At 35.8% G+C, this 72,089-nt stretch overlaps 5 protein-coding genes across 5 annotated transcripts; all 5 read right to left on the reverse strand.

Moving 5' to 3' along the window:
- Positions 1-23,094: 23,094 nt before the first annotated feature.
- Positions 23,095-26,142, reverse strand: LOC129022660 (keratin-associated protein 19-1). Its single transcript, XM_054468940.2, has one exon. The coding sequence runs from the start codon at positions 23,708-23,710 to the stop codon at positions 23,438-23,440; it is 273 nt and encodes a 90-aa protein (XP_054324915.1). The 5' UTR covers positions 23,711-26,142; the 3' UTR covers positions 23,095-23,437.
- A 4,236-nt stretch (positions 26,143-30,378) lies between these two features.
- Positions 30,379-30,771, reverse strand: LOC129022667 (keratin-associated protein 19-2). The gene has a single exon (XM_054468946.2). The coding sequence runs from the start codon at positions 30,681-30,683 to the stop codon at positions 30,525-30,527; it is 159 nt and encodes a 52-aa protein (XP_054324921.1). The 5' UTR covers positions 30,684-30,771; the 3' UTR covers positions 30,379-30,524.
- Positions 30,772-34,843: 4,072 nt separating this feature from the next.
- LOC129022664 (keratin-associated protein 19-3) lies at positions 34,844-35,278 on the reverse strand. The gene has a single exon (XM_054468943.2). The coding sequence runs from the start codon at positions 35,254-35,256 to the stop codon at positions 35,038-35,040; it is 219 nt and encodes a 72-aa protein (XP_054324918.2). The 5' UTR covers positions 35,257-35,278; the 3' UTR covers positions 34,844-35,037.
- Positions 35,279-40,135: 4,857 nt separating this feature from the next.
- Positions 40,136-40,800, reverse strand: LOC129022246 (keratin-associated protein 19-4). Its single transcript, XM_063659927.1, is given in 3 exon segments — positions 40,136-40,213; positions 40,216-40,445; positions 40,767-40,800. Coding segments are annotated over 3 exon segments (342 nt in total).
- A 4,149-nt stretch (positions 40,801-44,949) lies between these two features.
- Positions 44,950-45,450, reverse strand: LOC129022662 (keratin-associated protein 19-5). Its single transcript, XM_054468942.2, has one exon. The coding sequence runs from the start codon at positions 45,397-45,399 to the stop codon at positions 45,181-45,183; it is 219 nt and encodes a 72-aa protein (XP_054324917.1). The 5' UTR covers positions 45,400-45,450; the 3' UTR covers positions 44,950-45,180.
- Between the last annotated feature and the right edge of the window lie 26,639 nt (positions 45,451-72,089).

Genomic DNA, 72,089 nt, shown 5'->3' on the forward strand with positions numbered 1-72,089 from the left:
TGGTGAGGGCAGCAGGGAGCTTACAATCACGGCAGAAGGTGAAGTGCGAACAGGCATCACACATGCAGGAGAGTGAGCATGAGAGAAAGGAGCAAGAGAGCAAGAGGAGGAGGTATTAGGCTCCAACAACCAGCTTTCAACTGAACTCATTACTATGAGGAAGGCACCAAGCCATTCACGAGGGATCCTCCCCCATGACCCCAACATCTCCGACAAGGCCCCCTATCCAACACTGGGAATCACATTCAACATGAGATTTGGAGGGAACAAATATCCAAACCGTATCACATGTATTCAAAGGTGCTGTAGGAAATCCCACGAATTAAAAATCTACACTACTTTTCATTAAGACACTTAGAATCAAATTAAGGAAATAGTAGATGTGCACCTAGAACAATACAGCAAGTGTGTCAGAGAGAAATTCTATCTCAATCAATCAATGTGTCAATACCTTTGAGCAACCATCATGTGTCAGGCACATTCTACATAGTGAAAAAAGAGAAAAGTTTCCGGACCTCAGAGAACTTACCAGTGGCATTATCAGATCTAGTCACTAAAGTAATAATAATCTAATGTGTTCATGCCAATGCTGATTTTAGTACACAGAACTGCTGACTTGGATAACAGGTTTGCCCTGGTCAAACTCATGTTACATCTCTGTCCCCGCTTTTTGTTTTTTTGAGATGGAGTCTCACTCTGTTGCCCAGGCTGGAGAGCAGCGGCTCACTGCAACCTCCACCTCCCGAGTTTAAGCGAGTCTCCTGCCTCAGCCTTCCAAGTAGCTGGGATTACAGGTGCACACCACCACGCCCAGCTAATTTTTGTGTTTTCAGTACAGACGGGGTTTCACCATGTTGGTCAGGCTGGTCTTGAATTCCTGACCTCCTGATCTGCACGCCTCGGCCTCCCAAAGTGCTGGGATTACAGGCATGAGCCACCATGCCAGGCCATCTCTGTCCCCTTCTTATCTGTGGTATTTCATCCTGACCTTTGACTCCACTAAATTTTAACTAAAAACAAAATAGGCTCTTGTAAAAATTAATAGCATCATAATTTAAAGTGAGTCTGGGAAATTCTTTTCACTCACTATACGAAGATATAGCCCAACCCCCAAACCACATAGATAATCCAAGTGAAAACATACAGAAGAACATATACTTCACAAGGGTCTGCTTTGTCCCCTGCTTAATACTTAATGCCTCTACAGAGCATGATTCCAGTCTGTGCCCTAATCGTATTGGCTGAATGCATAATGAAGAGTTGGCACACTTCAGAAACTTTCCCAAGTCATGTTTACATTAAGAATGACATGTGCCAGGCCAGGCTCGGTGGCTCACGCCTGTAATCCCAGCACTTTGGGAGGCCGAGGTGGGTGGATCACGAGGTCAGGAGATCGAGACCATCCTGGCTAACATGGTGAAACCCCATCTATTTTTGTATTTTTTTTGTAAAAAATACTAAAAAAGAAAAAATTAGTCAGGCGTGGTGGCGGGCACATGTAGTCCCAGCTACTCGGGAGGCTGAGGCAGGAGAATGGCGTGAACCCGGGAGGCGGAGCTTGCCGTGAGCCGAGATGGCACCACTGCACTCCAGCTTGGGCGACAGAGTGAGACTCCATCTCAAAAAAAAAAAAAAAAAAAGAATGACTTGTGCCAGACACTGTGCTAAACGTATGTAGCATCTAGTTAAATCATTACAACAATGTAATCAGATAAGTAATACTAGAACGTTCATTTTATAATAACTGGGCTTATCTTATTGAGGTTATATAACCAAAATCAGAAAACAAAATTGGGATTTGAATTCAGACTCAGATGACACTAGAGTATCTATATTTTAAACCATTGTACTTATTTTCTTAAAATTCCATATTTTGTTTACAAATATGAATTATGACAGAAAGTGATGTTGTTTTGTTTTTGTTCTTAATAGTGCTAAGCATCTGACTTATTTCTTGAAACCTGTTTTGCAATATTTGGGTCTTATTATAACCTAAGTTGTCAGTCCCTTTAAAACAAGGATCATGTCTTAAAAAATTCGTTTTCCCGCATAGCATCCAGCATGGTGTCTTATGCTTAGTGAAATTCTAATGACTACCTGGTGAGTTGAAATCAATGAAATAATCAGTCAGTCAAGAAAAACAAAGCCACAACGGTTGAATCATTCAAAATATTAAAGAAGAGAATAAACAACTTATCACTGCAGTCATATCTGTACTCTTGGTAATATACAACCTCATTTGGGGTTGGGCTTATATAAACAACTAGGTGAGGGAGTGCATGCAATGTGTATAAAAAACCTGTAAGAAACCACTATATTCAGAAATACCTAAAACCACAGTCAAATAAAGAGTACAACATATAGCCAAAAATCAAGGGCTATTTAAAGAAACTCACATTGTATTTTTCAACACTTTTTATAGATACTATTTCTGCAACTGATATTTTTTAAAGAACTACTCTAATTTAAACTCAATACATTTGCAAGTCACTTTTCTTCCCGCTGCACCTTTTCCCCATTTTCTAAGACAGAAGGACACACAATTATTGATGTAACCAGGTCTCCATGTAAGGCTATAGCCACAGCTGTAGCCAGAATATCCTATCTTTCTTTTCAAGAAAATAATTTGGAGAGAAACAGCCATGAATGTTTAAAAAATTGAAGAATAATCACAATAAAACCTATTAACTTTTAACAAATTAAAATTGGTGTAAAATTAAATATATGTCTGCCATGGGAACACAGTAGGAATGAAAAAGAAAAAATAGCTGCTAAAATCTGCTTCAGCCCCTTCTCTGCCTCCATTCTAGTTATCTGTTCCATTCCCATTTTGCTCCTCAATGACTCTTCTAGTCATCTGCAAATAACCCCTGTGTCTGATGTTTACTGTTCTTCATTATCGGTCACTATTGGCCATCGACACTTCCACTCTACTGAAGTGCTTGTTCAGACTTCACCAATGCCATCCTCATTATTAAATTTAATAGTTTTTTTCATCACTCTGAAATTTATCTTTCCTTTCTAAACTGTGTGCGATTGGACTATCTCTCTGCTCCCTACTTAAAACTCTTTTCCCTTGAACTTCTTGTGAAGTGTTTATTTGACCAGGTATCGTCCTGGATCTTTCCACATCCATCTCACCATAGATTCTCTGTTTCTATTTCCTTCTATCCAGTCTTCAAATGTGGGCATCTCTCAGAATGGAATAGCAGGCTTTCATTTAGTTAGAGAATATTCCCTTCCAAGATGATTCCATCTACTTTCCTGTTTTTCACTATCAATTTGGCAGGCAATTAAAAAATTTGCATTTGAAATTTTAACTGTTCTTCCAAGAAAAGTCCTAAATGTCAGGTAATTAATTCATAAGCATCCCTTGCCACATGTATTAGCCATCAATATCTCAAATTTTATATCTCAGTCTTGTTAAAATTTGAACTTATGGTTACATCTCCTTATTGGAATTAATATAAACAATTATTTCAGTTACTATGACTGAGCATCTTGGTATCAGTCTGATATTTATCTTTTTGTTAATTTTCATTACCAATCAGCATCAGATTATTCCATACTACTCCTAAAATGTACCACATAGCCACCCTATCTTTTCATTTAAATTCTACTATTTTATATAGGCCTGTGTGACCTCTAGCTAGGTAATGTTCCAGAAATTTCCCTGTTTCTAATTTCTTTCCACATCAGCTTAGTCTCTGCATTGAATCATAAAAGGGAGTTGGATGACAAAAGAGTTGACTTCTTTTTTTTTTGAGACGGAGTCTCGCTCTGTCGCCCAGGCTGGAGTGCAGTGGCGCCATCTCGGCTCACTGCAAGCTCCTCCTCCCGGGTTCACGCCATCCTCCTGCCTCAGCCTCCTGAGTAGCTGGGACTACAGGCGCCCGCCACCACGCCTGGCTAATTTTTTTTTTTTTTTTTTTGTATTTTTAGTAGACACGGGGTTTCACCGTGTTAGCCAGGATGGTCTTGATCTCTCCTGACCTCGTGATCCTCCCATCTCGGCCTCCCAAAGTGCTGGGATTACAGGGGTGAGCCACTGCTCCCGGCCAAGAGTTGCCTTCTTAAAAAGTCAAGGTATCACCATGCTTCCCCTTAAAGACATTCATTGGGTTGCCAATAATAATGGTAACAATAGTAAATATTTCTTGACAACTTAGTATTTGTTAAGACACATGATACACGCTTTACTTCAGAAACCAAAAACTGTGAGTCAAAGTGGGCCTGCATCATTCATTGATTCACTCATCACTCATTTGTTCAGAGTATTTATGAAGCATCATTGCGTGTTAGTCACTGTTCTGTGTTTCTTCAACTGACATATGTTGATTGCTTCAATATTTTTAAAAATTTGAATAGGTTTCAACATTTTTAAATGGAGAGATTAAAAGATATTTTGCTTAAAACAAAAACAAAAACCCGTGAGACACAGTATGACTCTTTCAGGACAGCAATCTATTTAATCTGTAGATATTTTCTTTCACCCTGAGATATTGTTTCCATGTTACTGCAGTTCACCACTTTCTTGTGAACTGAGCACTAATGACATTATAATTTTTCAGTATGCTTGCACTACTTTCTATTGTAAACATTCATATTTATTAAGCCATAGTCTCTAATAAAACTAATAATAACATTACTAAAAGGGCTCTATATTTTTTAAAAATATGAATGAGAGAATAATTCTTTGTGAAGGAAGAGGATTTCTACATATTGAATATACTAACCAAATGTGTTGCTGTGGAAAATGAATGCAACTTAAGATGCTATTTGAAATTGACATACTGAGACTTTGGGTGTAGCTCCCTTTTACTCATTGGCTATTATTGTTGTTTAAGCATGTGGTCTGGGGTTTGCATGCTCTTTCTTAATTCTCACAACTCTTCATATTAGGTACCAGAAATCAGAAAAAAAAAAACACACACACATAACATGTCCAAGGACACATACCTAATAATCTTTCAAGCCAGCACTCACGCTTAGCTCTGTTGAAGCCAAAGCCTGTGTTTTTCATTAGAGTTCTTTCATATGATAATCTGTGATTTGCTTCCGAGCTACTTTTGCTGATTCATTTCTTCCCGCACTCCAAAATGTTCATTGATTTCTCCTTATGTAGTACTTTTATATACTTTACTTTTGTTTGTACCGTTGTTCTCTTTTTAAGTGTTGAAACGTTAGACTCTATCCAAGCCTGTTCCTACCTTCCTTCTCCCAGAAGTGGCCTGCTGCTGTATGAGAGTGGTGCTTGCATTACGATAACCATTTTTCTCTTTGTACCATGGGCGCTCATCTATGTTTCCTACGACTTGAGTACAAACTTCATTAAGTCAGGAAGTCAGCTTGTGGCAGATTTTGTTTTTAATGTAATACAGCATCCAGCCCAATTTTTTTTTATTACATAGTAGGTACTCCATTAATGTTTATTGCATTCTACTTAATATAATTAGAGAGGGTTACCTATATAAACAATGTTTCAAGTAATGATTTCTACAATATTGCTCTCCTTTCTAACTTTATGGCCATTAACAAATATGGGATTACTTGTTACATGACACAATAATCATTGGATGTGTAATCTTCTATTTCTTTAAGAAATAGTGAATGGGTCCTAATGGGGTTAGTGACTGACATTATATTTGGGGTACATGCTTAGTACATGTTCAATGAAATGTAAATTATTGCATCAATAAAAAATATTGAAACTTACAGGTAAGCATAACTCGTTTAACATTGATGGTGGGGGTCAAAAAGTGTTTGTACCTTTTTGCCAATCCTTCATTGTTTCACTAAAGGAATGAGAATATGGTATACTCAAAGTGATGACTTTCTGAGACGTTCTACAATTGGCTTTTCCTTATGAAAGCAATGTTGCTAAGCAACACTTGTGCATTGATATATTTCTTTCCCAAACTTTCTATCACAAGGACAGCCCAGGATTTTTTCAATTGTAATCACCGGAATCTCTTGAGAAGTAAACCACAACATAGCCACCAAGCTATGCTTCATAGTTTGCATTGAATTTGATGGGAGATGAATACTCCACTTGACCCCCAAATACACAGGTGATAGCCAGCAGGGACAATTCCAAAGTACAAATGGAGTATGATTTATGACACACCTCAGAAATTACACCAGTTGCTGGTTTTCATTACGTTGCCTAACTCTGATCTGCATGAGGTACCTGCCTTACAAAGCCTATGCACTGGAAGGCTCATAAAAAATCATGTGTTCTGTTATTGAGACACAACTTCTGTTTCCTTCAAGTTTAAGTGTCAAAAATCACCTGGCTGACAAATCTCTTTCTCTAGAATATTGATGCACTGTACACTAAGACTCTGGAACGCTTCCTCAAGGAAGAATAAGAAAAGATTTTCATATTAAATGTTTCCATTTTCCATGTGCCCTGACATTATACTATCCCCTTTTCTTTTTGTTGGCTGAGGTAAAAAGGCTGCAGTAGCTGCTTCTGTTAACCAGGAGTTATGTTATAGTAGTTTTACAAATTCTACACTGTTTAAGAAAGAATTTTTGTTAGGGAATTATTTTTCTCAAACTATCAAACCTTATTCTTTTCCACGTGTTCTTTTTTTTTTTTTTTTTTTTTTTTTTTTTGAGACGAAGTCTCGCTCTGTGCAGTGGTGCGATCTCGGCTCACTGCAAGCTCCGCCCCCCGGGTTCACGCCATTCTCCTGCTTCAGCCTGTAGCCGGGGACTGCAGGCGGCCGCCACCAAGCCCGGCTAATTTTGTTTTGTATTTTTAGTAGAGACGGGGTTTCACCATGTTAGCCAGGATGCTGTCGATCTCCTGACCTCGTGATCTGCCCGCCTCGGCCTCCCAAAGTGCTGGGATTACACGCGTGAGCCACCGCGCCCGGCCCTGGGTACTCTTAAATATTTCTGATCTGTCATTTATTTTAATGGGAATTGTTCTTAGTAAGGTCCAAAAGAGTCTTAGCAAACTAGCAGTGTAGCATAACACACAAAGCATGTGAGTCTTGGAAAACTGGGTCGTGAACATCTTAATTTGCAAGAGCTTCTACTTCAGTAGGAATGTCAGGCTTCATAGAACAAAGATATTAGGCTTAGAAATAATGAAAGTTTTCGAAGAGTTTTATTCCAATCAGTTGGTCTATAAGTGATACTTAAAGTAGAAACTCCCAGCCAACTTCAAGTGTTTGGGCTCCAGAATAATATGATGAGAAACCAGAAGCAGTCTTAGAACACAGCCAGGAGCTCAACTAGGTGATGAGGAAGACAGTGAGTGAATGGAAAGGTTCTGAAAATGAGTTTCCGAAGTGGTAAGAGATGCCCTCTGGTGTACAGAAGGAATCACTGCAGCCTTTTTTTGCTTCGGTCAGCAACAACAAAAAATGACAAAGATATGTCTATGATCATATCCATATTGCATATTTATAGGGCTTGTAAAACGGTGAAAAAATTATACAGGTTCTATCTACAACCATGATTTTTTCCCCTTCAAATGTTGTCTTCTTTATAACCGTTTAACAAACACCTCATTTATGTTACCTCTACTGGTGAAATCATCTGCCCTGTAGCAATGCTGAGCCACTTTTAGCACAGAGAAAGTGGACTTTATGCATCAGAAGATATTGTAAATTAGGAAATCATGTTCTGTGAAGGGCAGCCAATTCTGTGAAAGCGTGTTCTGTGAAGGGCATGTTCCGTGAAGGGCTGCTAATTCCCTTTTTCAGAGTTTACCCTCCTTTTGGATTATCCTCTAACATTTTATCCTTCCAAAGCCTAGCTCATCTCCCATGAAATGCCTTATTCTCCACAGCAGCAGGATTGTAAAATTTACCTTCCTTAGGGTTTGTGGCATTATACAGCTCATGATGAAAGAGAGAAAGGTATGAGGAAGATGAGAGAAAAGTGGCTTGCTTACTTCACTGCTCCCTCTTCACCATATTCCACTAGATTGGGTTCCATTATTTTAACCCTGGATCTTATGAATTTGCTTCAATAAAGTGACTTTGTTGTTAATTATCTACTCAGATTATGGCCTTTGTTTAACAACCAAACACAAAATATTATTGGTATCCATACCATCTAAAATTAGGTATACTAAAAACAAATGCTATAGATGACTTCACAATTGCCTTATACTAGAGGCTCCCTGCATGTTCTAGTAAAAAACTGATGATTTCAATCAAGATCCATTTTCTCTCTCTTTAATTCAGGGTCCTAGAACTCTGTTGAGTTTTACCAAACTTATACTCAGTCAGTGAATTACTCTAATTAACCAGTGAAGACAACAAACTCAATCTACCATCTCTCTCAGCCCACAACTCATCCCAAATATCACTCCTGATGCATGCTTTCTGGCAATAGCAAGAGGTAGTAAGAAGAGCAAACATGGATTTTAGATCAAGATTCTAATCCTAATTTTACAACCTATTGGCTGTGAGGTCTTGGAAAAGTTACTTAGCCTCTCTGATTCAGTTTCTTTATTCTTACAATGGGAATCATAATGTTTTCAGAGTTTATGTAAGGCATTTAAAGTATGTGCTTAAATTAAGTAATCAATGGTTGTCCTGTTTTGGTATACAATGTTTCTATTATTATACTTGTCACTTCTAAGTTTCTTAGCATATTTAATGCTAGTTAATCTCATTTCTCTTTTCTCCATCTATATTTTTCTATTAATTGTTTTGAATGACTCAATACTTTATAAAGTCACCCATGGACTTTTCAGTACCTTTTACTCAAACAGAAAAAGCAAAGAAGCAGAGAAGTGCACCAAATGAGAACTGACAGAGTTATATAAAATTTTACTTAGATCTAAAAATTTATACAATTATCTAGCCCTAATCATGGTACTTCGCAGTTTGATAAAAACCCTGCTCATATAAACAGGAGTTTATTAAACTTAACAGAAGCTGATTTTTAAACACTAAATCAAAGACAAATGTTGTGATTAATTTTCAGTGAGCAATTAGGTAAATATGAGAAACTATTAAACTCCTTGTTTCCTATCCATTGTATGACAAGGGTAAAAGCAATTTAACAAAATATTTCTTTTGTTTCCTTTGTACTTCTCAGTTTGATGACTGAAGATTCAATTCTCTTCCTTTAGAGACTCAAAGAAAATACGTAGGAGAGGATACATTTGAAATTATACCTTCCAAAAAATGTCAGTGACACTAGCTGATGAACACTTAAGCAGAAACCATCAACTTTAATAGTTTTCAACACATATAAAAATATATTCCTGTTTTATTTCTTTCTTGATTTTAGGTTAGATTCTTAAAATCCTTTCAGCCACATTATCTGCATTCAACAAGGAATATATTCCTTTTAATATTGATACAGATGAAGATTGACACAAATATGTTAAATGGCCTGCAGGGATAGTCTTCACATATAAGGAAGGAAGTTCAAAGTCAAATATAAATACACATATGCATTTGTTCAAATGTCAACACTCTACCTGATATTTACAAAACTGAGGAACATTTTTGACACTTATTGTTTCTGTCCAATTTGTTAAAATAATATTTTGCTGATTATATGTATTCTTCTATTTTCCATTTCTTCTAATTTTTTTAACTTTAGAAATATACCATACTCTAGGAAGAACTTGGGAAGGCAAACATGTTATAAAGAAATTTTTGTTTGTTTTGAAAGTGTTTAATGGAAATTTTAGAGAAAAAAATGAGAAATGTGAGTAAAAGAGATGATAGTCACCTAAACGATGTATAATGAAGAAAGAAATTAGACAAATAAAAGAAAGTTGGGGAGTCTAAGGGTAATCCTGACAACTAGTATCTTATGAAAAAAGAGACAAGAAACTCAAGGAGTTTCATGAAGTGGAAAGGTCTTTGTGCTTCTTCCGTATCCATTGTGTGTGTGTGTGTGTGTGTGTGTGTGTGTGTGTGTATGTGTGTTTTCAGATACATATGAATATAATACAAATGGAATATTCAGTGTCGAATTGCATGTTTAAATGGTGGACTTTTTACTACATTCAGATAAATTTGTCCCAGATGATTAGACTTGAGGCCCACTAGAATAACTAATTACTAAGCATTATAATTCAAGTTCATCATAAAGCATATGTTCACTTGTTTTACAGTAAATATCAATTCATGAAAGGAAGAAAAGTCTTAAAAATAAAAATCAGTTAACCCAAGTTATTTCAAGTCATAAATTTAAATACGTACTAGATTCTTCAGTGAACGCTGAAGAGCAGTTATTTTTATGGTTTTGTACTTTATGTAAAGCTGGCGACATATATTTGACTTGAAACGTGTAGCACTTTTTAACAGATCCTATAAGCTACCTATTAGATAACCAGATGCATAATAAGACAGGCAAGCAGCATTATACACAATTCTGTTAAGACAAAATTAAAAATGTAAAAAAAAAATTATGTAACAATAAGAATTATAAATAAGAATGTAATAAGTACGTAATAAGTATGCTTAGCCCTTTTTCCTAAAACAAGAGGACTTATGTTTTTAAAAGGTATTTGGCTTTATTTTCTAAGTGAAATTTGAATGTTCAAAAAGAAGTTCTGCTCAATAGTAATGGCAGAAATAAGATCATAGAATGTAACCTTGGGTGTAAAACTTGTGTAACACTTATATTTTACAGATGGGGAGAGTGAGCTTGATGACGTATAGAAACTTATGCCTGCCATGAGCATCACCTGTAAATGATTGTGAAGTACTATATCACTCTTTGGAATAAAAGTTTAAAAAATCATCCTCCACGGATAAAGTCACGTATACAGTCACCATAGATTATTGACTGGTGTTTCCAAAAGGAAAATGAGATTGGTTTTTGTTAGAAGATTATTGTATCAGCTACATCATTTAAATTCACTTTGAAAGACACCCAGCCATTATAATCAGGTGACTACGGGGATAACATATATTATTACTAAAGGCAAGATATCATTCTTCATTTAGAAGGCCCAATCAACACCAAAGAAGCATGGTTCTCACAAATTATTGCTTTTTGAAACAATAATAAATAGATTCAAAGGAAACAATACAGAGGGAAAAATGATGCCTCATATGGTCATTATGAAAATTAAAAATTGAATACTGGAGTGAAGGTCGAGTAAACGTTAAAAAGTTACTACACAAACACAATCACCATGTTAAATGAGCTGCGGGTAAAAGTGACTTCCTAATTTGGAGGATTAGTACAATCAAAAGGGTCAAACAGGTTGTGCATGATGCCATAATCTTGATGTTCATTGCTTAAATCTTTGAGATTAGGTTGTCATTTCTTTCAAGTCTTTTGTCATTAACATGGAATTTCTTTTTTTTTTGCCAAAGACTGAACCTTCTAAAAAGCAAGAAAAGTATTAAAGAAAATTAATAAATAAATGAGTATTTCTCTACATTGTATAAAATCAATTTGTTTGATCATTTTCTTGGATTAATTTATTTTCAGTGATACAGACTTAGTTTTATAATAGCATTCCATACTGCTCCTGAGTATTAGTTACACAATTGCTTTACTTGTTTTAAATATTATGGTCTTTTAATATTTTCTACCACTCAGAATAAGAAAAAACAACTGTCCATACCAACAAAATACTCCCATAAAGAACCTGACTGTGATATGCCCCTCAAATGAGAAAAATCCATCAGAAGAATAATGTCCTTTAAATAACTCCATCACATCACATCTCACTCATTGAAAGCACCTTGTGAGTTTATTTCTTCCTTCCCATGGAAACCTCCTTTCATGTGGTATCTCTGAGGTCGAAATTCAGCAGCCTGGAAGACTCAATATGATGTGAAAGGTATCCAAATTGAGATTTATTCTACAACAATTAAATACCAAACTAGTCATACTCCAAAATAGTTTGAGAAAAAAAAAGTCATACTTTAAATATCCTGGCTCACAAATGATCAACAGAGGTCCCAGGGACGGCACAAAGATAGTTCTAATTCAATGAATGCGGAATGTTAGTATCTTCTTAATGGATGTTGATCTAGTTAGAGAATATGCACCTTACATGACCACAGAGAGGTCAGAATTTTATTTTTATCCTGTTTGCCAAGGTCTTTATCTCTACAGCCAAAATGAGAATGGTGATTTAAACAATTGAAGTCACAGTACTCACCCCAAAGCTTTTGTGGAAGCCTAGATTGTCAGTGACTGCAGCTATTAGGGAAATGAATTCAGCTGGGTAGAAAAAGCCACATGACTTGAGTTTAAATGTCACTCTTTGTTCTCTGTACAGTAAAATTGTAAACCCTCAGAAGTGGGGCTGGTAAAGCCTACAGCCTTTACATCTCATATAACTCATGAGCTCCCCAAACCCTTTAATATTCCCTTGATTCCAGGAAGGGAGGGCCTCTTGAATATTAACATGTTTGAATTTAGTATTCTTTTAATCAGCTTGTGCCTGTAAGAGGTAATTTTTCCATTCTCAAAGCCTTGGCTTTTATCTAACCCCAATTGAGATCCTCATAAATTTACTCCATGACATAAGGTAATCCCTCAACTGTATTTCAAAAGATTATTTTGCTTCACTAATTATACATGATGGCTTCTGACATTCTCTGTAGGAAGGTATTTATGTAAACATCATGGTCTGTCCACCATTATTCAAAACCAACTTCTATTAAAGTGTTAACCACTTCAACTGAGTCCCTGGGATAGACACATCTCTTAACCTGGCAATAATAATCTTAAGAATAGTAAGTGTTTATGAATACTTACTATATGCCAGGAACTTTAGATGTTTTGATTCACTTAACACGATCCCCTATGAGGTAAGTATTGTTATTACCCTCATTTTATAGATGGCCTAGAGAGCTGAAATAATGGCATGCCCGACGTCATCATGGCTATTAAGTAAGTGTGCGTGTTGAATCTGAATTTAGGTAAGCTGACTTCAGAGGCTATGTTTTTCCACTTCACTGAATTGCTGATTTATAGAGCTCACCAGAAGGGGAAAAAGCAGACACCTCTTGATGGTGTTTTCTATAACACACTTAGATCACCTAAAGGCTTGGGGCATAATTTTTGTGGACATGGTTTATCTTTGTTGACTTCTTATCCATGTCCTTTTGATCTCCACCCTTTGCCCCGGCCACATCCATCCTGAAGAAGTCAGTCACTACGTGGCCTCTCTTGGGGGCTAGGTTTTATTACTGAGTCACTCCATCCATGTGAGTTTCTTCCCTTGACTCTGCATCTCTGGTTCCATGCGTGTTCCTCTGCTTTCTCCTTTTCCTCTCCCTTTTCCCTCCCAATATGTGGGTGGAAAGTATTCCAGAAGTAAATGGTAATAATGTACAGGATGGTTCTCTTCCCAAACCCTCCGGAAATGAATTTACAATTCTCACCATGACCACAAGTCTTAACCCTATGTGCTAGGCAAAGGTTTAATTCAGAGAATTTTAGTCACTTTAGAAAACTGGATAAATTGTTTGGGAGGTATAGTTAAAAAATAAATTAGATTTCAGTGGCACTCTTGTTACTTAACTAAGAATGTGCTTATTTATATTCTGGGCTGAATCTGGTATGGAAGAAAACATAGACATTTGTTCCAACTTGGGCTCTGTGTCATTGACATTTATGACTTGTTTTTGTGAGGCTACTCAGTATCTAAAACTTGTTTCTGTTTAGGAGGAGACAGTACTGTGGCTCCCAATGCAGACCTTAAAGAGAACTAGATAATTCCTTTCATTGCTCCCAGTAGCGATGTCTTAGGCATTTGAATCAAGCTTGGTTAATCAACTGTCTCAACTGGTCTTGGATTTTTAGCAAAGTGACACAAAGACAAAAAACAGTATTCAGAATGTATCTAAAGCAGAGGTATCCAGAAGCAGAAAAAATGGCAAGAGGAATGTCAGTAGTAGCAGTGCCCCACTCTAGTGGTGGCTAAAAAGAAAAATGGCAGTAATGACGAAAATAATATCCTAACAAGACTATTGCTGTGTCGTTGATTTGGGTGCTATATTAGCTATATTGACAACCCTGGGTCACATCCCACTTCTCAACCCAGTCTCCCAGATTTCCCACAGTTCTTCAAACTACCCATAGTCTCAGTTAAGTTTTTCCATGCTTATTAAATAGTCTGCCTGGTAGATAGGGCTTGTGTTTCAATCTCTTCATACAGTACAGACTGTTGACATAAAAGTTCTAATAAATTACTGTACTTATATTTTCCATTTACTCTTTGCCTAGGAAGTAATCCAGGTGTTTCATATGAGCTGTTTAAATCTTTTGAGCAAACTATTTCACTTTTTATTTTAACATGAAAATAGAGCATATAAGGCATATAATTTAAAATGGGAACATATCAAGCTTAATAGCCATCTTGTATTGTAACCATGACCGATATAATAAAGTAAGACACTTAGCTTTATGAATCATAATGATTTTCAATTCAAATGCATTCAAGTTGAGTAAATCTAGATTGCAAGGAAGAAGCTCATTATTGAGCAGGAGAGAAAGATAAGCAAATATCACATTATATGATAAAAGTGGTTGTGAGGAAAGAAAACATTTGAAAAGAATATAGTTGAGGATAGGGTGTTCATTTTTCATGAAACATGATGTCAGAGTAGTTTTTACACATTAAGACTTGCAAGATGAAAAGGTATTACGATGGGATGAAGTAGAGACAACAGGTATTATAAAATAATGAGTGTACTATAGTAATAATAATCATTTATTGTTACAGATAATGTCTACCATTTATTCTGTGCCTGGCCATTCTTTTGTACTTTGCAAATAATAGATCATTTAGTCCTCACCACATTACAGGGAAAACAATGACATTATTTTCAACGTGCAGATAACAAAAATGAGATTTAATGAGATGAAATAAATTTCCCAAATTCAGATAATTAATCTGCAGTCAAGTTAGTATTGGAATCCAAGCAGTTTGACTTGAACTTTGAGTTTCTAACTAGTAAGAATGGTGCCTTAAGATGTAAACAAAATAAAATTTGAGTTAGGAAAATCCTTAATAGAGACTACTGTGATGAAGAAATGAAAAAACGTAAAATAATAAAGAAGAATTGGTGATGCAGACGGTGTGCCATCTTTGAGAAAAATATAAATGTCAAGGTTAAGGGGAATTAGTAGCCAATAAGTGAGGAGAGGGACATAAATGGATAATTGTTTTCACAAAAGTTTAATTTTGCAGCACTTGGTGGATCAAAATGCTGGAAAGGGGTTTGTAGAGAGGCAAAAAGGGTGCATGTGTGGGAAGAATAATCTATTGGTTAGAATAAGTTTAATCTCAGCTGTCTATGGAGACATGCATTTGGAAACATTCTTCTGGTAGATAAATATCAGAAGAAAGACCGGATTGGGAGAGATGCCATATATGGCAAATAAAAATACAGGGTGCCCAGTTAAACTTGAGTTCTAAATAAACAACATTTTGTTTAGCATAAGCGTGCTCTATATAATATTTTAGACATATCAAAAATGTTTTTGTTACTTATCTGAAATTCAAACTTCATAATTTGTTCATTATTGTGTCTGGCATTCCTGTAGACTGGGAATGTAGATTCGAGCACCACAACTTGCAAAGAAGGGATCAACTACTGCTTAGAGTAAAGGAGGTTAGCTTTAAATAAACAAAGGCTAGACAGTGGGTTCTCTGGTAGAATACAAAGCTTTATCTTTTCCCTCTCATCTACTCTGTTTGCGTTATAACTTTGAAATGTTCTTTCACTCTGATTCGTGGCACAGTCATATAACATGGTGTTACCAGCAAAAAGGCAGAATTGATGATGTTCTGTTTCTGAGCATGAATGTCCTTGCAAGAATCTAGTTTGCTCTCATACTCTTGCCGTCTTCGTGAGAACACAGTAAGTAGATCTAGCCTAATTTGAGAGTGAGAGATTGATGGAACTAAGCCAATTCCCACTTTTACCCCAGTCAACAGTAAGTCAAACCCCAGCCATGTGAGCAAATAGCAAGGCTATCTTACTTCCCCCAGCCATTGGATGGTTGAGCATGAACCATCTTATTATACAGCACCGAGGTTTATCGTTGTGTGTAATGCAGCAGTATGATGGCAATAGAAAATGGAAACAAAGTCAATTATAATAGTGTCAAAATAAAAGTAGCAATAACTAATATATGTTGATTGCAGACTATATGACAAGCTATGCTTTGAGGTTTTGTATGCGTTACTCATTTAATCCTCACAAGGATCCTATGAAATTGTTGCTATTATTACCCCAGTTTTACAGATGAGAACACTGAAATCCAATGGGTTTAAGTAACTTTTCCAAGGTCACCTTGGGAAGTAACAGAGCTGACAGTCTGACTTAGGTGAATTTGCCTTCAGAAAGTTCATGCCTAACCACCTAGTGACACTGCATCTCAACAAAACTTTGAGGATGACACCCGATTTGACAATAAAGAAGTTGTTTGGAACATTTACCGCATTAGCTTCAACTAAGTGACAGACAGACTATTGGGGGAGGATGGAAGATTGCACTAGAAATGAGGTACAGAGGAAGAGAGAGAATGCAGAGGGGGTGCAGGTATTCCTTTAGATCATTCAGTGACATGAAGAAAAGGGGAAGAGATGACAGTCAACTTAAAGATAGATGAAGATGACACTGAGGTTTTAACCTTGGTTTCTTTGGTTGTGTTTTTCATAGGACTTTGTGTATGTCTGAAGATAGTATATTGCACTCAGACTTGCTGAGTTGAAAACCCAGCTTTGCCTTGTATAAACATCCAACTTTAGGAATTTTTTAGCCTCTCTGAGCTTTACTTTTTTAGCATACAAATACCTCAAAGAGTTTTTAAAAGACTAAAGCACAGTATCCCAGAATATAGATGGTGGTTCCAGGTAGGTCAATTTCAAGTGTCTTCCTACAAGTGGAAACTGCAAATAGAAGGATAGGTAATAGTGAATAAAACAACAAGCCAGAAGATAAGAAAGAGAAAAACAGGAAAAATGAGTGCCTCAAGTCTTACAGGGGAGAAGGAAAACTTCTTTCTCAGAGACAGTTGAGAACAAAAAATGGGTGAACATAAATCTGCAAAGTGAGAGAGGGAGGTCAAGGTATATTTCTCCTGATCATACCATAGAAGAATTTTGACCGGAGCCTCTAATTCTTAAATGTGACCAGTGACATCCTATGATTAAAACACTGGACCTTCTTTAGGGGCATTTGCCTCGCCTTCACTGCTCAGGTGCATAAACTTATGCTTAGAGTCAAAATACTTTTAAATTTATCACAGGTTGTAATACCTCACAACTCACTATTGCATGGTTTGTGGAAGTTATTTAAATTTTCCAAAGTGCAATTTCCTCACCTATTCCACAGGAATAACAAAATCATATACCTTATAATGTCTGAAGTTTATGTGTGACATGTCGGGAAAGAGAGAAAATAAATATGAGCTATCTTTACTAGCTATATTGCAGTTGCAGTTAGCTTACGTTTATGCCTATATACTTAACAGAGCATCCAGCACATTGCAGTACTTAATGTCTACCTGTGGAAAAGATAAATAAAGCATGATATTAATTTAGCATAAAAGTAGAGCTTTTTTACACTTTCATCAATAGGATCATATTACTATAAGAAAAGGACACAGGATTCAATGAGGATACTGGCATATAAATTAATAACCAATGGTTTGGCACTATGATAGATTTATTTGGCACATATTTTATGAAATACTTTCTGTAAGCCAGGCATTATTCTAGGCCTTGTGGATGCACAGATGAGTAAAAGAGATTAAGTTTCTGCCCATATGTAGCTTCCATTTCCTGGGGAGATACAAAATATACAAGCAAGTGTATAACATCTCTTGGTGATAAGTGCTGTGAAGAAAAGGCTATATAAAGGACCACAGACCAATAGCGTCTCAGGGAAGACCTCTACGCAAAAGTGACATTTGTGCATGATGCTGTCAAGTGACTGCTGGAATCTGGAAGGCATCGCAAGAGAAGATACTTAAGTTAAATTTTTTAAATTTTTATTTTACTTTAAGTTCTGAATACATGTGCAGAACGTGCAGGTTTGTTACATAGGTATAAATGTGCCATGGTGGTTTGCTGCACCCATCAACCCAACATTGCAGTTTCAAGCCCTGTATGCATTAGGTATTTGTCCTAATGCTCTCCCTCCCCTTGCTCCCCAACCCCTGACAGGCCCCTGTGTGTGATGATCCCTTCCCTGTGTCCATGTGTTCTCAGTGTTCAGCTCCCACTTGTGAGTGAGAACATGCTGTGTTTGGTTTTCTGTTTCTGTGTTAGTTTGCTGAGAATGATGGCTTCCAGCTTCATTCATGTCCCTTAAAAGGACATATCTCATTCTTTTTTATAGCTTCATAGTATTCCATGGTGTATATATGCCACATTTTCCAGTCAATTGTTGACAGGCATTTGGGTTGGTTCCAAGTCTTTGCTATTGTAAATAGTGCTGAAATAAACATACATGAGCATGTGTCTTTATAGTAGAATTTTTTATAATCCTTTGGGTATATGGGTAAAAATGTTTGCAATCTACCCATCTGACAAAGGTCTAATATCAAGAATCTACAAGGAACTTAAACAAATTTACAAGAAAAAAACCAAACAACCCCATCAAAAAGCATGCAAATTATATGAACAGACACTTCTCAAAAGAAGACATTTATGAAGCCAACAAACATATGAAAAAAAGCTCATCATCACTGGTCATCAGAGAAATGCAAATCAAAACCACAGTGAGATACCATCTCACAGCAGTCATAATGGTGATTATTAAAAAGTCAGGAAACAACAGATGCTGGCAAGGGTGTGGAGAAATAGGAATATTACACTGTTGGTGGGAGTGTAAATTCATTCAACCACTGTGGAAGACAGTGTGGCAATTCCTCAAGGATCTAGAACCAGAAATACCATTTGACCCAGAAATCCCTTAAGTTAAATTTTGAAGGTAAGTAGGAACTCTTTATGAGAAGTGAAGAGCAGCGCATCCAAGGTAAGGGAGGAGCTAGTATAAAGGCAGATATTTAACAAGATTATGGATCATTTAGGTAAATACACATATTAATTCAGTCGGTGTTTGCTGAGTGTCATATCATACCTGATGAGCCAACTGCATGGTCCTGGCTTTTCTGTAACTTGCCTTTTAATGAAATTTCCTTCCATATCAGCATATTGAGCACTTCATTGTTTTCATCATAATAGCAGCATTATGTGTCATCCCAGGGAGAGATATAAGGAGTCATTTTAAACAAATAACTTTTAACAAAGGGACTAAAGAAAGGTGGCAGGTTTTGAGTTTCGGAGATCAGATAGGAATAGATGAAAAGGTGCAGCCATAGTCCAAGTGGCAAATTATGACCATGAGCATTAGAAAAAAGGTAAAATGAAATTGAATATATTTATAAATAGTTATATATTGTATGTATCTGTTAAGAAGATAGCACAAAATAGCTACCAATTGGCTATGGAGATGACAGAAGAGATATGAGAAGCTTCTCCATATTCTGACTTGTGTGGCTGTAGCGATCACAAATTGGTTGTCCTTGTCAACCAATTAAACAATAGAATCCACATGGTCTCTACAACCCATAGTAAGGTGCTTGGCAGAAACATAACTAAATATATAACAATATTAAGCCTCAGAATCTCCAAGTTAGTAGCTCAAACCATAGATGGATTCATAGCTTCAACCTAGTCCTCTAAACTTCAGAGGCCGGCAGTGATATTTGTCAAACATATTTCCAATAAAAGGAAATATTTTTATTCAGATTACCAAATTGCTCAGGTATCCTGAATTTTTATTCTACACACATATCCAATACAATATTGATTCAACTGATCTTTCGTATTAATAGAGAATTTTTAATTGATTAAAGAGTTTTTATATTGATTTGCATTATTAGAGTTTTCTGTGACCAATCTGAGTGCAGTAATAAGATGTGACCATGATTATTATGTCTGAAAAAACTTATTTGGTGGAAGAAAGAAATTTTACTTTTTGTATCCACGTTTCAAGAAATTATTCATTCTCCAGTTTTATCTTTTAACATTAATCTTGGATCCTAAATTATGCAATCACTATTCACAAGCATGACTAGGTACACATGACACTATTATACCTTCCTCAAAATTAGAATCTACAGTTTTCATCAGGAAATTCCCCCTCTACTTGCATTCATAAGAAATATATGTTCTATAGTATATTTTAAATTTTGAAGGTGAGTTCTACAGTATATCTTACTGATATACTGTAATAGACATCAACAGAAATTCAGTTCTCCCAGCAGAACTATTTAGTGACTGCAATTTAGAAATATCTTTCACGTTCCCAGCTTCCAATTCTTTAACAATCTAACCAAGAATAAAAACATCTTTTGCACTATACTTTTAAAAGCCATGACATTCAGGAGCATCACAAATTATATTTGGGTACAAATCAAATTTAACAGCATCTGGACAGTTCAGATCGGAAATCAAAAAGACCTTCAAGTAAGGCCAGCACTTAAATCTAATAAGGATTATTTTTGTTGTTTTTGCTTCCCTTCTTTAGTTTTCTAATTTGAAATAGAAAGTGTGGTGTAGTAAAAAGGTAACAGATTTTCTATCTACAAGGTCATCTTTAGTAGGATATAATGTCTGTCTGGAGAAAATTAGGTTGACTAGTCACATACTGTATGTTCTAAATAATTGTTCTCTAAAAGCACCCACCATTTTTTATATGTTTATAAAGGAAAGCTTTATATATGCTTACAACCCTCATAGAGCAAATATAAATATGCAGACTAATTCACACATTGTTAAATTTTAGAGTTGACAAAGGACAATAAAAAAATCAAAGACAGAAATCATATAGAATAGTAACTACAGTTCCTATAATCTACAGGGGCTAGGAGCTATTCTCCTGTAGATTTTTTGTTGTTGTTGTTAGAACATAAAATAATTAGCTAAAGCTAAAAATTAGCTTAATTAAATAATTAATTAACTCTTCTATGTTATCCAAGGAATTTAGAACATACTAAAACTTAGATTGCAAAACCTCACTAGCAAAATTAAGTATTTGCAAAGGGTATCTGCTGAAGGGTCTTTAAATCACTGTCTTTCAGTTTAACAGCACTTGGACAGATATTATATCTGGTTCTCATTTCAGCTTCACAAAAGATCAATTATCCATGCTCATTATCCTGATCTGATTACATTGTATATATCAAAGCTTCACTCTGTGCCCCATAAATACATACCATTATTGTGTCAATTAAAAAATAAAATAAAATAAAACATGGAATGTGTTCTAAATGTGATTTGGGCCCTTAACCTATGAATTTTTCTCTCTCTTTCTTTTTTGATTTCTTTCTTCTTTCTTTTCTTCTCTCCATTTTTTTGCTTCTGTTGTTTAGTTTCTTAATTTGAAATCAAAACTATAGCATAGACAAAAAGGTAACACTTTTTCTATGAGAAATTATTTATAAATAGTGTTCCTCTTTTAGATTTACAAGAGGATAAAAAGATTTTCTAAGATAAATAGTAGGGGTCCAAATTTGAATTTAAGTGGATTCAGACATGGCTAGTCATGTCAGACGAACTGGTGAAACAGGCTTCTCTCGCTACTTTGAAAGTTGACTGAGAAACATAGCAGAGGACGGTTCTATCTGTGTTTACTGTTGGTGTTCCAAGATGCCTGGCCACGGGTGGTGAACTTGTAAAACAAGCCTGAAAGGAACGGAAGAATTTTTTTGGTGAGAATAAATTCCTAGAGAAAAGAGAGCCAGGCTCCTTGAACTTGACTGAGAAATGAAGCCAGAGTTGACAGCCACGAAGGGCTCTTATCAATAAAGCCTCCTATGTATTATTCTCATGTGACTTTGTGTCATCATCCGTTCACAACAAACCATACAGACTATTAAGAGCCTCTAATAGGGTGCAACAAAAAAATCAGAAAGCATCCCTCTGGCTTACCCCAATTTTTCTTTCTTTTAAATTTTTTTAAATTTTTGACTTTTGTGGGGACATAGTAGGTACATATATTTATGAGGTACATGAGATATTTTGGTAGAGGCTTTCAAAGTGTAATAATCACATCATGGGAAATGGGGTAGCCCTGTCCTCAAGTATTTATCCTTTGTGTTACAAACAATCCAATTTTACTCTTCAAGTTATTTTAAAATGTACAATTGAATTGTTATTGACTATAGTCCCCTAGTTGTGCTATCAAATACTAAGTCATTATTTATTCTTTCAATTTTTTTTGCACCTATTAACCAGCCCAGTCCCCTCCCCAAATACCCTTCCCAGACTTTAGTAACTGTCCTTCTATTCTCTACCTCCATGAGTTCCATTGATTTGATTTTTAGATCCCACAAATAAGTGAGAACATATGATGTTTGTCCTTCTGTGCCTGGTTTATTTCACTTAACACAAGAAACTCCCAGGATGTTGGTCTGGGCAAAAATTTCTTGAGTAACACCCAGTAAACACAGGCAGTCAAGGCAAAAATGGACAAATGGGATCACATAAAGTTAAAAAGCTTCTGCACAGCAAATGAAACAATCAACAAAGTGAAGAGACAACTCACGGAATTGGAGAACACATTTGCAAACTACCTCCAATTTTTTGTACAACATTGTGCCACTGGGTTTCAGTGCCGCATTTCAGTGGGAGTTGCATCCGTCAAATATGGGACAATGGCCTTCAGGGAGATGCTAAATATAGAATGTAGTTCTGAGTAGGAAATGAGTGAAACTTCCCAATCTCCTTGCCGCAACCTCAACTGAAGGTGGAAAAAAAGCAAAGACATGACTGGCCAGAACAGTGGTACCAAGAAGACATTCAGCTAACAGCAACCAACGTTGCACAGCAGAATATGAGAATGACACTGTCCTTAGTGATTCCAGGAACACTTGAGGGACACTTGAGAGGGGCTGACATCCTAAGTCAATAGACAGGCAAGTTATTTTTATCTCTTGTTAATATGATATCTTATTTGTTCTCAAGCTTCCATAACACAGTAAACGAGAAACTTTTTCATCATATTCCACCATGGAGCCACAGATCTCACTGCCTCGTAAGTAAACTTTTTATAGTAGTTGCAAAATAAAATGTTAAATATAACAATGAAAACATTGACAAGAACCAAAATATTTATACTTTACTTCATTTATTAGATAAAAGCAAAATACAAGTTTTTGCTAGGATCTTGATAGAAAGACAACATCATGGTAATGGTGGTCAGAAAAATAAAGCAGATTTAGAAGAACAAACTAGAGTAGTTATACATTAATATGATTTCAGGTGATGGATTCCGAAAGTAAAAAGACAACAAATATTCACAGAAGCAGCTTAAATCTATTTTAAAGATTTAACATCGCTAAATATCTATCCATTGATGCTGAAGGCAATAGAATGGATTTTTGGAATGAAAGCACAGGACAGGACCAAACACATTTGGAGGTTTCTCCTCTGCTTCCAATTTCAGCAATTCATTTAATAAAAGCCAGAGAATCCGTATCCTCCATAGCACGATGGGTGGCAGCAGCCATATCTGTAGCCTCCAAAGCCAGAACCATATCCGTAGCCTCCAAAGCCAGAGCCATATCCGTAGCCTCCAAAGCCAGAGCCATATCCGTAGCCTCCATAGCCACAGCCAGAACCTCGTCTGCGGAAGCTGCCACAACCACAGCCATAGCCGTAGCCCAGGCCACCGAAGCCTCCACAGCCGTAGCCCAGGCCTCTGTAGTAGCTGCCGTAGTGACTCATGGTGTCAGGAGTGGTGAGTTGGTTTGTTGTTCAGGCAAGATCCTGAGTGTGAATGCCAGCATGTGTAGGAGGTTTATATACCCTGGTCAGAGCATGTGATAAACATGTGCCCCTCTTTTTGTGTCATTCCATGAATTATACTTGCCTGAGGCAGCTCGTTAATCTATTGTCCCCTGACAACACTCAGTAAGAATGCCTGAGCTTGTTTGCCTACCTAGTTAGGTTGTCCCTGAGCTTGCTGCTTTAATTTTATTAGAAGGGATTGCTGCTTCTTCAAAGTCTAAAACATACCAAACCTTAAATAGAATTATTTATTACCAGTCACTTAACATCACTCACATTAAAAATTCTTGAATTTCTATTCAAATATATTCTCATCACAAGCATTTTTGGACATTGTTATAATTGATTCTACAAAATTTCAAGAAATAGCCAAGGTCAAGACTCTTACATTCATCAATTTCTTCATAAAGCACACATATTTTGTAGAGTGAGAAGCAAGAAAGATTTGATTCACCTGTGTATGTACCTGAAAGAAACAAATGTCACCTAATTTGTAGACTTTTAAAACTTTGATCATGCACAATTGTTATATTTATTCTGGGCTTTGCACACCAGCATGCAAAATATTTGTTTTGTTTTAAGAACATAGCACAATTGTAGTCACAAGTGGAGAGACCCTTACAGGGATTAAAAGCCCATCTCATCTGAAGTCTTTCCAGAGTTTTCTATTTATATCTCAAGTGTCTTCTCCATTATATGTTCTAACCTTACTGTTACCAAAAAATGAAGATTATAATCTGCCTTCATACAGAATTGTTTCTCTTTCTCTACCTTTTGTCATTAATTCATCCCTGTTGTATCTTTTGCTGATCTCACTTCAAACTTCACCCAACTTCCTTTCCTCTGCAATTCACTACTATATCCGGGTAAAAGTTTGAAGTAGGTAAAATGTTCTGGCTAAAACCTATTTACTCAAATCAACATTCATTCTTTCCATTTAGATCTCCATAGTCAATATTTGCCCTTGTCTTTGCCTATTCTGTGCCCACGTTTTTTCTTGTGCTTTGTTTTTAAGCGCTTTCTAGTTAGCTTTTCCTGAGAAATCAACTAAATCTTCTAAGATATTGATTATGGTGTTTCTTGTTTAAAACATTTTTCAACTCTTCAAATTTTCTGAAATTTAAAAAAAATTTGTGCAACTTAGATTAACATGAAATTCTCTAAATGTAAGGCACAATTGTGAAAAATACAGAAAAGGAGTAGCTCTTTAGGGAGAGTTGACCAGAGAGTCCCTCAGCTCAGCCCATAGAGTTAGAAATGCCCAAAGCTTACCTCATACCTGATTAAGCCTCATCCAGATGTACCTATATCTTGAAACTTGGAACTCCAGAAAGGTGTCAGTTTTATATGACTATAATCATGCTACTAAGATTTTTTTGAGATTTATGAGTAACTGAATGACACATTTTAAAATGTTTATTTTATTTAAATTTTTTATTGATACATATTTTACATACTTATTAGATATATGTGATATTTAATTGCATGCATAGAATGTATAATGTTCAAGGTAGAGTATTTGAAATATCCATCACTTTAAATATTTATCATTTCTTTATGTTGGGAATAAATCAAGCTCTCTCTTCCAGCTACTTTGAAATATAGAGTATATTGTTGTCAACTATAGTTACTCTACAATAGAACTTATACCTTTCATCCAACTTTTATCTCTCCTGCACCCACACACCCATCCCAGCCTCTGATATCTATCACTCTTTTCTCTACATTCATAAGATTAACTTTTTTATCTCCCACTTATGAGTAAGAACATGTGATACTTCTCTTTCTGTGCCTGTTTATTTCCCTAAACATAATGACTTTCTGTTCAAGTGACACTTTTCTTTTTTTTTTTTTTTTACAATGTGGTGTTTCTCTGACCTGCTGAGTGTCAAAACAAAGTCTCATATTTAGTTGGCATTCAAAAATATTATTTGAATGAAGCATATGACTTTGACATCAATGCGAGGGCCATGAATAGCATAACATGAGCAACTTACTGGCTATTCTGGGAGGTGTTGTAAGGCTGAACACAAGTTCCAACAAGATTCCTGCTGTCAGAGTAGCATTTAACCCAACACTAGCCTTCCTCTTTGATGTCTGTGTTACTATAACCCAATTTCATTCCATTTTTATTCTCCATTTCAGAAAATCAGTCAAGTGATACAATTTATATATACATTTCTAATGAAACACTTAGAATTATGAATAAATTACATAGCATTAAGAATTTCATTTTCTTGTGTAGCTCTGTCAGAGCATGTGACCATGATTAAAGGCTATTTTGTTTGTTTTTGGTACATAAAACTGTCTCTAGATGGAAATAATATGAGACACAAATGCAAAACTTCAATAGTACAATAAACACTAAATGTATTAAAAAATACATAAAAAAGAATAAAACATATGACTATGACATGCACAGCTTATTTTGTCCACTAGCCATGTAAACCAGAAAAAAAGTTTGAAGAATATGTTAAAAATCTGATTTATTTTCTGTATATGCAAGTGAAAAAAGTCTCAATGAAATTTCCTTTGAGGGGTTATTCTTTTTCTATCCATTTGTTGGATCAAAAGTAGATTTGGATCATTATTGTTTTTTAAGAACTGTTAGCTCATGACCCTATTTTCTACTCATGTTGATAGGTGGAAGAGTGAAAAATGTTCTCACATTTTTCCTGGAAGTAAGGAAATTTTTGTTATAAATTTTCTATCATCTCAGAAATTGTTCAATACAACCTTAAATAGCATGAAATTATAATAATATTGATTATACTAATAACAATAGCAGTAATAATTATATTGATATTGCTATATTGATATTCAGCCTTATAGAAACTATCCCTGGGACATTACCCAAAAGAGAAGACAATGCTTCTAGTGAAATCCTATTCTACTGGGTCAGACAATATTGCTGACCTCCCATAGAGTTACTTAGCTGTATTTCCCCTGTTCAGCCCATTGTTGTAGTACACAGAATGCGCTGAGAGCATTGACTCAAAGAAGAGGTCACGGAGCTTTGTTTTATTTTTAACTTAGAGTCTGATTTTAACGTTGCTCATTGGTTAGTTACAATCAGAAGTAGACAAACTAAAATTTGATTGGTTTAATTCTCTATATCACAACAATAAAAATGAAACATCAATGTTAATGTAAGAAAAAGGACCAACCTTCATAAAAGCAGTTGAGATAATTTAGCTTTTCTTACAGCTATGACCAGAACTTTCAGAATGGTTATCTGACAACAATAAAGAAGAAAATACATAAAAAGTGAGTCTGCAAAGTACAGTCTAAAACCTGGGACTCAGGATGGCATGATTCTGATCCTAGTCTTGGCACCAGTTATAACCAAAATAACATATTCTGAATTTCTGTGCCTACAAAATTGGAATACAGCGTTGCAGAACTGTAATGTCTCTTTCTGCTCCTTGTGTGATTTAATTTTTGTCCTCATTTTATTACATTTGGCGAGCTTATACAAAACATCTGTAGGCACATATCATTGCCTGAAATTCCGTTTTAGAAAAACAATATTGTTTTGGCCATTTCTTGAAAGGATGAGGTTTCACTGAAATTTATCTTCATATATATATATGTATGTATACATATGTATATATATATAGAGAGAGACATGTATATATACATAATGATATTGATATAAGACATATAGAAATATATAAAATGATATTATATAAAATATATATTATATACAATATATACTATATATGTATGTGTTATAAATTTTATATATAATAAATAAATTAACATTTCATTAATATTTAAACATACTTCTATATATTAATAAATATAAATAACAAATTATCAATAATCATATTGAAATATAAATAAAATAATATTCATTATTCATAATACATATAAATATAAAAATATATTTATTTATATTTAATATATCAATTTATGTAATATTTAAATATATACTTCTATATATTTAAATATACATACTTCTATATATTTAAATATTAAACGACACTTTTAGTCAGTTGAAACTACACAATATTTTGCCTCATAATAATGTTTCTGTGTGTTTATAGTCCCTACTGCATTACAAATCCTTCAGTATAATAATGATGATAATAAAGAACACAATATTCCTATAAAAAGACAAGTGAAATGAGTTGAATGACTACAATTCATATTTTATTATCCAGTTTATCAAGGACTTTTAGGTCAGGCTCACTTTACATGCATAACAAACTAGATGAAAGCAGAAAATTATGAATAAAGGAAGATTATATATAATGCAAAGATTCATAGAAAAAGAGAGTTCATGTCTCTTTAAGTTTTAGGGACATAGATTATAAGATTTGTGAGAAGAAAGTTTGTTTTAATCACAGTTTTAATGATATGAATGTTGTGATGCTTAATTTTAAGTGCCAATTTGACTGAGTTAAGGGATGCTAGGATAGTTGGTAAACTATTTCTGGGTTGTCTGTGAGGGTTTTTCCAGAAGAGATTCATATTTTAATCTGTAGACTGAGTAAAGATCACTCTTACCAATGTATGTGAGCATCATTTAATCTGTTGAAGACCTAAATAGAACTAAATGGGGAAGGCAAAGGAAGTTTGCTCTCTGAGCTGGGATCTTCATCCTCTCCTATCCTCACACATCAGCATTCCTGGTTAGAGCATTTGGTCTCAGATTGAAACTTAACATCATTGACTCCCCTGTTCTCTGACTTTTGGGTTTGGACTGGAACTACTAGACCAGCTTTCCTGGGCCTCTAACTTGCAAACAGCAGATCATGAGACTTCTCAGCCTCCATAATTGCATGAGTTCTTCCCTAACAGTAAATGTTCTTCTGTATATCTATGTATATCCTATTGATTCTGTGAAATGCTTTGGATGTGTGTCCCTGCCCATATCACATGCCAAATTATAACCCCTACTGTTGGAGGAGGGGCCTGGTAGAAGTTGATTGGGTCATGGGGGCAATGTCTGATGGTTTGGCATCATCCTCCTACTGCTGTCTTGTGATGGGGTTCTCCTGAGATCTGCTTATTTAACAGTGTGTAGCAGCACCTCCCTTGACCTCTCTCTCCTGCTGACCATGTGAATATGTGCTTGCTTCTCCTTTGCCTTTCACCATACTTGAAAGTTTCCTGAGGCCTCTCTAGGAGAAGCCTGTGCAGCCCACAGAACTGTGAGCCAATTAAACTTATTTACTTTATAAATTACCCAGTCTCAGGTATTTCTTTATAGCAGTGTGACAATGGACTAATACAGAAAATTGGTACCAGAGAAGAGGGACATTGCTATAAAGATACTTGAAAATGTGGAACGACTTTGGAACTGGGTAACAGGCAGAGGTTGGAACTGTTTGGAGAGCTCAGAAGAAGACAGGAAGATGGGAGAAAGTTTGGAACTTCCTAGAGATTTGTTAAATTGTTGTGACCAAAAGGCTGATAGTGACATGGACAATAAAGCCCAAATGAGGTGGTCTTAGATGGAGATGAGAAACTTATTGGGAACTGGAGAAAAGGTCACACTTACTATGCTTTAGCAAAGAGAGTGGCAGCACCGTGCCTATGCTCTAGGGATCTGTTGAGCTTTGAACTTGAGGGAGACAATTTAGGGTATCTGGCAGAAGAAATTTCCAGGCAGCAAATCATTCAAGATGTAATATGGTTGCTTCTAACAGCATCCCCTCATATGCTTGAACAAACAGATTATCTGAAGCTGGAACTTATATTTCCAGAGCATAAAAGGGAAACATAGCATAAAAGTTTGGAAAATTTGCAGCCCAGCCATGTCATAGAAAACAAAATCTCATTGTTTGGGGAGAAATTCAAGCCTGCTGCAGAAATTTGCATAAGTAGAGAGGAACCAAATGTTAATAGCCAAGACAATGGAAAAATGCCTCCAAGTTGTTTCAGAGACCATTGCAGCAACCCTTTCACCACAGGCCTGGAGGCCTAGGAGGGAAAAATGATTTTGTTGGCCAGGCCCAGGGCTGCACTGCTCTGTGCAGCCTTGGGACATGTTGCCCTGAGTCCCAGACACTCAAGCTCCAGCCATGGCTAAAAGGGCTCCAGATACATCTCAGGCTGATGTTCCCAAGGGTGCAAGCCAGGAGCTGCCAAGGTTTTCACATGGTGTTAAGCCTGTGGGTGCACAGAGGGCAAGAATTGAGGCTTGGGAGCTCCTGCCTAGATTTCAGAGGGTGTATGAAAATGCCTAGATTTCCAGGCAGAAGTCTGCTGCAAGTGTGGAGCCCTCATGGAGAACCTCTACTAGGGCAATGTGGTGGGGAAATGTGGGTTTAGAGCCTCCTCCCCAGAGTCCCTACTGAGGCACTGCCTAGTAGAGCTGTGAGAAGAGGGTCACCATCCTCCAGACCCCAGAATGGTAGATCCCCAAACAGCTTCCACTGTGTGCCAGGAAAAGCTGCAGATACTCAATGCAAGCCTGTGAAAGCAGCCAGGAGGACTATACCCTGCAGAGCCACAGAAGTGGAGTTGCCCAATGCCCTGGGAGTCTACCCATTGCATCCATGTGGCCTGGGTGTGAGACATGCAGTAAAAGGAGATTATTTTGAAGCTTTAATATTTAATGACTGCCCTGCTGGGTTTTGGACTTGTTTGAGGTCTATAGCCCCTTTGTTTTGGTCAATTTCTCCCTTTGGAATGGGAGCATTTACACATTTACACATTTACCCCCATTGTATCTCAGAAGTAAGTAACTTGTTTTTAAATCCCTTCAAGATAACAGATGCTGCATCACTAGAGCAGTAGCTTAGTAGAAGCCAGTGAATCTATATCCTCTGTAGCATGATGGGCAGCAGCAGCCATCTCCACAGCCTCTGTGGTCACAACCATATCTGCATCCTTCATAGCCACAGCCATAGCCCAGTCTGTGGAAGCTGCCATATCCACAGCTGTAGCCATAGCCCATGCCACCAAAGCCTCCACAGCCATAGCTCAGACATCCACAGTAGCTGCCCTAGTAGCTCACGGCATCAGAGATAGTGAGTTGGGTTTGCTGTCCAAGGCAAGGTCCTGAGTGTGAATATCAGCATGTTTAGGGAACACTTATATACCCTGAGCAGAACATGTGATAAACATGTGGCCATCCTTTTGCAGCATCCCAATTTATTTATTTACTCTATATAAATAATCAGTCTGTTTGTTAGCACAAGGAGAGACACAAACTCATTAAAACCTTTGAGCTGGCTTAGCTGCATGGTTAGAATGCCCTTGAACTTACTACATTGTTTTTTTTAAGATGGAGTCTTGCTCTTGTCGCCCAGGCTGGAGTGCAATGGTGTGATTTCAGCTCACTGTAACCTCCACCTCCTGGGTTCAAGTGATTCTCCTGCCTCGGCCTCCTGAGTAGCTGGGATTACAGGTGCCTGCCAACCACTCTCAGCTAATTTTTATATTTTTAGCAGAGACAGGGTTTCACCACGTTGGCCAGGCTGGTCTCGAACTCCTGACCTCAGGTGATCCACACCCCTTGGCCTCCCAAAGTGCTGGCATTACAGGCGTGAGCCAATGCACCCAGCTGATACATTCTTTTTAATGACAAAATAGTCTGCATCTTCAAAGTTACACAATTTTTAAAAATCCTAAATTCTTCATCACTAAGCATATTGAATTATTTGTATTTGACACTGTTTTTATTAAATTTTTTCTCATTTCTCATTTTTATATCATTGCTTAGATTGTTATATTTTACCTCCACCTAGATTCAAATAAATTGATCAAGTTTAAAACTTTTAAATCTAGTAAAGCCTTCAAATATCAAATATTTTTATTGGGTTGAGAAATTAAGGCTATTCCTCCTTCAAAAGAAAAGGAAGTTTTTGAATAAATAAATTTTCTTATCAGCCGTGGTAAACACAAAGTAATGGAAAATATGTATGTAGACATAATATAAAACTACTTTAATTTTCTATACCAGCTTGCAAAACATTGTTTTGGCTTATCAACATAACAAAATTTATTTCAGAAACTGAAATATTATCCAAGAGAACAAACTCACTTTTACACCAACTTGTACAGCAGTTCAAAAATATTCTTTTCAGGGTGGGCATGGTGGCTCAACCCTGTAATTCTGGAGGCCAAGGTGGGAGGATCGCTTGAGCTCAGGTATATTAGTTTGTTTTCACACTGCTGATGAAGACATACCTGAGACTGGGAAGAAAAATAGGTTTAATTGGACTTACAGTTCCACATGGCTGGGGAGGCTTCAGAATCATGGCAGGAGGTGAAATGCACTTCTTACACGGTGGCGGCAAGAGAAAATGAGGAAGAAGCAAAAGCAGAAACCCCTGAAAAACCCATCAGATCTCGTGAGACTTATTCACTATCATGAGAATAACAAGGGAAAGACCAGCCCTCATGATTCAATTACTTCGCCCTGGATCCCTCCCACAACACATGGGAATTCTGGGAGATACAATTAAAGTTGAGATTCGGATGGGGACATGGCCAAACTATATCACCAGGAGTTTGAGAGTAGCCTGGGCAACATAGGGAGACCTTGTCTCTACAAAAAAATTAAAAAGTAGCCAGGTGTGAGGGTGCACACCTGTGGTTCCAGCTACTCGGGAGGCAAAGGTAGGAGGATTGGTTGATCCCTGAGAGGTCGATGCTGCAGTGAGCCATGATCGTGCCACTGCACTCCAGCCTGGGTAACAGAGTGAAACTGTCTAAAACATACACACACACACACGCACACACAGAAACAATCAAATCTATTTTTATCGTTACAAAATTTTCCAGAATTGGCTCTAAATAAAGTATTACATAGAAACTCAGATGATCTTGGCTTCATGCTTTACAGATACCACTTTTCTTCCACTTCCTACTCTTCCTCACTGTGTATGTATCAGTTCTCTTTATCAAACCTTTTCATATTATGCTGCATTCATTCCCAATATGTACTAGTGCCAAGTAGGTATTTGTTCTTATCCATTTTTTCCCAATCAGTATTTTATCCTTCTACCCATATATTTAATTTTATCACAATATTTTTGTCCCTATGTTTTCTTTTCCAATTGTGTGTGCCTCACCTTCTTATTTTCTCTCAACCAGCAAACATAAGACATTATTTATTTATTAAGGTTATACATTTTTAAATAATATTTTATATGACTCTTAGAGTCATATAATATATCTAACAGTCTCTTAAAATTCTGATGCCTCGAAAATCTCAAATGCAAATGTGCAGTGGTGAAATAATTGAGATAGGAAGCAAGGATGTGAGGAGGGCTGGCCATGCTCCACAGATTTTCTGTGCTTACTCTAGGAAGATAGTAAATCAATCCCAAATTTAGCTCCACCAGAATATGACCATATATTGGATTTGGGTCTTTAAGCAATACTTTGCTTTACAAGACTTTAAACATTTTGCCAAGGGTATTTTTTGTTGTTTTGTTTTCTGTTTTCTTTGTTTTGAGGTCTATAAGCAACATTTTTGATAATGCATTTTCTCAACTTGATTTGTTCACTATTCTTCCAAAAAATTTGTTGGATAAATGAAAGAATGAATTTTGCCTGCCTCAACATGTAGTGCACATCTAAGGTGGAATATGCACTCAAAATGGCTTTCAGGTTTTAAATGAATATTTAACTCAATATTTGCCATGGTTGTTTTCTCCTTTATCAAAATTAATTCCACCTTTATTTTCGTTCTGAAAAAGAAAACTGGACAATTTTTAAATTCTCAATGAGTAGTTGTTGAAGACAAACAATAATAAGTAAGTCTAACTAGTTTAAAAATCTCATGAATTCTTGGGTAAACCTGCAAGATTTTCTAACCCTCATGAAAGGCTAATGTACATTGCTGTTTCTGATGCATATAACCATCTCCAAGAGAAATATAATCCAATAGATTTTACAAATTAAAGGCAAATTTTATTATTTATTACAAATAAAATATTATTTAATAAAATATGCCCTGCTTTACCTATGTATTTTCAAATAACAAAATAATAAGGTATATCTCATTGTGATACACAAATATACATATATATATACATGCACATATATGATCATATAATGCTGTGAAAGATATGAACCAAAAAAATCAAATACTTCTGCTTTTTTCCTAATTAAAAGGTAGAACAATTATAGTATCTTTTGGACAGCAATTAACTTTGGAAACAGAGAAATGTTTATTTTTTTATTTTTTTCTCTTAATTCAGTGGACTCAATGACTTGCACAATTATTTCTCTGTTATGCTATTTTTGGGAGATTTTTCCAGGAAGATCATGAGTTAATTGTGACACTCAGATCCTGTGTTGATGTGTGAAATAATGAAAATAAAGTTTTCTACTGGCCAAATGATAACTTTGCTATATCATGCCATGACTTTGCCATATCATACCATGAAGACCAAGTAAGATAATAGAAAAGCTAGCTGAAAAAATTATCTAAAATATTTTGAGTTAAATATGTTAATCCAATGTGAAAAAAAATTCTATACTAATTTAATGTTTATGTACATCAGTTGTTCAATGAAGATGTCGAATAAATTAATGGACAGAAGAGTATGATAGGGTGAGGTTATACCAAATACAATAATTCTTGGAAAGATAATATACTTTCATAATTAACCTAGAAATATCGTTTGATCTGTCACCATTTGCTTGCTCTTACAATAAAAAGAAAGAAATTTTGAATGGATAGAAGAATTCATTACACATTCGGAGTGAGTTGACAAATGTGACCTGAATTAAATTAAACATATATGCTTGATATATAAATATAAAGACATGTTAAGTAGGTATTCCTTTTTGTTGTTGACTTAAATCTGAATACTATCTAAATAAAAGCAAAATGTTGAAAAATATCAGATTACTAACCATTTTGCAGTTCTTTTCATTTCAATCTAGAATTATTCTTCTTTGGAGCTATTGATGTATTTATCTATCTGCATGCATGTTTATGAGGTATATGAAAAAACATAGATTCTCAGCCAAGGAGATAGCTTCTCTCATTGACATCATCACTTACATATAATTGAGTTTCATGAACAAAACAGAACCATATTGTGTTTTGAAAATAGAATGTTTTATTGGAAGATAAATAGATAATTCAATCAGTTTTAAAAAGCAAAAGTAGAGAATACTAGGATTATGATAGAGATGTGGGTATACAGAGAAAAAAATTGCCTGAAATTCTGAGATGTTAAATTCTTTTGTGCAAATAGCTCCAGCATGATCTTGGTTGTCCAATGAGTGAAGTCAGCTTTGGGAGAGTCCTCTTATAATTTCACACATTGTGTTGCTGGGGCAGTAGTTTAATAGAACCCAGAGAATCCATATCCTCCATAGTATGATGGGCGGTAGCAGCCATATCCGTAGCCTCCAAAGCCAGAGCCATATCTGTAGCCTCCATAGCCACAGCCAGAACCCAGTCTGCGGAAGCTGCCACATCCACAGCCACAGCCATAGCTCAGGCCACCGAAGCCTCCACAACCATAGCCCAGGCCTGCGTAGTAGCTGCCGTAGTAGCTCATGGTGTCAGGGGTAGTGAGTTTGGTTTGCTGCTCAAGGCAAGGTGAATGTTGACATCTGTGCAGGCATGCTTATATACCCTGACACATCACGTGACAAAACACTTGCTGCCTATTTTAGTGTAGTTCTATATGTTACACTTACCCGACCCCATCCTGACATCTGAAGAGGCCCTCAAATCATTAAAGTGTTTGAATTTGCCTTGCTGTCTTGTCATGCTGTCCTTTTAACATATTGCATCACTTTTATGAGAAGAAATTACTGTAGCTTCAAAGTCTGTGCATACCAGACCTTAAGTAGACTTCTTCGTAGGCATACTGCATTACATAGTTGGCAATGCTATGTTTTGAAATTAAATATTGCTTCATCTCTGGCTTTCCTTGAATTGTTTTACTTCATTTATGATTAAATAACAGACTTTGGTTAAATTCAATGCTCTGAAATTTATCATATTCTTCCAGAGGTATCTATTACCTCAGGTGAGGTCCCTTTTTAAAGGGAAGCAAACATTTGAAAGACTGGAGCCATCTGCTCACCTGCTATGCCTAACAGTAAAGAACTTCATGGGGTTAAAAAAATTAAAATAAAGCCATCATTCATCTATTACTCTAGAACACTGGCCATCATAACCAATATTATCTTTTTTTGGTTTTACTAGTTTAAAAAATAAAAGCCATTTTGATTTAACAACACAACAGAATATTGCTCAAACATTAAAGTCAAATCACATTAATCAAAAATCTATTTCCTAAGCAGCTTTACAAACTGTTCAAAATTTTTTTCACACCCTGACTCCCTTACTGGCATATTAGACATCCAAGGTGCTACCAAAAATATAGATTGTATTGCCCTCCTCTCTTATAAACACCATTCATTCCTTTTTCCTGATCCACACAATTATCCTCTTTTCTTTTCTTTTTTCTTTTTTTCTTTTGAGACAGAATCTCGCTCTTTCAACCAGGCTGGAGTGCAGTGGCGCGATCTCAGTTCACTGCAAGCTCTGCCTCCCGGGTTCACTCCGTTCTCCGGCCTCAGCCTCCCGAGTAGCTGGGACTACAGGCGCCCACCACCACACCCGGCTAATTTTTTTTGTATTTTTAGTGGAGACGGGGTTTCACCGTGTTAGCCAGGATGGTCTCGATCTCCTAACCTCGTGATCCACCCACCTCGGCCTCCCACAGTGCTGGGATTACAGGCGTGAGCCACCACGCCCGGCCTCCTCTTTTCAATATATTCTTTCAGTTCCCATTAGGGTCTGGGACTAGGTGAGATGGTGAAATATATGCAATTCTCTTTGCCTCCCATCAATTTTCATTTAATACTTCCTTAAATTCATATATATATATATATATAAAATCTTCAATTTTTCAAATATTTTTGCCTTTATGTTACCTTTACCTATTGTGTGTTTCTTTTTTTTCCTAAAAGAAAATAGCTAACTAATCTTTACTAAGATGTTAGGTATTTATTAAAGTGTTAGATATGAAAAATAGATGCCATCGCCAAAGACCCTGGGGAATTCAGTAAGAGACTGTTAGCATTGTGAATGTCTTAGGAATCCCCTAAAAAATGTATAATATAAAAAGACAGGATGAAGAAAATAATAATTAAAGACAAAGAGTACCTCAGCTGACTCTAAGAATTTAGTCACCTAGACCCAAGGCTGACTCCAAACCCCACCCACATATGCCCTTAACTTTAAGCTTAAATATATAATTTCTTGTTGAATTTTTATTACTTTGAATATACTGTTCAGCTTTTGATGAGTTCATAAGCAATTTTCAAATTGTGCATTTCTCCAGATAGATTTGCTGGCTGCAGTTCAATGACCAGCATGCAACAGAAACTCAATATATAAGTGTTGAATAGATGAATGAATTCTAAAGTTCTTACGGGTAAAAATCTTACATCTCATAGAAACGAACAATGCTATGAATGTATCCAACAATAAGAATTTAAAAGAGAAATTAGCTCAAATAGCTTTCTTTCTTTAGAGGAACAAATAACCTATCATTTCATTTGCTTTTTGTTGCTGTTAAGGCATATTTAAAAATACTTAAATCTTAAGTATACAAGTTGGTGATATTTTTCTTATATTTATAGACCACCTATAACAAGCACACTCTAATTCCCAAAGTCTGTTACTTGACTCTACCCATCAATATTATTCCTTGTAGAGTAACTATTAACATCCTACTTGAGGCTTTCTTGTTCTGTACTTCACTTAGGTGGTCTCATGTAGCATACTGAAACTTCCCATTTCCATCCCCAATTCTTCTGTGTATCACTATTAGGTAGATCTCTGTCGTATGTAATGTGAATTCTGTTGTTTTAATTTCTGAAAAGTAGTCTACTACATGAATAGAGCACAACTGATTTATGATTCTACTCTGGTAGGCCTATATTTGAGTTTGGTGGTTTCAGTTTTGGTTTGGTTTGGTTTTTTATTGCTAGAGTCAGTAAAGAAAGCTGTTGGCCAGGCGCGGTGGCTCACGCCTGTAATCCCAGCACTTTTGGAGGTCGAGGCGGGCAGATTACGAGGTCAGGAGATCGAGACCATCCTGGCTAACACGGTGAAACCCCGTCTCTACTAAAAATACAAAAAATTAGCCGGGAGTGGTGGAGGGTGCCTGTAGTCCCAGCTACTCGGGAGGCTGAAGCAGGATAATCGCTTGAACCCGGGAGGCAGAGCTTGCAGTGAGCAGGGATCGCGCCATTGCACTCCAGCCTGGGTGACAGAGCGAGACTCCATCTCAAAAAAAGAAAAGAAAAGAAAGCTGTTTTGTACCTTTTTATAAAGATTCTTTTCTTCTTTCTTTCTTTTTCTTTTTTTTTTTGAGATGGAGTCTCACTCTATCACGCAGGCTGGAGTGCAGTGGCCCTATCTCGGCTCATTGCAACCTCTGTCTCTCAGGTTCAAGCGATTCTCCTGCCTCTGCCTCCTGAGTGGCTGGGACTACAGGCGTGCATCACCATGCCCAAATACAAAATAATTTTGTATTTTTAGTAGAACAGGTTTTCACCTTGTTGGCCAGGCTGGTCTCAAACTCCTTACCTCAAGTGATCCACCTGCCTCAGCCTCCCAAAGTGCTGGGATTATAGGAGTGAGCCACCACACCCAGCTAAGATCCTTATTTTTAGACCTAGGCTTTCCTATACCTTTCTTATAACTGGGATAGGAATTGCTAATTTACATCATATCTATACTTATTTTACACATTATATATCATTATGTATCATAAATAACAGTTATATATTATATAATATATACTAGCTTCCACAGATTCTACCAATCTCAAGATACAGTTATTACACTTACCAGTTGTTAAATTTACTGTACCAACAGGGACATATGAGAGTTCCAGTTGCTTCACATCCTTACCTACACTGATTACTTGCACATTCTAAAAAATTGACTATTCTTGTGAATACATAATAACTGATTATTGTTTTAATATGGTTTTATTTGATTAATAATGATATTCAACATCTTTACATGTGCTTATAGGCCATTTAGATTTTTTTGAAGTATTTTGTTCACTTTTAATTGAGCTAGTAATATCTTATTATTGATTCTCAGGTGATCTTTACATATTTGGGCACAGGTGTTTTTTTCAGATTTATGTATCAAAAATATTTTCATCCACCATGTAGATTTTTTTATCTTAAAATGGTGTCTATACATAAATAAAATGCAATAATATAGTAAACTCTCATTTTAAAATCTTTTTGTTTTATGTTTAATGTTTTTGGTCCTAATTTAAAAAATTTTGACTACCTCTCACATTGTTATTTAAAGCTTTTGTCTGTTTTCTTTAAAACTTGTTCTATTTTTGTGATTTTTTTAAAGGCAGTTGATGATTTGAATATTACAGTGTTGTTAACTCAGGCTAAAGCAACATAATCGCAAATAAATCAAACAGGTTTCAGATACTGCCTATTTAAGTCTACCAAATATGCATTTGTTTGGGGGCTTATGGTATTGTTGTAGTGTATTCTTCCTAAGAAAAGCAAAGCTATTCCCTGAAAGTAAAGATATTCTGGAATAAATATTTTAAATCCTTCAGCGATCCATAAAATCAATAAATTCAAGTTCTAATAATTTGATCATACCACATTGTACTGGAAATATCAAACGCTTTTTCTAAGTAGTTAAATTGATTATTATACTTGTTCATAGCTACAGAAGGCCTTTACCTGTATTGTGAGAAAATGCCACTAACGATTAGGAAAATGGAAGAGCTATTGTCATATTCCATCAAACTAAGTAGTGTCGTCCTCAAATAGAATCAATTGACCCAGTCAATGGAGAGTGTATGTACTCTGACTAGTCTGACTGAAAGTGTGGGTCTTACTAGCTGGCTGTATAAACCTATTCTTATGTTTAGTAAACAAGTCTGAGTCTTTCTAATTCTTCTTGATTTTTTATACCATTTGAATTTATCATTACTTACTAATAACTTTTATTTAGATCTAGATATGCTAGAAATTAAGAGGTTCAAGATTCATCAAAATCTTAAATAAGAAGAGGCGTAAACTGTGGAAAGTAGACTAATTTTCAAAACTCAGCTGTGATTGTTACACGAACATAAGACCAGAATTTTAAGATTATTGGGAAGCACTCAAGAAAAGAAATATGCAATGGAATTGAGAGTCAGCATTTAAACCAATAGACAAATAAATAAACAGAAGCCATGTGTGCCATTTCAAATTGAGACAATTTATTGCAAAGGGAACTAAGCAATTCCACAGTTAGGAAAGTGTAGGTAGTGGATGCCAGTAGACATGATATAGACAATTATAGCATAATAAATATTCCTAACATCTTAGGTGCTAATTTTTTTTTAAATCTTGGATTGATCCAGTGTGCCCTTGTTTGACTCAATATTTGGTTAATTTGAATGATCTTCTTATGACCTCTGATATTGTGTCCTTAGGGTAGGATTTCAGTAAAATTGAGAGAATCCATATCCTCCATAGCATGATGGGTGGCAGCAGCCATATCCATAGCCTCCAAAGCCAGAGCCATATCCATAGCCTCCATAGCCACAGCCATAGCCCAGTCTGTGGAAGCTGCCACATCCACAGCCATAGCCATAGCCTAGGCCACCAAAGCCTCCACAGCCATAGCCCAGACCTCTGTAATAGCTGCCATAGTAGCTTATGGTGTCAAGAGGGGTGAGTTGGTTGGCTGCTCAAGGCAAGATCCTGAGTGTGAATGGCAGCACGTGTAGAAGGAGGCTTGTATACCCTGATCAGAGCATGTGATGAGTCACATGCATACCTGGTTTTTGTTTGTTTGTTTTGTGTGTGTGTTTACGTGTGTGTGTGTGTATGTGTGTGTTTTAAATTAGTTACTTAACACAAGTCATTGATTGTTCCCTGGCACAAGGAGAGGCCCTCACAATCTTTAAATTGTTTGAGTTTGCTTTGTTGCTGAATTGGAGTGGCCCTTAAAAGTTATCACACCACTTAATGAGAAGAAATTGCTGTATCTAAGGTCTTGGCATACCAGATCCTAAATAGATTTCTTCATAGCTAGACATATTGCATATTACAAATGAAATAAATGAAGGTTATATGTTCCTCTAAAGTCAGATGCTATTGGAGCTCATTTCTTTGTCTTCTTTATGTTGCCCAGACTGGTCTCAAGCTCCTGGGCTCAAGTGACCCTCCTCCCTCGACCTCCCAAAGTGCTGGGATTAGAGGCATGAGCCACCTCGCCCAGCCTTCATTTCATCTTTAAATCCCTATTGTTCAGATGTAGCCAGAGAATTACTCATGCCTTTGAGAGGCATAGACTTTAGAATTTATTCTTCCTTTCAGCATTTATGTACTGTGTTGTTACTACACGGTAATTATTGCAAAGAGGCATGCAAATTCAGTTGTGAAAGCGCAACATTTGGAAATTACTTATAAGACTAAAAATAACTGATCACTATATTTGAGATCGTATAAGGTTAAAAAGTACTTAAAAGCTCAAACTTGAAGTTAAGGGCACAGCTGAATTAACAAAATTTGGGGTCACCTGTGGCTGTATGTGACTAAATTCTTGGAGTCAACTGAGGACTTGTACCCTCAGTTATTTATTCTGCCTGTTATCTTGTAATATTATACTTACATTTTGGAGATTCTGAAAACATTTCTAATGTTAACGGTATCTTATTTAATTCCAAAGAGCCCTTAGATTTAAATTATCTTTTTATATATCATATACCTTAATAAACATTTAACAACTTAGTAGGCTAGCATGGTATTTCCTGAGAAGAAAAAGGTGTGTGTGTGTGTCTGTGTGTGTGTGATGAATTTGATGAATTTTTGCATATGTGCATACACTGCCTACACCAAGCACACTCTAATCTCCAAAATGTTTCCATTGTTCCATTACGGTAAATATCATTCCCTAGAGATAACCTTCTTTCCAGTTTTTAACACCAGCTTCAAAAGATCTTGTCAATAGTATTCTAAATTTACAGTCTCATCAGCAATGTAAGAAATGTATAGTCTCATGAGCAATGTGAGAAAATTCTAGTTGTTCCACATCTTTGACAATGCTTGTCATTTTTAGACTGTTTAATTTTGACTATTCTTGTGGGCATGTAGTAATATCCAAGAATTGATTTAATTTAGTTTTTTCCTGATGAGTAATGATACTGACCACCATTTTATATGTGTATTGGCCATTTAGATATTCTCTTTTTAAAAGAACCTGCTCATGTATTTCGTCCATTTTTAAGTGGGTTTGTTATATTCCAGCATTGATTTGTGGGAGCTTTTTACATACTTGGATACAGGTATTTGGTAAAAGTTTGGTTTTGAAAATATTTTCTCCCAACATGTGGTTGGTTTTTTCACTTTAAAATCATGTTTATATGTAAATAGATTATCTTAATATCAGATACAATTTGTTAATATTTGTATTTTGTGTTTAATGCTTTTTCGTCCTAATTGAGAAACTTTTGGTTACCTCACATCTTATTCTTAATTTCTTTGTCTTGTCTTTTCAGAACCTGTTCCATTTTTATGGAGCATCCTAAATCAAAAGACAGTGGCTAATTTGAATATTTAATTCTCATTATTTCAGTTGGAAGCTATAAAATCACAAATAAACAGGCTTAATGTTGTCACACTGCCTATTTTGCTCTGTCAGATCTTTGCTCAGTTGTGGGGCTGATGATCCTATGATGCATTTTCTCTAGACCAGGTGACAGCTTTCCCTTGGAAGGAAATGTATTCTGAAGGCATTCTTTTAATTTCAACACAAATCAATACAATCTAACAACTAGAGATGTAATAATATGATAAAATTGCATTAAACTAAAGTGGTACTTTCTCTAAATGGTTTTATTAATTGTTCTTCTTTTGACATAGACAGCCTTTCTTCAGACTGTGATGCCATTGACCACTTAGGGAGTAAAAAGTTTTCATGTGAAATTCTGTCATACTCAGTAAAACTAAATAGTACAGCCCTGCAATGGAGACACTAAGATATTTTTACCGAGATCTATTTATGGCAAAACTGCAACATCTCACTTGAATTGAATGAAATAATTGGTCATAGCATCTGGCTAAGCAAATCCATCCATAAGTTCAGTAAACAAGTCAGAGTTTTTCAAATGCGTTAGGATTTCTTTTAAATATTAAAATATTGTATTTTCACTATTAACAAGTTGTTTTTACACAGATAAAGCTACATTGGAAATTGCTAAGTTCAAGATTCTACAACAGAGTGTTTACAAATGAAAATAGATAGAGGTGGTCATTTGGCCATGATAATTAGACTCTTCAGATGCACATGAACAGAGCCCTCAAGATGCTTCATGTGACAACACACAAGAAGAGAAGTAAAAAATGAACGGAACAGTGAGCACGGGGAAGTAGAACGCCTGATATTCAGTCAAACTGTGTTCTGGTCTGGGCTCTCCTTCTCATGCCATTTTTGATCCTTAGCAAATGATTTCACTTTTTGGAGATCTTTTCCCATTCAAGATGGTATTAGGGGTAAGCACTGGGAAAACTTTATAGTAGTTCCCCTGCACGCTCCACAGTTCTTTTATATTATTTTCCTGGCATTTTTTAATTTGCTTGACTCAAACAAAAGACATTCACTTTTGTTTCAGTACTGAAATATATTATTCTCGAAACATAATAATATGTTATTGCATATTTTTCATGGGCAAGATACTTTTCTGAAATACCAACACGAAAAGGCCCATATTTGCTTGTTAAAGCTTAAAAGAGACTTGGCTAGAGTGTATAGAGCTTCAGGTCAGTCACAGCCTTAATATGAATTACTTCACAAGTGATGGCAATGATTTCTATATTTCCTAAGTGTGTTGCAAAATATAAATGTGCTGATAATATGAAAGTACAACTTCGTGTCACACCACGATGGACCAGGAACAGAACATGATAGAAAGTCACAAAAAGGGCCGGGCGCGGTGGCTCACACCTGTCAACCCAGCACTTTGGGAGGTCAAGGCGGGCGGTTCACCAGGTCAGGCGATCGAGACCATCCTGGCTAACACGGTGAAACCCCTTCTCTACTAAAAATACAAAAAATTAGCCAGGCGTGGTGGTGGGTGCCTGTAATCCCAGCTACTTGGGAGGCTGAGGCAGGAGAATGGCGTGAACCTGGGCATGAACCTGGGAGGTGGAGCTTACAGTGAGCCGAGATTGCACCACTGCACTACAGGCTGGGTGACCGAGCAAGACTCCATCTCAAAAAAAAAAAAAAAAAAAGTCACAAGAAGAAGTTCTTTTTCAGTGTATGTTCAGATATATATTTTGTTTTATCAGTACTTTTCTTACCATTAAAGGGGCCATATAAACATACATTTTGAATAAATTATAGAAATACGTGCTCTTCATGTTGGTCTCCATTTAGATATGAAAGTTTATGAAGTTGGTATTTCAGAGCTGAATTAAACACTAACATGATCTCACTGAAAGCATTGAAATAAAAAAGATATGGTCAATATGGCACGGTGTTCCAAAGAAAAAGGCTACTTTTTAATTGAGTGTTATGGTTTTCATTTGTGCATGTACAGTTTACCTTTGGACAACATGGGCTTGGACTGAGTGAATCCACTCATACTGAGATTTTGTTCTACCTCTGCCACTCCTGAGACAGCAAGACCGTCGTCCCCGTTCCTCCTGCTCCTCAGCCTACTCAATATGAAGACAATGAGGATAAAGACCTTTATGATGAGTCACTTCCACTTAACAAACAGTAAATATAAATTCTCTTCCTTATTATTTTCATAACATTTTCTTTTCTCTTATTTATTTTATTGTAAGAATACAGTACATAATGCATATAAAATACAAAGTATGTGTTAATCAACTGTTTATGTTATCAGTAAGGCTTCCAGTCAACAATTGGCTACCAGTAGTTAGGTTTCTGGAGAGTCAAAAGTTATGTTTGGATTTTCAACTGCATGGGGGAATCAGTGCCGCTAACCCCTACATTATTCAAGGGTCAACTGTGACCTTTGAATGTAAATATATACATGCACACACATACAAACAGCTATATAGCTAGGTGCATGTACATACAAAATTATTTTGTTATATATAATATACTTCTATATGTATAGTAGTTTGTTCTTTTTTCACTGGATATAATTACAAATAACCACTTTGCCATTTTGAGTCCAGCAAAAAACAAAAGTCATATATTTGCTTTCAGTTAGCATAATTTATTCTAAAAGGAACAGAGAAACCCCACAGTTATAAAGGTACAAGTAAGACACATCCAGAGACATAAAGCAAAGAATTATGGAATGATAGGTGTTCTTAAACCTCTTAGATGCTAACTGCTCTTGATCTTGGCTTGATCCAGGGTGACCTCGTTTGTTTGTTATTGCAGTCAGGTTTGGGTGATCTTCTTATGTCCTCTCATGTTAGGTTGTCAGGGAAGGATTTCAATAAAATCCAGAGAATCCATATCCTCCATAGCATGATGGGCGGCAGCTGCGGTATCCATAGCCTCCGAAGCCAGAGCCATATCCGTAGCCTCCGTAGCAACCGCCATAGCCCAGTCTGCGGAAGCTGCCACATCCACAGCCATAGCCATAGCCCAGGTCATCGAAGCCTCCGTAGCCGTAGCCCAGGCCTCCATAGTAGTTGCCGTAGTAGTTCATGGTGTCAGGAGTGGTGAGTTGGTATGCTGCTCAAGGCAAGATCCTGAATGTGAACACCAGCATGTGTAGGAGGCTTATATACCCTGGTCAGAGCATGTGATGAGTCATCTGTATACTCTCCTTTGCTATAGTTATTTGTATCACGTTTGATGTCACAACTCATTTATCTATTGTCTTCTGATGTAGGGAGAGGCCCTCGTTCTCATTAAAATATTTCAGCTTACTTAATGTCTTATTCAGGACACGATTGAACTTACTGCTTTGCTTTTATGAGAAGAAATGGCTTACTGTTCAAAATATGCACATTCCAAATGCTCAGCAGAATTGCCTATTACCAGGTGTATTACATCATCTACACTTTATGGTATTCCTTTTATAATGAATAATTTCCTTTGTCCATCATCTTCCAAACTGATAACTTCATATTCAACTAAATTTACAGCTGTTTTTTCAATTTACAGATGTTAAATCTGTAGTTTTAAAAAGAAAACTTATTTATCAAGGTGAGGTCTTCAGAAAGTGCCTATATTCACAATACAGGAAAACATTTGAAATCAAAATGATTTTAATGCCCCCGCTGTGTACAATAGCCAAAGGACTAAAAAAAATAGAGCGTATGCTGATTTTTAGCATTTTATTCACAATAACTTTTATACTATTTTTGACTTTGCACACCAGCCTCAGAACCTTTTGGTTGCAAAATACATAAGAATTAATTTCAGAAACTGAAGGCACAAAATCTTTCTCCTATGCAGGCTTATCAGAGTAGCACTTCAGTTTTCCATTCAAGTCCTAAAACTCTCCTTTATAATTGGTTTTATTCAAAGTCCTGGTAAAATTGCAGATTGCATCTGCCTCTGTTTTGCACACTCCAGTCAATTATTTTCTTTCTTTATCCTTTTTCAATAGTGTATATATGACCTCTATTTCCTTTCTCATTTCAGCTTTTATTTTTCTTCCCATTTTCTCAATGTCTATAGAAACAGCCAGGTAGAAGTTTATTGCATACATTTCCCCAACCCCCTCTGTCTTCCATCCACTTATCTCAATGCTTTTTTTTTTTCTATCTCTTCTTTGTATTCACTATAACATCTTTCCTGATTTTTTGTTTGTTTGTTTTTTGAGACGGAGTCTCGCTCTGTCGCCCAGGCTGGACTGCAGTGGCACCATCTCGGCTTACTACAAGCTCCGCCTCCCGGGCTCATGCCATTCTCCTGCCTCAACCTCCCCAGTAGCTGAGACTACAGGCGCCCGCCACCATGCCTGGCTTTTTTTTTTTTTTTTGGATTTTTAGTACAGACGAGGTTTCACCATGTTAGCCAGGATGGTCTTGATCTCCTGACCTCGTGATCCGCCCGCCTCAGCCTCCCAAAGTGCTGGGATTACAGGCGTGATCCTGATGTTCTTCTATGTCTATCCTGTACTCATTTATTCTGAGGTAATTTCTAACCACTGACTACTGATCTGTTAATAGTTCATTAAAGTATCATTTTTAAAGCTTTCTATTTTTTGTACTTACTAAACATCCTCAACTCCCCACCTCAGCAAAAATACTTAGAAATAATGAATAAGACCTACTATTTGATAGCACAATAGGGTGACTATAGTCAATAACAACTTATTTGTACATTTTAAAATGTCTTGAGTAAAATTAGACTGTAACTCAACAGATAAATACTTGAGGGGATGGGTTTTTAAAAATGTACTCCAACTCCTATGGCTTTCTGAAATTTAAAAGGTATCCTAAAATTGAAATCGTCTTCAAAGTTTTCAAAATAAAGGCACCATGAGGAAATGACACAGAATAGAGAAACATATGTAAAGAAATTTGCCCTGGGCTTCATAGAGTTCCTCAGCTGACTTCGTTGAGTTAGTGGAACAGATAGAACATTGAGCCTACTCTTGATTAATCTCCATGCAGCACCTGTCTCTTGGCTTCGACAACTAAAAATTCATTTAATTTACATGACTTTGAACATGCTGGTGAGTTTTTGTGAGATTTATAAGTATTTTATCAAACATAAATTTCCTAAAAGGAATGCTTCAGTTCTTCTAAGCAACAGAGTAGGGAATTAAAAATTCTTTATTGAAGAAATTCTAAGTAAATTGACAGTAACTACCACAGCAACCACAATCTGTGCACAACCTTGACTACGCCTTAGTGAGCTACCTTTTTAAGACAGAAAAATAGCTCAATAAGTCTTTCAATTTGTAGAGTAGGATTTAATCCAATATTTGCTACATTTCTTATATCCAAATATTGGTTCATTCTTATTTCTTATCTGAACTTGAAACAGTCAATAAGCTGAGTTCTCAGTGAGTCCTTTCGAAGCCATAAAATCACAAATAACTGTATTAAGGATATCACAGTTTGTCCATATAAATCAGGCTGATAATGTAAGAGTGTTTAATAGCTAATTTTTGTTTGGGATGCATAAACAATGCATACATCTGAGATATAAAACCAAACAAGATATAAATGGAAAACCTCAATAGCCAAATAAGAATTAGAATGTTTTAAAGAAATAGACTATGTGATAATTTTCCACAAGACCAATTAATGATCATAAGCAGTAAATGATTAATACTAAAATAAAAACTATAAATCTATATATTTTATATATAAAATATATAGAACAAATATTTTGTCCTTTCTTCGAAGTGAACAAATAGTAAAATGAAAGCATCCATTGTAAAATGAAGACATATATTCATTTGTAGTGATATTGGTTTTATGCTTAAAGAGATTGTTAGACTCAAAGTAGATTAGACCCAAAGTTGATAGAACAATGATGTTTTATATTTTCTCCTTCTTTTCACTTTTAGGAAGTTTACTTTGAAATATATGCTTAATAACCTTATGATAATGGATAAGGAAGAAGAAAATATGTTTTTACTTGGGATAAGTAGTAACTTTTACCTAGAAAGAAAGAAAGCTTTTGTTATAAATTCCAAAGATTTCGTTTAACTCAGACACAAACCAATAATGTACAAAAATGTAAGTTACAAAAATATGTTAATACTGAATTATACCAGCAATGCCACAAGTGCTTTTTCTCATTATAATTATATTGATCTTTCTTTTAATTGCAAATTTTTAATACTTTTACTCAGGCTGGGAGGATATTTACCTGTATGAGAATAGAGCAGTTTCACCTGCAATTCAGTTATAGGGTCAAAATTCCTTTAATGAAATTACCAAACTTTATCTACCTTGCCCTCCCCTTGTGAAGGTACAGCATCTACAGAGAGAAATAACAAGATTTGTCTGAGTTGTTTGTTTATATTTCATCTTTACATTGCATAAACAAACCCAAGTATTTCTCATAAAAATAAATAATCTTGAGAATTGAGCTTATTTGTTCTGTTTTTGCTTTCAAGTAAAGCTAAGTTAGGAATTCAGAAATGTGTTATATATAACAAAATAAAAGTTAACAAGAAAAATTTAAAAAACAACAGCAACAAAACATAGTTAATCTAAGAGATGAAATTAGTCTCCATATACACTGCTCTAAAATTGAAATCATCCACAGTATTATTACAATAACTTTCCAGATGGCATTCAGATTTGGAAGTATGCAGTGAAAGAGACACAGAATGATGGACTAGAGCATTAGGTTCAGGTGAACTGCTTTCTGGTCTTGATTCTGACGCTTAGATTTTAACTCTAGGCATCACTTAACTGTTCGGCATTTCCTCACCTGTACTATAGGGGGCAGCACGGTACAATCTGTAATAATCTAACGTTTGGTCCAGCTCTCATTTCTTTTGTCCTTATATTATTGAATTTCACCAGGAAGGGGTCCAGTTTCAGTTTCTGCAAATGGCTAGCCAGTTTTCCAAGCATCATTTATTAAATAGGGAACCCTTTCCCCATTGCTTGTTTTTGTCAGGTTTGTTGAAGATCAGATGGTTGTAGATGTGTGGTGTTATTTCTGAGGTCTGGGTTTTGTTCTATTTGTGTATATATCTGTTTTGGTACCATTACCATGCTATTTTGGTTGCTGTAGCCTTGTAGTATAGTTTGAAGTCAGGTAGCATGATGTCTCCAGCTTTGTTCTTTTTGCTTAGGATTGTCTTGGCTATGCAGGCTCATTTCTGGTTCCATATGAAGTCTAAAGTAGTTTTTTTCTAATTCTGCTGAGAAAGTCAATGGTAGCTTAATGGGAATAGCATTGAATCTATAAGTTACTTTGGGCAGTATGGCTATTTTCATGATATTGATACTTCCTATCATGAGTATGGAATGTTTTTCCATTTCTTTGTGTCCTCTCTTGTTTCCTTGAGTACTGGTTTGTAGTTTTCCTTGAAGAGGTCCTTCACGTCCCTTGTAAGTTGTATTCCTAGCTATTTTCTTGATTTTGTAGCAGTTGGGAATGGGATTTCATTTATGATTTGCCTCTCTGCTTGTCTGTTGTTGGTGTATAGGAATGCCTGTGATTTTTGCACAATGATTTTTGATCTTGAGACTTTGCTAAAGTTGCTTATCAGCTTAAGGAGTTTTTGGGCTGAGACGATGGGGTTTTCTAAATACAGAATCATGTCATCTGCAAACAGAGACAATTTGACTTCCTCTATTCCTATTTAAGTAGCCTTTATTTCTTTATCTTGCCTGATTGCCCTGGCCAGAACTTCCAATACTATGTCAAATAGGAGCAGTGAGAGAGGGCATCCTTGTTTTGTGCTGGTTTTCAAAGGGAATTCTTCCAGCTTTTGTCCATTCAGTATGATATTGGCTACGGGTATCTCACAAATAGCTCTTCTTATTTTGAGATATGTTCCATCAATACGTAGTTTGTTAAGAGTTTTTAACATGAAGGGATGTTGAATTTTATTGAAGGCCTTTTCTGCATCTATTGAGATAATCATGTGGTTTTTGTCGTTGGTTCTGTTTATGTGACGGATTACATTTATTGATTTGCATATGGCGAACCAGCCTTGCATCCCATGGATGAAGCCGACTTGATGGTAGATAAGCTTTTTGATGTGCTGCTAGATTCAGTTTGCCAGTATTTTATTGAGGATTTTTGCATCGATGTTCATCAGGGATATTGGCCTGAATTTTTTTTTTTTTTTTTGGTTATGTCTCTGCCAGGTTTGGTATCGGGATGATGCTGGTCTCATAAAATGAGTTAGGGAGGAGTCTTTCTTTTTCTATTGTTTGGAATAATTTCAGAAGGACTGGAACCAGCTCCTCTCTGTACCTCTGGTAGAATTTGGCTGTGAATCCGTCTGGTTCTGGGCTTTTTTTGGTTGGTAGACTACTAATTACTGCTGCAATTTCAGAAGTTGTTATTGGTCTTTTCAGGGATTCAACTTCTTCCTGGTTAAGTTTTGAGAGTGTGTATGTGTGTAGGAATATATCCATTTCTCCTAGATTTTTTAGTTTATTTCTGTAGGGGTTTTTATTGTATTCTCCGATTGTAGTTTTTATTTATGTGGGATCAGTGGTGATATCCCCCTTATCATTATTTATTGTGTCGATTTGATTCTTCTCTCTTTTCTTCTTTATTAGTCTAGCTACTGGAATATCTAATTTGTTAATTTTTTTCAGAAAACCAGCTCCTGGATTCATTGATTTTTTTCAAGGGATTTTTGTGTCTCTATCTCCTTCAGTTCTGCTCTGATCTTAATTATTTCTTGTCTTTTGGTAGCTTTTGAATTGGTTTGCTCTTGCTTCTAAGTTATTTGCCTAGCAGGAAACCTAGGCAATACCATTCAGGACAGAGGCATGGGCAAAAACTTCATGACTAAAACACCAAAAGCTATTGCAACAAAAGCCAAACTTGACAAACAGGGTATAGTTAAACTAAAGAGTTTCCTCACAGCAAAAGAAACTAGAATCACAGTGAACAGGCAATGGGAGAAATTTTTTGCAATCTACCCATCTGACAAATGTCTAATATCCATAATCTACAAGTAACTTAAACAAATTTACAAGAAAAAAACAAACAACCCCATCAAAAAGTGGGCAAAGTATATGAACAGACACTTCTCCAAAGAAGACATTTATGTGGCCAACAAACATATGAAAAAAAGCTCATCATCACTTATCATTAGAGAAATGCATATAAAAACCACTATGAGATACCACCTCACACCTGTCAAAATGGCGATTATTAAAAAATCAGGAATTAATAGATGCTGGCGAGAGTGTGGAGAAATAGGAACACTTTTACACTGTTGGGAGTGTAAATTAGTTCAACCATTGTGGAGAACAGTGTGGTGATTCCTGAAGGATCTAGAACCAGTAATACCATTTGACCCAGCAACCCCATTACTGGGTATATACCCAAAGGATTATAAATCATTCTACTATAAAGACACATGCACATGTATGTTTATTGCAGCACTATTTAATAGCAAAGACTTGGAACCAATCCAAACGCCCATCAATGATAGACTGGATGAAGAAAATGTGGTACATATACACCATGGAATATTATGCAGCCATAAAAAATAATGAGATCATGTCCTTTCCAGCGACATGGATGAAGCCAAAAGCCATTATTCTCAGCAAACTAACACAGGAGCAGAAAGCCAAACACTGCATTGTTCTCACTCACAAGTAGGGGTTGAACAATGAGAACACATGGACACAGGGAGGGAAGCAACACACACGGGGGCCTGTCAGGGGGTGGGAGGAAAGGGGAGGGATAGCATTAGGACAAATACCTAATGCATGTGGGACTTAAGACCTAGATGACAGGTTGATAGGTGCCACAAACCACCATGGCATATGTATACCTATGTTATAATCCTGCACATTCTGCACATATATCCTGGAACTTAAAGTAAAATTTTTTTAAAAAGAAAGAATTGCTTTCTGGTGAATGGTAATTGATTAAAAATCTACTTTACCAAAACAAAACAAAACAATAAGACTTTTGGATGAATGATGACTGTCACCAATTAAAGCTGCAAAGTGCAGAGGGACCAATTTCTTGATTATATCCAGCCATTTATTTTCCATTTGCAATTGTAAAAAGCTTTAGTGTCATGAGGATGATGATGATTGTAAAAAGAAAGCATATTATTGGATGCCACAGAGGAACTGTGACATAAAAAAGCTAATTAAAACAATTATTTTTAATACTACATATATTTTAATCACCTAATTTGAAAAACTTTTAGTAACTTTATAACACAACCATTTTCATGATAATTCTAAGTTAAATGACAGGCAATAGAGAATAGTTCAAAGAAGATTATACAGAATCAAGAAAGCCATGAAATATATATTTTCTTTCCTGGAAGCTTAGAGAAATATTTTGTTCTATCACTCTTCCTTTCTTACCACAAAAGGGCTGAATAAGCAACACATTTTAAAAGAAGAAATGGATTATTATGTATTTGGACTGCATTGATAAATATAATTGTATAGAATTAAAACCATGTAAATCCTTTTTATGTATTACCATAAACATACAGTTCCAAAATGTTGGAGTTGAATTTTTTATTGTTGTTGAGTTTAAATCCAAAAATTATCTAATTAAAAGCTAGGAAATAAGAATCACTTATATTTGGCCAGGCATGGTGGCTCACACCTTTAATCCCAGCACTTTTGGAGGCCGAAGTGGGCAGATCACTTGAGGCCAGGAGTTCAAGATCAGCCTGGCTAACATGGTGAAACCCCATCTCTACAGCAAAAATACAAAAATTAGCCAACTGTGTTGGCACATGCCTGTAATCCCAGCTACTAGGAAGGCTGAGGCATGAGAATTGCTTGAACCTTGAAGGTGGAGGCTGCAATGAGCTGAGATCTCACCACTGCACTCTAGCCTGGGCAACAGAGTGACACTCTAAAAAAAAAATTACATATATTAAAGGAATCATCATTCAACTCAGTCTAAAGTTACTGTCCTTTTCATATATCTATCAATGTGTGAAATAAATATTTAACACACAGATAGTGTTTCAGTTTTCACATTGAAAGCTGAGTAGTATTTATACTTAGTAACATATATAATTGAGCCAAATGAATTAAACAAAAGCTGTATTTGCTGTGTCTCAAGAGACTTCATTAAAGAAATCCAGGAGAAATGATGGAGACAAACTTGCACAATTATAAATGTACTGAAAGTCTTAGGTGCTAATTAATTTGAACAAATAGACTTGGCATAATTTTGAAAGGTAGGTCCAATGATTGAAATCAGGCTTATCAAGTTCACTCATGGAATCAGATATAGATTGATAAGGAAGAATTTTAATAGAAGCTAAAGAATCCATGTCTTCCCTAACAGGATGAGTGGCTGCAGCCATATCTATAGCCTCCATTGCCACAGCTATACCCTGGTTTACAGTGCTACCACATCCGCAGCCATAGCCATATCCCAGACCACCAAAGCCTCCACAGCCTTAGCCCAGACCTCTGTAATAGTTACCTTAGTAATTCACGGGGTTAGGAGTTAAAGGCTTGGCTTGCTATTGATGGTGTGCTTTCTAAGTATGAATCTCCACACCTGTGTAGAGGTTTTATATCCTATGTTATGGATGTGGTAAATTATTCAGATTTACCTCATTTTCATTACTCAGGATAAATTACATGAAACACATATTACTGGCTCTCTGTTTTGTTTAGCATGCATGGAGTTACCTTCCATTGCAATATAACTTTTAAATTAATTTCTAGTTCAATTATGATTTCCCTGATTAAATTGTGTCTATAATGAGAAATGTCATTTGCAATTTCAAAGACTATTCTTACATCAGGACACACATAATCTCCACCTAATATAGGCTTCCGAGCATCTCTATAATCCAGTCGAACAGCTGTATGACATCGTCATCAAGGTGATACTTCTTTCCTGCATATGCTTTCTGTAATTTCTCATGTTCATGACTACGCCTTATCATTTGAGATAAGCAAGGCCCTAATTTTACCTTAAATCCATGCCTCTTTCAAAACTGTAATCACTTAAATGTCGGGTAGTTATAATATTAATATACAAACAAATTTTACTTGACTTCTGTGCAGTTTGAGTCCACATGGAAGCCATCTTGTTAAAAGTGTCTCTCATGTTTTTTATATCAGATTAAATATATATTTTTCTTTGTTAAGGGTTTACACATGATACCAATGGGCATTTGATATTCCACAGCCTGGTATCCACATTTCATTTTTGAGAACATACTGTATAATAACTTGGGATGTATTTGAAGTTTTCCCAGGAAGAGATCACCATGCAGCATTGAGGTAATTAGGGTGATATAAAAAGTCACAAAACATTTCATGTTCTGACTTTATTCTATTCTCTCAATTTTGGATTCTATTGAGATATACCAAAATTCTAGTTACAAGCACAATTCCAAGTCAACCAAAACATTAGTGCTGGCCCTACCCCAGGCAAGACTAATACAACAGAATATAAACTAGCCTGATTTTCTAAAGTCTTTACTAATGCCAAATAAGATAGGAATTAAATGTTCTCTACTGCTTTCTGCACCAAAATACACTCAAACTGCATGGAAGGAGTCAACAAATTCCTCAAAATAAAAGTTAACTAAAACTAACACAAGTAGAAATAAAGAATTGTAAAGTACTACATCTCTTTAAAAAATTAAATTTATGTAAAAACAAGAAAGGCAGGCCAGGTATAGTGGCTCACCTCTGTAATCACAGCACTTTGGGAGGCCAAGGCAGGTGGATCACTTGAGGTCCAGAGTTTGAGACCAGCCTGACCAACATGGTGAAACCTGTCTCTACTAAAACTTACAAAAATTAGCTGAGTGTGGTGGCACACATCTGTAAACCCAGCTACGCTGGAGGCTGAGGTAGAAGAATGGGAAATAATGCCCCTGGGAGGCAGAGGTTTCAGTGAGCCGTGATCAGGCCACTGAGCTCCAGCCTGGGTGACAGAGCAAGTGAGATACCATTTCAAAAAATAAAAATTAAAAAAAAAAAAAAAGAAAGGCAGACTTCTAACAAAGAAAACTGCAGGTCAACATGGTGAATTCTACCAACTGTTTTAAAAGAAATAATAGTAATTTTACACAGTTTTTTTCTCAATCTACAAATTCAAGATGCAATAATAAATGAAAAATTGGAAAATAAAATGCAAAAATATTAACAAGAGTGTCAGACAACATAAAATACGGGTAAATATAACAAAGACATATTCCTTGATAATTACAAATTAATGCTTGAGGAAATTCATAAGAACTTTTAAAATGAGGGTATACCATGTCTACATATTGACAACAGACTAAATATTCCCAAATTATATATTTAGCAAAATCACGATCAAACTGCCTGTATATTTACAAAATATTCTAAAATGTATAAAGAAATCCAAAGGACATAGAATACACAATGCAATCTTTAAAAAATAACAAAGTTTGACAACTTATATTAACTGATGTCAAGACTGATTATACTAGAATTATCAAGAGAGTGCAGTATTGATGTGAGGATACACAAATAGATCGATGGGAAAAATTAGAGTCTGGAAATAGACTTTTTTCTACAAAGACTCTAAAGCAAAAAAAAAGACTTCATCAAATGGTGCTAAAACAATGAAATATTAACATGGAACAAGGAAAAATTAGCCTTAATAACTACTTAATACTATACACAGAAATTAACTCAAAATGTATTATAGATCTGAGCATGATAGCTAAACTGCTGAAGCTTCTAGAATTTTATAGGACACTGAAGGCACTGGCTATAAAATAAAACATTGTGAAATGAATTTTATTAACAGCAAACCACAGATTAGTAGAATAAAAAAACTAAGAGTATATAAATTGATATAGATATAGATACAGATATCACCTGTAAAGATCTCCTACAACCTAAATATCAATAGAAAAGCATCCCAATGATTTGGGCTCATTGAAAACAAGATGTGCAAATATCCAATAAATAAAAAGTGTCTAACATCATTACTTATCAGAATTATTAGGAAAATGTGAATTAAAACCACATTTTCCAAGGTGGTTGTGAATTAAAACCACCAATACAGGTGACTCACACCTGTATTCCCAGCGCTTTGGGAGGCCGAAGCCAGTGGATCACATGGTCAGGAGTTCAAGACGAGCCAGGCCAACATGGTGAAACCCTGTCTCTACCAAAAATAAAAATAAAAAATAACCAGGCATGGTGGCATGCGCCTGTAATCTCAGCTACTTGGGAGGCAGGAGAATTGCTTGAACCTGCAAGGCAGAGGTTGCAGTGAGCTGAGATTGCACCACTGCACTCCAGCCTGGGCAACAACACAAGACTCTGTCCCCCCACACACAAAAACAAAACAAAAAAACCCACAGTTGAATAACACTACTCACCCATTAGAAGTGCTAAAATGAAAAAATAAAAGGTTTTTTTAAATTAGTAATCTATGATTTAGATTAATCATGATTTATATAAAATTTCCCATCAGGTTAATTTCAAAATGTTTCTAACAGGCATTAGTGCAATTTTCCACTCATTTACAATGATAATGCCTGAATTGAAATTATGACTTTCTCTTAGATTCCCAAAAGAGTAAATCCAAGGTTTTGGTACATAGCATCATACTTCAATACATTCTGTTAACATGCTTAATTTAAAGCAATAAAACAGTGAAAATAACAAGAGTCCATGGGAAAGGAAAGCAGTCCCCAAAAGTGCTGGCTAATGAGCAGATTACATTATCCTCACCCTATGAACGACTCACAAGGCAGCTAGTCAAAACAGAATCAATAGTAGGGAATGTGTGATAGGGTTAGTAGACTCTGGTTTTGTGGTATAATATGAAACTTCACATAGCTCCTTGATATAAATTTCCCTTCAGTCATTCAGAATAATGAATGTAACCAGAGTTCAAGTGACCAAATAAAGTTGTGATCAAGAATATTATTTCAATCCAGGAATTGTAACATCTAAATATTATTGCCATAAATTAGAGTTCACACCAACATAAATTTTGATTAAGAACTCAAAAAGTCATTTAAGTCGTATTTACTGTCAAATAAGTACCTTCAGTGAAGATTGATAAGCTTTCTTGGGACCAGAAATCCGGGAGAAGGAGAATAGCAACTGGGAGAGACCAGTTATGTCTCTCCTTCAAACTCAATCTGTGATATTTGTTTTTTGTTCATTTAACAATAGGAATAAATGGTATGCTCGAGAAGAAAAACAGTTGCCTTCATTTCAAATATCATAAAATGGGAGACACTTATTAAGATATATGACTAAAGTTAAGACTACATTGCAATGTCACATTAAACACATCTATTGGAAAATGATTATAGAGGCATTTCCCAATGTAAAATACACCACAGAAAATCCAGATGACAAATTAGTACCCTTGAGAATGAAAGGAGAAATAAGTGTTGTAGAAAAATACCCAGTATTTATAGAATAAATACAAATTGCTATTGAACAGCTGGATATACACAGACAGCTCTTGAATCTTATGCCAACAAGCTTGTAAAGCCAGTAATTCATCTTCCCTGCCTGCTATGAGCAGGGGATATATTTGATAGGACACAACATTTGAAGAGTTGTATTTTGTTATTGGATCATTTTCCCAAGAATCTTAGGTCCCAACCCCAAGTAGAAAGCAGAGACCCAGTATCTTCCATAACAATTTGGGTGGCAGCATTGTATCCATAACCACCATACCCAGAGTCATATCCATATCCTGCTCTGCAGAATCTGCCACATCCACAGACATTGCAATAGCTCTGTGCATCAAAGTCACCAAAGCCAGACCCCAGCCCTCCATCATCGATGCCAGAATAGCCCGTTGTTTAGAGTTGAAGTCTGATATTGAAAGATACTTAAACACCTTTAGTGATAGTGTGACAAGTCTTAGATACTCTCTATATAACATTTTTACCAAAGAGTACACATGAAACAATCTCAGTGATTTGTTTCTCCTTATGTAAGGAGGGGGCCTCATGTCTATTGAACCCTTGGCTTGCCTTGGCAGAACAATTAATATTTCCCAACTAGTGCTCTTAAGTTTTATTACTATTTATAACATGCTCATTGTGAGTTCAGATGTTGTATTTTTCATGTCTTTGAGGGGCTCATGATACCACGCTTTAAAATGTTATTTTGAATTTTTTTCTCTGATGGAATATCTTAAGCATGTATGAAAAAGCAGATGGCTAGAATAGCAAGCTGTGATAACTCTGAATTTATGTACTGGTATATTTTGTGCTCACAGCACAAATGATGTTGTAATTTTACTTTTAGAAAAAAAAAATCCTTAGTGTCAATTTAACTCCCATTTCAAACTCATTCGTCTTCTCTACCTTTCTTCATTGATTATATCATGTTTTGTTGTGGGTATTTGAGACATGTCAGCATCTACTATTTATCTCTAAACACCAGATAAGTAGATCTACTAGAGTGTGTATTGGATTTCTCATTTATGCACAGACTGCCTACAACCTAAAGTATGTGTTCAATATGTCTTTCTGAGTAAATGAATGTGATTTATTTGATTTGATTATATAGAGAATTCCCCTCCCTCTTATCCACAGGGTATATGTTCCAAGATCCCCAGTGGATGCCTGAAACCACAGATAATACTGAAATCTATATACCCTATGTTTCTTTTCCTATACATGCAAACTTATGATAAAGTTTAATTTATAAATTAGGCATAGTGAGAGATTAACGACAATAACTAATAATAAAATAGAACAATTGTAGCAATATGCCAGCATCAGGATTCTTGTGCTTTGCGGATATTATGAAGTAAAGTAAGAGTCACTTGAATGTAAGCACTGTGATACGCCCACAGTTGGTCTCTTCATTGAAAGAGCTCTTGAGTAACTAACAGGTGGGGAGTATCTACAGCCTGGATCCCCTGGACAGAGGATTCCTGTCCTGGGCTGGATGGAGCAGGACTGCACAAGATTTCATCATGCTACTTAGATTGGCAGGCAATTTAAAACTTATGAATTGTTAATTTCTGTAATTTCCCATTTAATATTTTTAGCTACAGTTGATGTCAAGTAACTGAAACCAAAGAAGGCAAAACTGCAGATAAAGAGGGACACCTGTACACAATTCTACATCACCATAACAGTGTATTCGGCACTTTGAGAGGCAGGGTGTATTAATTCGTTTTCGTGCTGCCAATAAACACATACCCGAGGCTGGGCAATTTACAAAAGAAAGAGGTTTAATGGACTTAACAGTTCCATGTGGCTAGGGAGATCTCACAATCATGGCAGAAGGTAAAAGGCACATCTCACATGGCAGCAGATAAGAAAAGACAGCTTGTGCAGGGAAATTCCCCTTTGTAAAACATTCAGATCTCCTGAGACTTATTCACTATCACAAGAACAGCTCAGGAAAGACCTGCCCCCATGATTCAATTACCTCCCACCAGGTCCCTCACACAACACATGGGATTTCAAGATGAGATTTGGGTGGGGACACAGCCAAACCATATCACAGGGGTTTCTGCTTTTCAACTAGAAGTTCACCAATGCTCTGCTTTGGAAAAGTCAAACTTTCTTTCTCTGACGTTCTGATATGGTTTGGCTGTGTCTCCACCCAAATCTTATTTTGAATTATAGCTCCCATAATTCCCATGTTTTGTGGCAGGGACCAAGTGGGAGGTAATTGAATCATGGGTGTGGGCCTTTCCCATGCTGTTCACATGGTAGTGAATAAGTCTCATGAGATCTGATGGTTTTATGAAAGGAAGTTCCCCTGCACAAGCTCTCTTGCCTGCCGCCATCTAAGACATCCTTTTGCTATTCCTTCATCTTCCGCCATGATTTTGCAGTCTCCCCAGCCATGTGAAACTGTGAATCCATTAAACCTCTTTCCTTTGTAAATTACACAGTCTTGGGTATGTCTTTATTGACAACATGAGAATGGACTAATACACATTCCTAGAATAGTAAGCCTTCATCCAAATGCAAGAGCTTACATCTTCTTTCCTACTCTTTAAGCTTCTAACTTCCTAAGGAAGAGCATTTTCTTTGACAAAGTTTCTCTAACTCTGCTAAGAATGCACCAAAACTGGAATTCTTTTAGTGCCACAATTTTTCTATTTACCCTTATTTAACACTGAAAAGAAGGATCACCTGAAACCTGAAGTGTATTTGTAAGAGTCAATATTACTATTACTTGTATTCCAAACACATTAAATGTTTAGCATTCTTAATCTGTAACTCTTTAAAAAAATTAAGTTCTATCAAATAAGCAAAGTCCAAATATTCCTTGGAATATCTTGCCTCAATCACTTGAAAGAGTGATGTCCAAGGAAGTAACTCTGGGGGAAAAAAAAATCCCACTCCAAATGGGAAATTTAATTTTCCAATTGGGAATGTTGTTTAATTTTCATCAGTGGGGAGAGGGGTGAACTTATGATTTCATTAAAAGCTTTAATGAAACACCACTACAGAGATGGAATCAATAACTACATATTAGTAATTTAAGGGTTCTGAGATAAATATGAGTTTTGACTATAGGATCCACAATCGTGCTGTTCACTCCATTGCGACTGCAGCTGTTGCCACTCCTAATTCTTGTGGAATTTTCCAATTAGGGTTATGTAGGCTTTTATAGAATCCAAAAGAACTTACTAGAAAACTCCTTAGATTAAAGGATCTAGAAATTGAGCTTTCTGTTTCTAGGGTCAAGAAACATGAACAAATTTTTCAATAGAAGTCAAATCCACATCTCCTGAAGCCAGAACAATAGCGAAGACCTCCTTAGCTAGAGCCACAGCCACTGCCTAAGCCTCAGATGCTCCCACACTACAGCAAGTACCAGAGTACTTTCTCGTCTAAACCCAGGCCTACATAGTAGTCCATAGTGTCACAAGGTCTGTGAGTGTGGTTGAAGGTTGTCTAAGTTCCTCTGCATGTGAACTAACACCTGCACAGCTGCTTTGCTAGTCCCTCAGTGGCAGATGTGGCAAACCACACTAATTTACTTCAAGTTTATTCAAGACTGTTGTAATATAGAAATTCAACTAGACTATTTTCTTAATTAGAAGAGACTCAAATAAGGAAGCTTAAATTTTTAATTTAATTTTCCTACTGAGCTTGCTTTCCACCAAACCTCTTATGCCCATAATGAGTAAAGTTGATGGACTTTGCAAAGTCAACCATGACTTAATTCTCCAGGAAACTCCATGTGAGTCTTCAGGACATCAGGTAGCCCTCTGATTATATCACCTGAGGTGTGGCTCCCAATTCAGTTTATTTCCTTGATCACTTATTTTTCTCTAGATCAAATGATGTGCATTATTTCTATCTTTTCAATTTCTAAGACACGTCTGAGGCCTATTATTCTTTAAAGTTGCAGTGCTATATAATGTGCTTCATTGATATGGCATTTAATGTAACAAGTTTTCTGTTGTTCAAATTTTGTAAAACAGCTCATGTTGCATTTTTACATTTATCTCCTGAATCATGTTTTAATCTTTGGGTAAAAGTATTTTAGGGGTGGGAATTTTGAGCTTCAAATTCTAGTAGGCAAGCAGTAAGACTAGTATTTATTTAATATTTATGATTTATGTTCAGGTAAAATCAAGAAATAGCACATTTTCATATTCTTCTGTCAATGATACTTCTATTTCTCATATTAAAAAGTAGTAAAAAAGTAAATTGTTTCTTCCAAAATATTTCTTTAGATTTACAAGTTTAAAACACTTTAATAATTTTGCTATGTTTTATTTGGTTATTGAAGTGAAACATATTTTATTATTTCATTTATAGTTTATTTACTAAAATATATTATTTTCTTCCTCCCTTTCTCTATTCTCCCCTCCTTCTTCCTTCTATCCTTTCTCTCAACTTTGTTCTAATGCCATTTACATATACATACATATACACACACATATATATGTATATATATGTACAATAAAAGGTGAATCATACCTGGTTCTTCTGTTACAGAGTTTACTATTATTAAAATCAGTAGGAAATAAAGTATGTGAATTATAATTCAATATTGTCAAAGTTGTGGTAGAATCCAAAAATCTAAATATTTAAGAGAGCTGAACGTGGAGCAGCTAGGGTGCTCAGCCATCCTGGTTTTGCTGGGACTGTGCCAGTTTGAGCACTGGCTATATCAAGTGCTGGAAAGATTTTCAACCCAAGTAAACTGGGATGATTGGTCACCCAAGAAGTAACTCATATATGAGACAGTCAACCCAGAAAACTTCCTATGAACCCAATTATGAATGCATTAGATCTTCCAGGAAAAATGAATAAGAATGTAACAGGTTGGGGGTAAAAAAGGAAAAATGACCTTTCATAATAAGAGAAAAAGTAAGTGGCATACTGTGGAGCCACGAAAGTACGTAGAATAGAGTTAAATAATGATAGAATACAGAGTGTGTGAGAAATTAGCATAAGATGAGGCAAAAAAAGGTCACATTTTTAAAAATTTGTATGTCCATTAGTTTTTTCTAATTTTATCATCTAGGTTTGAAGTCAGCAAACTATAGCGAGAGTCAAATCCTGCCAGTCCCTATAATTATGAATACAGTTTTATTGAAACACAGGCATGCTCTTTATTTGTACATCATCTACGACTGCTCTCTTACTACAACAATAGAATTGAATAGTTTTGCTGGAGAATATTTGGCCAGAAATTCTAAAACATTTACTGCCTGGCCCCTTACAGAAAAAGTTTGCCAGACTCTTACTCCAGGTAATGGGAAAGCCCTCAAAGGTATCCTAGGAGAAGTACATAATCAATCTTACCGAGTCTTCTTTAATTAAGTAAAGAAACTTCTAATATCCCAGCAGATTGTCTACTCAATATGTAATTAATCAGAATATGAATTACTTGGCTTTTTATCCTTTAAGTGAGATTCATCCTTGAAATAACTTATTGTCTTCAATGTTTCCATTTTGTAACTCTTTTCATACCTCTGTGAAATGCTTAAAAGAGAGATCAGAGTTGGTAGGTAACGGGAAAAATAAGTAGCCTTGATATATTAAAAGAGATTTGGCAATATTTGTTTGTTTGTATAGGCCTAGGAGAAATAGAGGTAATGTAATAATATACCCAAGTCTGTAATATGGAACCAACATGAATGGGAAGTCATGTGAACAATGGAAATTCTGGGAAAAAAGCATCTCAATAGTTTTTCAAAATTAACTGCTGTGGAAAAAAAAGCCTCTGAGCATCCAAACCTAGTGTGAAATCTATTTTATTCCCCAAAGGAGCAACTGAGTCCATCTGTATAAAATGACCCACTATGAGTTTCTGTGCTTTGGGGGGCATGGCTTAAGACAGAGCTCATTTTGAAGACATAGAATTTGGAAACAAAATTTTAGCAAACAGGAAAGATGAAGAATTTAATGTGTATCAGATATTTTCACTTGACATTTATCAGGAAAATCTCCTTACTTTAACTCACAGTGAACACAAAAATGAGAGGAACAATAAATTATTCCTTGTCACATGGAAATCTTCCTTTGAATCAGTTAAGAATAGCAGTGAAGGGCCGGGCGCGGTGGCTCACGCCTGTAATCCCAGCACTTTGGGAGGCCGAGGCTGGCGGATCACGAGGTCAGGAAATCGAAGCCATCCTGGCTAACACGGTGAAACCCCGTCTCTACTAAAAAATACAAAAAATTAGCCGGGCGTGGCAGCGGGCGCCTGTAGTCCCAGCTACTCGGGAGGCTGAGGCAGGAGAATTGCATGAACTCGGGAGGCAGAGCTTGCAGTGAGCTGAGATCTCGCCACTGCATTTCAGCCTGGGCGACAGGGCGAGACTCCAACTCAAAAAAAAAAAAAAAAAAAGAATAACAGTGAAATTAAAGACCATTTGATTTTCTAATCATCTCCAGTATAAATATCGAGATTGGTATGGGCATAGTCTATGTAACCATCTGAATTGAATTTTTCAGAGAAGGCTAAATTATAAATATTATGTATACCCCATTTGAGGCCTGATTAAAGAATAATATAGCCACATGAATGACTCTGTAAAGAAAATTCTATAGATAACACAGGATGCAAAAGAAAAACTCCCTTTCTTCCAGTTGATTATAATTTAATAAGGGAGACACATGAGTATAACCTCATCTAATGAAGGAAAACTGTAATAAGTGTTCTTGAAAAAGGCCAAAATATTTCAGTGGATTCAAACAGAAGGAAATAATTAATTCAATCAACAAATGGATACAGGAGGACTCATGAAATAGCTAGGACTTGAAACTCCCCTCATTTGCAAAGTTTCTTTTTTATTATTATTATTATTATACTTAAAGTTTTAGGGTACATGTGCACAATGTGCAGGTTTGTTACATATGTATACATGTGCCACGCTGGTGTGCTGCACCCGTTAACTCACCATTTAGCATTAGGTATATCTCCTAATGCTATCCCTCCCCCCTCCTCCCACCCCACGACAGTCCCCAGAGTGTGATGTTCCCCTTCCTGTGTCCATGTGTTCTCATTGTTCAATTCCCATCTATGAGTGAGAACATGCGGTGTTTGGTTTTTTGTCCTTGCGAGAGTTTACTGAGAATGATGATTTCCAATTTCATCCATGTCCCTACAAAGGACATGAACTCATCCTTTTTTATGGCTGCATAGTATTCCATGGTGTGTATGTGCCACATTTTCTTAATCCAGTCTATCATCTAAGGTCAACATTCCACCTATTCCCTTAAGGGAGATTATCTCACACATTTCACAAACAGATTCTTTTGTTACATCTATATTCCATCCTGAGATTCTCATAACTTCCTATACATTTGTGAATGTTTTTGTAAGTCGTTTTTTTTCCTCTTAATTTCAAATGTCAATTGTTTATTGAGGTTAATGGCAAATATATACGCACACATTTGTATGAAAGCAATTGACTTTAATATATGGGACTTCCCTGTAATTTTTCTCTGCTCACTTACTACTCTCAAGAGTTTCTTCTGCAGATTATTTTGGGTTAGATATACTAGACAATCAGATCATCTATAAGTAAAGACAGTTTTATATCTTCCTTTCTGATCTGTATATCTTACTGCAGTAGCTAAAACCACCAATATGATGTTGAATTGGAATGATAAGAAAGGACATACTTGCTTTGTTCACATCTTAGAGATGAAGTTTCTCCTGATTAATTAGCTGTAGTTTTCTTTAACTTTATCAAGTTGAAGAAGTTATCCTTAATTCTTAGTTTGAGAAAAGTTTTTGACATAATAGGGAATCATATGTTTAAATAACTTTTCTGCATCTGCTGATATAATCTAATTTTTTCTCTTTTAGCTTGTTAATATGGTGGGTCACATAATTCATTTTCAAATGTTGAATCAGTCTTGCATACATAAGTGAATCCTATCTGGTCATAAGATTATTTTTAAAGATTGTTAAGTTAGAGTTGCCATTATTTGATTGGGATTTTTACAACAAATATCAGAGACAATGTTCTGTAATTTTCTTTTCTACTAATGTCTTTGATTTTGATAATGGAACAATATTGTCCTAATAGAATAAATTTGTAGGTGTTCTCTTTGCTTCTATTTTCTGGAAGTCTGGAAGTCATTATGAAGAATTGGTATTTTTTGTTGTTGTTGTTGTATGTTTTGTAGAATTCCCAGTGAAATCATGGAGGTACTGGACCAAGTGCTTTATTTTCAGAAAGTTTTCAATTATTAGTTGAGTTACATATATATATAAAATACATATATTATATATATATAATACATATATATTTTATATATATATATATATATAATCTATTCCTTTCATGTGAGTTTTGGTAGTTTGTGGCTTAAAGGAATTCATCCATTTTATATAAGTTATTAAATTTGTGAGCACAGATTAAAAAGAAAAGATTACACCTTTTGCAGGAACATGGATGGAGTGGAGGCCATTATCCTTAGCAAACTAACGCAGGAATAGAAAATCAAATACCATATGTTCTCACTAATAAGTGGGAGCTAACTGATGAGAACTCATAAACACAAAGAAGGGAACAACAGACACTGGTGCCTCTTTGAAGGTGAAGAATGGGAAGAGGGAGAGGAGTAGAAAAAAACTGGTTACTTGGTTTAGTACCTTGGTGACAAAATAATCTGTGCAACAAACCTCCGTGATATGAGTTTACCTGTGTAACAAACCTGCACATGTACCCCTGAACGTAAAATAAAAGGTAAAAATAAATAAATTTGTGGGTATAGAATTGTTTTTAAGTTTCTTATTATTCTTTTAATGTCTACAGGATTAGTGGTAACGACACCTGTTTCATTTCTAATATTAGTCATTTTTTTCTTAATGTTTTTTCTTGTCTGGCCTGACCAGAGGCCTAGCAATTATTGATCTTTCCAAGAAACAGCTTTTGGATTTGTTGATTTTTTCCTATTGTTATTCTGTTTACAAGTTTAGTGATATCTGCTTTAGGGTTAAATTGTTCTTTTTCTAGTTTACTAAGGTAGATTGAAGTTATTGATTGTAAGGTTTATTTTTTTCTTTTCTGATACATACATATAATGCTATACATTTCTAGTACTACTTTTGCTATATCCACATTTTAACAAGTTCCACTGTCTTTTTTCATTTGTTTCAATGTATCTTTTTTCACACACACTTGAGACTTTTAAAAAATTTGTGTGCTATTTATAAATGTGCTGCTTTACTTTTCAAATATGTGGGAATGTATCTTTCCATTATTGATTTCTAGTTTATTTATTCTGTGATCTAAGAACATACTTTGTGTGTTTTCTATTCTTTTAAAATTGTTAGGATATATTTTATGGCCCACAGTGTTACCTATCTTGATGAATGTTCTCAGTAAGCTTGAGAAAAAATGTATTCTGCTTTTGTTGGATGGAATGCTTTACAAATGTGGATTACAGCAAATTGATTATGTGTACTCTTCACACCATCTGTATTAGTCTGTTCTCATGCCACTAATAAGGACATACCTGAGACTGGGTAATTTATAAAGGAAAGAAGTTCAATAGATTCACTGTTCCACAGGGCTGGGGAGGCCCTAGGAAACATACAGTCATGGCAGAAGGGGAAGCAAACATGTCCTTCTTCACATGGTGGCAGTAAGGAGAAGTGCAGAGCAAAGGCTGGGAAAAGCCCCTTATAAAACCGTCAGATGTGACGAGAACTCACTCACTATCGTGTGAACCGCATGCAGGTAGCCACCCCCAGGATTCAATTACCTCCCACTGGGTCCCTCCTACGACACATGAGGATTATGGGAACTACAGGTCAAGATGAGATTTGGGTGGGGACACAACCAAACAATATCACCATCTGTATCTTTACTGATTTCCTGCTATCTCAATCTATCAATTATTGACAGAAGGGTACTGAAGTCTCCAATTACAATATTGAATTCGTCAATTTCTCCTTTCACTTTAATCAGTTTTTGCCTTATATGTTTTTACACTCTTACGTTAAGTATATACAGTTTAAAATTGTTACACTTTTTTAAAGAATTGATCCTTTAACCTTTATTTAATGCTTTTTTTTCTCTTGACAACCTTCCTTGTTCTGAAGTTTCTTTACTTAAAATTAATATAGGAACCTCAGCTTTTTTTTTTCGATTAATGTTTTCATGGAATTTTTTTTTATACTTTTACCGCAACCTGAATCTTGGTAGTCAAAGTGTGTTTTTCTTTTATAGTCACCATGTAGTTGGGTCCTGAGTGTATAAAGTTTCTTTTTCTTTTTTTTTTAACCCATGCTGGCAAGCTTAGTTTTATAATTGCTTTATTGATATCATTTACATTTAAGGTGATTATTAATATAGTTAGATTGATATCTGTTATGTTTGTGACTATTTTCTACTCATAGCATTAGGTCTTTATTTCTGTTTTCCTGTGTTTTCTTTCTTTTCTGGTATTAAATGTATAATTTATATGATTGAATTTTATCTGCCCTCTTGAAAGGTATATCAATTATACTTATTTCTATTTTTATTTTTAGTGTTTTCCCTGGAGTTTACAATATATGTTCTTAACTAATATAAGTTCACCTTCAAATAATATCATAGCAATTCACATTTACTACATGTACCTACTAATAGAGTATTCCAAATTTCTTTCACCTGTCTCTATAATGTTTCACTTATCTATATTCTCTTTTAACCAATACTTTGTGACTATTTTTTGCCTTAACTGAACAGTTATGTTAAAGCAATTAAGGATAGAAAAATTAAACAATTTACTTTACCTTCTTTCATTTCTCTCCATTCATTTCTTCTGTTGCTCCTCGTTTGTTTACGTAGATCCAAGGTTTTTAACCATCTTCCTATGCCTGAAAATCTTTTTCTTAACATTTCTTGCAGGGAAGCCTACTGGTACTACATTTCTTTGTTTATTGTTGTTGTTGTTGTTGTTTGTCTGAGAAAGCATTTATTCCCTTTCCACATTTATTCCCTAGCCATCCAGAACAGCCTGGGATTTGTTACTGATTCCCCTAGACACAAGAGGTCCTTCCATGCTTTATTCCCGTGATTAATGTGACCCTCGGGTATAAAACTCAGAGTGGGCTGCTTTTGGGGGATTCCTCAGCTGTTAGTACAAGTGGGGTACATACAGTGAAGACTCTATCTTCTCCAGGCAGCTTTTCTGAGACTTGGGGGATGAACTTACAATGAACCCTGGACTTCCATTGTCCCTTGCTCCCTATCTGTAAGTAACAGGTCTGTTTCATGTAACTTATTGCATATATAATATTCTGTCTCACCAGGAAAAGACGCAGAAGTTATCTTTCACTTGCACAACTAAGCAAACAAATGACTATGGGAGAAATGCAAAATCCACACGGAAAACATCACAACATCACCCTCTTCTTATATAATGAATATTTTTAGGAACTCAATATTGTACCTAATTCAGAATACATGTCATCACTGGTGACAAAAAAAAAAAAAAGGCTCTCTGAAAAAAGTCTAATTTGTAGCATTTGCTGATCTCTGTAGTACAAATACTCCCATCATGTTCTCTTTCAACTTAGCAATGTGACGCCTCTAAACACAGAACTGGAAAGAGATGCTCAAAATTGCCTTTTGTGAGCTGGTATGAAGTGGCCTCAGCAAACCAATGAAAAAAAAATGTATATGAAGGGAAATGCCAAACTTACTGGAATTTGAAATGTCTAAATTATTTAGTTTCCATGAATATCGTATAATAATGGAAGTCTGCTCTTAGCAACAAACCACATTAACTAAACAATGTGTGCTCTTAAAACTTTGATGGCCTTCAAAGATAAGGAATAATGGGTATAAAGTACATATTTTCATAGGGAAAATTTTTTAAATGAGAGTTTTTTTTTAAATGTAAAACTCAAATGCATTGGAATGAATTAAAAAATAATGTCAGGCTTTATAGGCCTATGAAGAAAATTTACTAGAAAGTATCTCCGGAAATGTCACATAAGAATGAAGTCAGTGGCATTTTATTATTGTAGCAGAGAAGACAATACCTAGCTTGAGTGATGAAATTCTAGGTCAGAAAAGCAGGTCCACACTGAAACAAATGTGCCTTTTGCATGGTGAGATCTTCATTGAGAAAAGCCCTCAGAAAATATCACTGGAGATACTGAAGGGCATAAAACCTTCTATCAGAGAAAGAATCCTAAAATTTTGAGTTCTAACGTGATGATCAATTTTTTTTTTCAGTAGAATCCAGAGGACCAATAACTTCTATGGAAAGAGGAACATGGTTTTAGATTCCCATAAGCAAAGTTTATTAGGGAATATGTCCAGAAATATCATCAAAGGGATAAAGAAGAAAAGCTTCATGCTAATAACACAGTGGGAATGCGGATACCTCGACTAGACTGGTGCTAAGATTCCAGCTAAGGGAAACAAATCCCTGCAGATTTGGAGAATTGGTCTCCATTATGATGTCTTCAGGAGCTCATGACTGGTTCTGAAAGATGTCACTGATAACAGTGAAGAAAACAAAAGAATGACGATGAAAATAATATAAAAGCTCTGAATTTATTTGCAAAGGACTATATTTTCAAAAAGAGTGAAGATTACCAATATCCTTCATAGAAAGAGGGATAAGAATGGTCACAGCCATAACCACCATCAAGCCCATAGCTGGACCCATAGCCATAGTCCAGACCACAAAAACCACCAAGGCCATAGCCAAGTCCACCGTAGTCCTTGCTGTAGTAGTAGCTCATCATGTTAGGGGTTGAAGATTGGTTTGATGGTGAAGTTGAATTTCCTAAGAATAAATATCACCACCCACGCCTAGACTTTTATATTCTCTCGGGGGTTGGGGGGGTACTACATAGATATTTCTCATTTTTGTTCCTTTCACTAATGTGCAAAACAGCCTAAGTATATTCTTGCTTTGTGATTTGAGAAGTTTTTGTTTGTTTGTTTGTTTGTTTCAGACAGAGTCTCGCTCTGTCACCCAAGCTGGAGTGCAGCGATCTCGGCTCACTGCAAGCTCCGCCTCCCAGGTTCACACCATTCTCCTGCCTCAGCCTCCTGAGTAGCTGGGACTACAAGTGCCCGCCACCACGCCCAGCTAATTTTTAGTATTTTTAGTAGAGACGGGGTTTCACCGTATTAGCCGGGATGGTCTCGATCTCCTGACCTCGTGATCCGCTGGCCTCGGCCTCCCAAAGTGATTACAGGCATGAGCCATCGCGCTCGGCCAATTTGAGAAGTTTTAATGCTACTCATGTATAATTATATTTACTTATTTGCTTTCTCTGGACTTCTTAGTGTCAGCTCTTGTAATAAAAGGTAATGACTACCAATTCTTCAAAGCCTGTGACTGTGCTTAACACAGCCTAACTGGATTACTTGATGCAATCTGACCTCTTGCATCATATCTAATTTGGTTAGTCCTTGTCTCTCATTCTCTCCTTTTATCAAGAACCACAGCTCTCCTCCTAACCCAGAACAGTTTCCTACTTATTAATTGGAATGAGTTTGAAGATGTTAGAGCACACTGGTTGACAGCCCAGTATATGCAGCAATGCCTGTTGTTATTTCAAAGTTCTGTTTCTACCCACCTGAGTGAGATTCTCAGTCTCCTAAAATATCTATTTTCATATATGTGCAGAGACAATAATAATTTACATCTCTGTTTTCGACATTTGATGCAAAGCCCCCTGAGCATAGAGCAACAAACCCTTCATAACTTACCTCTCTGTCAGCTCACAAATGTAATTATATAAAAGAAAAATATATTCCACTGTGAAAGTTTACCTCCTTATATAGCTTTGAGGGTCCTTAAATGTGCACAAATTGAAAGAAGAAATGTAAATAAAGGGACAATGGCCTTTTCATTATTGGGAAAATCTGTGCTTAATTCTTAAGTTTTTGAAGTACAATAAGGGAGTATCACTCTAAGAAGGAAAGACATTAAGTCTTTTATAAGTAAGCATTAATAAGAAATATAATTCAAAAGGAAAACACATTGTTAACTGCAAAAATATTGTCAAAACTTAAACGAAAAATGTCTATTGAGGTGAATAAATAAAATTTAAATTATGTTTGCTATATCAATAAAGCAATTTTATTGGAAACATGTACAGATATTTTTTTCCATGGAATAAGGAAGTTAGCACAATGTTACTAATGTAGCAATGATGAAAATTTTTTAACTAGATTAATGAAATTCTAAATCAGAGAAATAGAACCTCTAGTTTTAGCTTGGCCTTGAGTATGCAGTCTGCAGTATGATTGCTTCATTAGGGGTTCATGCTAGGCTATCAGAAAAGGAGTTGTTATTAAAGAGGCCAAGACTGTGCATGGTTTTGATGACACTGAAGGAACAAAAAA

The sequence above is a fragment of the Pongo pygmaeus genome, chromosome 22, assembly GCF_028885625.2.
Source record: "Pongo pygmaeus isolate AG05252 chromosome 22, NHGRI_mPonPyg2-v2.0_pri, whole genome shotgun sequence".
In the NCBI taxonomy this organism is placed as follows: domain Eukaryota; kingdom Metazoa; phylum Chordata; class Mammalia; order Primates; family Hominidae; genus Pongo; species Pongo pygmaeus.

What these genes read in the sequence shown, in the direction of transcription:
- LOC129022660 (XM_054468940.2), bottom strand. Translation starts at nt 23,710, where the DNA reads ATGAGTCACTACGGCAGCTACTACAGAGGCCTGGGCTACGGCTGTGGA.
- LOC129022667 (XM_054468946.2), bottom strand. Translation starts at nt 30,683, where the DNA reads ATGGGCTATGGCTACAGCTGTGGATATGGCAGCTTCCACAGACTGGGC.
- LOC129022664 (XM_054468943.2), bottom strand. Translation starts at nt 35,256, where the DNA reads ATGAGCTACTACGGCAGCTACTACGCAGGCCTGGGCTATGGTTGTGGA.
- LOC129022662 (XM_054468942.2), bottom strand. Translation starts at nt 45,399, where the DNA reads ATGAACTACTACGGCAACTACTATGGAGGCCTGGGCTACGGCTACGGA.